Source organism: Pipistrellus kuhlii, unplaced genomic scaffold, assembly GCF_014108245.1.
Source record: "Pipistrellus kuhlii isolate mPipKuh1 unplaced genomic scaffold, mPipKuh1.p scaffold_m20_p_24, whole genome shotgun sequence".
Lineage (NCBI taxonomy): Eukaryota > Metazoa > Chordata > Mammalia > Chiroptera > Vespertilionidae > Pipistrellus > Pipistrellus kuhlii.
The window spans coordinates 1,471,286-1,543,374 of NW_023425523.1; the positions used below are offsets into that span (position 1 = coordinate 1,471,286).

The following is a 72,089-nucleotide window of genomic DNA, read 5'->3' on the forward strand; positions in this document are numbered from 1 at the left end:
TATATGGTGCATTGATAAAAGGAGCGATTCATACTTTAAATGGATTAGGCTAAGAATATTAAAATTCGGCTAAAGCAGTAAAAATAGAAAAAGGTTAAATAATTTGAGACCATTCAACCTAAGGAAGACAAAGCTCAGTTTGCACAAGTTATGCTATTTTAAGACTTTTAAAATAAGAATAGGGAGCAGTTGTTTTCCATTTTGACATCAGGCCAGGAAATGGGTTTAATAAATTCTGAGAGCATTGAATTGGATGTAAGAAAAGCTGCTTCTCTGTCAGAATGATCACATATTAGCATGGACGCCTGGGGGACGTGAAGTCTTCCCATTGGGGATCTGCAGGAAGACCGCCTGGCGGGGTGAGCTGCCATGGGCACCGGAGCCCTCTTCCTTACGTTTCCTCCCGCAGACCTCCCTCCCGGGTTGTCTTGCTTCCCTGCCATTCATAACCGTACCAGAGGCAGGCACAATTGCTGGCTTTAATTTTTAAACAGATCTCCTGGCAGGATGATTCATTGCAGTTTCTCTTGTCTGTTCCATCGTGGAGGACTGCAAACAGTGATGGGTCAGCAGTGTGCAGGGGGAAATGGCAGGTCCCAAGGCAGAGCCCATCTCTGTGTAGCAACCCGGGTGAAGGCTGGCGCCGCGTTCCCATCACCTGGCCTCGTTTGGAAAACAACGGCGGCTCCTTGAGACTTAGGTGAACACACATCCCTTGGCATGGCCCCCGCCTGCCCTGACCCGGAGATCCCTGTGCCTCTGGCCTCGCCCTTCCTCTCCGCTCACAGCTCTGCAGCCCTCCTGCTCTGGCCAGTAGACGCTTCCTCTTCTAACCCTTCCTCCTGGCGTCAGTATCAGCATGATACAGACCAGGCGACCGTTTCTCAATGTGGTTCCAACATGTTTCACACACACACACACACACACACAACAGCAAGGGTGAAGCTCTGAGCTCCCCCATCCATCGGTCCCCACACAGATACCTCACCATCCACCGGCTCCTTGAGTTTGTGTCTTCGCCGCATGCACACGGATGTCATCACTGAATTTACTGGTGCGTGCCTAGTGCATGGGCAGCTGCTCCTGGTAGATGGTGAACGCCGAGATCTCCGCGGCATCTCCTGCACTTGGAATGGCGTCTGGCACATGATGGACAGGTCCTCAAGCCACCTGTCATTTGCCTTTCAGCTCCCAAGTACACATTCTCCCTCCAGCGCCGAAATCTGACAGGAGGAGAATATTGCTTCAAATTGTGACTGGAGCCCAAGTCTGTGTATTTGTGACTGAACAACGGACTTTCCATCCCGATGGCCCGTCAGCAGGGCGAGAGCTGGAGTCCAGAGCAGGAGAGGGAAGCATGATTTGCAGAAAACATCGCTTATTCTTTCTTTAAAAAAAAAAATAATATATATATATATATATACACACACACACATATATATATATACATATATATATGTGTGTGTATATATATTAATTGATTTCAGAAAGAAAGGGAGAGAGAGAGAGAGAGAAACATCAATGATGAGAGAATCACTGATCGGCTGCCTCCTGCACGCACCACACTGGGGGTCGAGCCCAAAACCCGGGCCTGTGCCCTGAGCGGGAATCGAACTGGGCCTGCCTGGCTCATAGGTCGATGCTCAGCCACCGAGCCACACCGGCCGGGCTCATCTATTCTTCTAAAACGAATCAAAGCTGATTGTCGCTGGGTAACAAATGTATTCATCACACTTTTTACACACACCTGAAAGCAGGACTTCTTTCCTCCATGCACAGAACATTTACTATTCAAAACATGTGGTTCTCTGTCTGATGTGAGAAGGATGTACCCGTTCCCTCTCTGAGAATCTCGCTGCCATTTGCATGCTGCCTGGCATGCAGATCGTACTTGGTAATCAATCCGTGTTAATTGCCGCTCACGTGAGCCCTTGTAATCAGACTCGCTGCGAAAACATTAAGGTGCACCAGAAAGCATACGGTGGCATTTCCCTTCCCCTCCTCCTCTGCCTGCGTTGCTCCCATTAATACTGACGGGAGGCACAGCTGGTCGTCAAGGGGAGATTACAGGTTGCTGTTTAAATCATTTTTCATTTTTATCCCTGGCAAGAATTGTGGATTGAAATTAGGTGGCCAGATTTTGCTGTTGCTGAGAAAGCCTTGCCTCTGAAAGAATGAGGCTGGGGGTGGAGGGACATTGAGTCTCCCGTTTTATTTTATTTTTATTTGAAGAATATAAAGACTCAGAGATCCACGCGGCAGCTTGTCCGCAGACGGCAAGTCTGTCTTGTTCTCTAGCACCAGCTGGAGCCCCGTTTCTAATTTGCTGTGAAGAATTAAGCGAGTGGAGGCCGTACCCTGGAGTATTTGACCTCCGTGGCAGCCAGTGAGCTTGCAACTCCCCGGGCTGCAAAGTGTCTGCGGATGGATTGGCGCGCGCATCAGTTAAAACCCTCTGCGCTGGAGTAGCAAACAGCACTGCAGATCCGAGGACGGCTCTCGAGCCATGAGAACACACACTGGAGGGTCGTAAGGAAATGCGTTTCGGATACGGAAGCTTGCTGATCAGAAAGGTCGCGATAGGCTGGCCGGCGTGGCTCAGCAATTGAACATCGACCTGGGAGCCAGGAGGTCACGATTCCACTCCCCGTCAGGTCACATGTTAGGATGGCAAGCTTAATCCCCAGTGTGGGGGCATCAATCAATGATTCCCTCTCATCATTGATGTTTCTATCTCGTTCTCCATTTCCCATCTTCTCTGATTTTTTTTTTTTTTTATTTAAGAAAGGTTGTAGTAGTAGAGCCTTCACCTGAGGCCCCAGCCTGAGTCTGGCATCGTCGGGTGGCTTTCCGGATGACGACGGGCGTTTGTGGCACTGAGTGCTCTTATAATGTCTGCACCCATGGGCTCATTTCTCCGGGGTCAGGTTTATTTGTCATAGAACAGCCATTCCTGTTATTCTCAGACCCCCTGTGTTGGCTGTCTCAGAGCACAGCAGGACAGCGTCAGGGCGGAGTCCTCATGACCCCAGTTGCAAACTCTCTCCTTTTATCTCAGTCCTCATTTCCTCACGTGGTGCCTGCCTCTGGGTGGTCGTCCATTGTTTCCTTATGCCCAATTAACCCCAGCTCACCCTAAGGAGGTCTTCTCCAACCCTCCTGCCCACCAGCGCACACCTGAGGAGACTGCCATGTCCTTCTGTGGGGAGGTGTTTGAACAGGGAAGCTCTCCGTGAGTTAGAATCCCCTCCTGATGTCTGAATGCCAGTCCATCGTGTGGACACAGCACCCGTTGCTTACCCTTTGTCCTGGTGATGGCCATTGGGCTGTTTCTACGTTGGGGCTGCTATAAACACTAGTTTCAGGATGCATGGACATTTTTTGCTCCTGGGTACCCATCGAGGAGTGGAAGTGCTGGGTCATGTGGGAACTCTGTTTGCACTCTTTGACGGCCAGCTGAACTCTTTCTCCACGCAAGTCCCCATGTTGAATGTCCACCAGCAATGTATTTCCACAGCCTCACCCGTACTTGTTATTGTCCATGTTTTCATCGTAGCCATCGAATGGGTGTAAAGTGTATCTTTCTGAGCTTGGATTTCCATTCTCTAATGACCAATGGCACTGGGCATCTTTTCATGTGCAGTGCCCAGAAGTACTCTTGTTGAAATACGCGTTTAGACTATGGTCTCTTTATTTTTATTCAATCAAATGAACAGATTGCAACTGATATTTGCAAAACAGTGCCACCTGCTGTGCTCTGTGACCGGAGCCACTGGTCAGCCGGAGCGAGGCAGGAAGCCGATGCTGCCCATTGCGCTGTGTAGTTCTTCCCGGAGGCTGGGGCGGAGAGACAACGCCCAGCAGGCTAGCTTGGCAAGGTGTTGAGGTACTTTTGGTTGTCGCAGTGGCCAGTGTCTGCCACAGGCATTGAGTGTCTGAGGCCCCGTCTGCATCATTGTGGCGTGGATGAGTCTTACCTGATTAAGAAGTGCCTTATCTTAGATGTCACAGATGAAAATAATAGCCAGACATTTGAGTCAGCAGAAACCCAAAGATACACAAGGGCAGAGTTCAGAATCTGCAAGTGATTTAAAAAAAAGAAGAAAAAAAAAGGAAATATAGTGGTTGGTGAACGGTCAACTTTTTGGGGCTGAGAGGTGATAAGATCTTCCTGGGATTGTCCTGAGTCTTCAGTGTTTCTGGGGGAGTATGTTATAGTTTCTCTATATGACAAGTTCTGGGTCCATGGAGGTTCTTGCTTCCCTTGTTTCTATTTGTATTGTACCTTCATCCTGACTGCCCAGCATCATTTTGTACACCTGAGTGTCAAAATGATGCTAACACCCCCCCCCCCCCTTTCATTCCTCACTTGCCCGGTAAAGATACGGACTGGGTGGGATTTTAAGAGTGGGTTTTACATTCTCAGGCTGCTCTGGAGTGAGTCACTATCAGTTGTTAGGACTGATGTTTGCCTCGTGGTTAAGACATTGTGGTAATTGTGACGCCTTTAAAGGTTTACCTGGCAAGCTCATTATGTGGAATCCTGTGATTGGTTATTGTTTCTCTCTGTGATGCTAATAAACTGGTTTCTGAGGACACTCCAAATTATGAAACGGAAGCCAACTTCCAATGAAATGTTTGGATATGGGGAGGAAAAGGCAGTACTTTGCAAGTTTATTCAGAGTGTGTGTGATATATTCTTTTAGAGGCTTAGTGTTTCAAAAGCATTATTCTTGTTTAATTCTGTGAGTTTTATTTTAAATGAAAGCGTTTACAAACTAGATGTATGATTAAAAAATAAAAATTAAAAAGTGAAAAGAAAAAGCATTGCTCTAAATGGATCTAATTTTGATTTCAAGTATTGTTTGTGATAAAATATTAAAGTTAGTTTTTGATTTGAATTATTTAAATTAGAGATGCCTGTAGATTAATTTCAAAAATTAAAACTCATAATCAGATGTTAATTCTAATTCTTTTTACTGTCATATAAATGTTAACTTGTGTTTTTATCTCTGAGGTAACATAATGAACCATGAATCCAAGATTTGAAAAACTGTATACTAATGAACTTATAATTCCCTTGCGCATATTTTGGGAGGGCTTTTCTTCAAAGAATATTGAAAGTATAAAGGATCTCTTTAGTGTTTGATTAGCAGCAAAATTAGTGAGCTAGAAACATTATTCATAACACAATAGAGACGTTAGGGAAGTTGGAAACACTCCAGTTGGGTATCTGAGAACAGGGACAACTTAATTGTTCTGAGGTTGAGGGAAAAATTATTGATTGCATTTCCCCACTAAAGTATTCTCATTAAAATTAAACAGAAATTGTTTGTGTCTTTTGATAAGAAAGCACTCATCTTCTACTACACAATGCTTAGCACACAGTAGGTGCTCAATAAATACACATGTTTTAATCCTTGCTAGAGGATATGTTTATTGATTTTAGAAGAAGAGAAAAGGAGACAGAGAGAGAGAAACATGGATTGGCTGCCTCCCATAAGTGCTCCGACTGGGGATTAAACCCACAACCCAGGAATGTGCCCAGACCAGGACTTGAACCTGCAACCTTTTTGGTGTTTGGGATGATGCTCTCAACCAACTGAGCCACCCAGCTGGGACAGTGTTTTTTAAATTAATGCTGAATGCAAACATGTCCAGTAATTTTAAACTCTATTGAATGTGCTGCTAATTTGAATTTGATAAAAATTGTGGCTTATTTTTCTATCTTATGGATTTAATACAATAAGGAAATAGGAATTTTGACACCATCTGTGGTGATTTTGTGAAGCGAATTTGTGGTTTGTAACATTTTTATTTACTATTTCTATTTCTTGTGTATGTCTGATTCCTAGGAAGTATTAAGGCAAATTTGGGTATCAAAGGCTTTGATCTCTTTTCAACACTGCCTCTTGAACATGCATTTTAAAAACATAAACCTGAGCAATATAAAAAACAGTAAAAGAGTTTAGATGTGACATATTTAGAGGAGTAATTCTTAGGCCATATTTATTCTAATCGAAGGTAAGGATTTTCTGTGCAGCATGAGACATTAGCTTAAAATGATTTGCCTGTGTGTGTATGAGTAAGCATAGACAGGGGTGTTCAAAAGTAGGTTTATAGTTGTTCATCTGGAAAAATATATACATAACACAAGAATAAATAATAATACAAGAATAAACTGTTTCCCATACTCACAACTGTAAACCTCCTTTTGCCCACCCCTGTATTCGGGCGTGTTCTGTATGTTTTGCAATAAATTGAAAAATAAAGGATACTTTCTGTGGTTGAGTGAGACTGTCAGCGTCTGAAGTTGTGTGTGTATTTGATGCTCCCGTGCATCGTGAAGAATGCCCTATGCAGGCTGGGAGCTGGGCGAGGATCAAAGTCGCCAAGACTGTAAGTGAGGGTAGCCACGAGCGAGCCCAACGTGTGAAGATGCTTTTATTCATTGGACAAGAAGATGACAGAATCAGGGATGCAGAATAGCCACACGTTTTGACACGTGTGATTTAGTTTACATTTAAAAGATGCTGCTAAACAGAAGCAGAGACACAGGCTCCGATCTTTCCACTTGGGGCTTGCATGGGAAAGGGGCAAGTGGTGCCTGTTTTCTTCTAACCCAGTGTTTCCCAAACTTCTCTCATGATGAGAATCACCTGGTGGAGTGGTTAAGTATACAATTTTACCTATATGTTCCCAGAAATTCTAGTGTAGCAATTCTTAGTTGGGATTCAGGAATCTGTATTTTAGCAACTCCACCAGGTGATTCTCATCATGAGAGAAGTTTGGGAAACACTGCAACCTACCGCTAAATCTGCTCCGTCATCAAGTATGAATCAGTAAGCTAACACTTGTGTATGGACAAGGCTGTGTCAAATGATGAGAAGTCAGGGAATCCATTTCTTCAGGTGTTTCTTTGAAAAATATGTTTTGGGTTGCCTCCTGGATTGGCTGCCACCTGCACGCCCTCTACTGAGGATCAACCCAGGCCATGTGCCCTGACCAGGAATCCAACCAGTGAGCTCCTGATTCATAGGCCAATGCTCAACCACTGAGCCACGCTGGCTGTACACGTTTCTTAAGTTTTATAGTCTTATCAGAAAGCCAGGAAATGCCAAAGACAGAAAAGAAGGCCTGCTAACATTTGCTATAACCCTATATGTGTCACAAACAATAACTGCTCTGTGCAGCCTGATACAAGGTAGACTGTGATAAATGTAAAACCAAATAGGACAGGAGCCTAAACAGTGGAGAGGTTAAAATTTGGAAGAAGAAATAAGATATTAATAGGCTGAGATTTCATGGAGAGGGAGCGATATGCACAGACCCGAATGCTAGGAAGAAGGGCAAGATGGTGGAGTTGCCCTGACTGAGCCTTCACTGTGCTCAGGGGTATCAATGCCTGAAAAGCGGGTTGACTCTAGAAATGGAGAATTGTAGGTGCTGGGATAGGAGTACCGGCTTGTAGAGGAGTATAGACTATTGGAATCCTACAGTGATGTGATGAGATGCTGGGTTTCAGAAGAAAACGCTGGTGGAGGACAGTGAAAATCGGGGTGTAAAGGTGTGGAGACAAATTGATTCTGAAATTGGACAGTGACAGAAAGAATGGGAAGCAAGAGGGAGACAATGTTGCAAAGATTGAAATGAAAAATACCGTGCAGCCAGTTAGCTGTTAGGATAGACAAAAGGTAGACAAAGGACATAACATTAGTAACTACTAGTTGTTACATAATTTTACATCTATATTCATAAGGACTATTGTCTGAAATTTTCTCTTAATGTCCTTGTCTAGTATGTGTATCAGAGTAATGCCAACCTAATAAGCTGAGTTATTACGATGATAATTTATGCAAAGCTATTGGCATTATTTTGAAGATGTGGCGTAACAGTCCTGGATATAAAAAGATGTTCTGTCAAATGAGGGAGAAATCATGGCCAAAATCTGAGAGGCATTATTACCCGGGACATATTAGGGATCATTCCCCCCATCAGCTTTGTATCTGAAAAGGTTATTCAGAATCATTGTTGGAAAATGTGCGGGAAGAAGGTTGTCTCACCATCAACAGACTCATGTGAAGTGGAGTCAGATGTTCTTTTGTTTGAGAATGTGGAAACACAAATAAAATAAAGGCCAGACCTGAACCTAAGAAATACAAACACTGGAAAGAAAACATCTGAACGAGCTAGGAAAAGGGCTTTGTTTCTGAAAATGACTTCCGGTAGGAATCAGAAGGAAATAGCTGAAAACAATTCAGCATTCAAAAAAGCACACAAGAAATCGTTGCTTTTTAGGTAGCAGAAGGAGAAAGTCATTCAGAGATACAGTGTTCAGGTGAAATGATAAGGGGATGACATAAAATCAGAAAGGATTGTAAAGAAGTTCAAAATTATACTAAAGAAGGAAAATCCATTGATACTCCAAAAAGCTTCATGGTAATATAGAGGATAAACTTGAAGAGGTCAGCAACAAAGAGGAGAAAATGTTCATTAAAAAGAAGGAGTCCGCCGAAACCGGTTTGACTCAGTGGATAGAGCGTCAGCCTGCGGACTAAAAGGTCCTGGGTTCGATTCCGATTAAGGGCATGTACCTTGGTTGTGGGCACATCCCCAGTAGGGGGTGTGCAAGAGGCAGCTGATCCATGATTCTCTCGCATCGATGTTTCTAATTCTCTATCCCTCTCCCTTCCTTTCTGTAAAAAATCAATAAAAATATATTTAAAAAAAAAAAAGTAGGAGTCCAGTCAGTGTGACTCAGTGGTTGAGCCTCGACCTAGAAACCAGGACGTCACAGTTCGATTCCCGGTTAGGGGTACATGCCGGGTTACTGGCTCAGTCCTCAGTGTGTGGCGTGCAGGAGGTAACCAATCAGTGGTTCTCTCTCATCATTGATGTTTCTATATCTCCCTCTCCCTTCCTCTCTGAAATAAACATATTTTAAAAAGAGGAAGGTAACGAATACTATTTTTAGCCTGTGATGTTTCAGTGAAACATAAAAAGACATGGAGAAATATGAGAATAAGATCACCCTGTGGCTCTTTCCCTGGGAAACGTGTACACATTCATATGAACTCCCAGGAGTTGCAGACCTCCCAAAAATCGCATTCAGTTACCCCATGTTCAGGTGAAGAATTCCCAGCAATGCAGTGGATCTGAATCATCCAGTTCACCAATTCCAAAGCTGATATTCCATAGAATACAGTTTTCCCCAACCGGCTATGACTACAGTACCCCACACTCAAGTAAATTTGGGAAATTCTGGAATGAGCAATATTAAGCAGATTCCATTACTCCGTTCATTCTCAGAGTCTTTTATAGGCGATGTGTATGCAATGCAGAGCTGCTGAAAGAATGCTTGCTCTCTCCAGGCGCTAAGTTCCTGTCCAGGGCAGGCTCTGTGCTCCATGGACTCTAAGGAAATGGAGATTCATTAGGCTGCCCACGTTCACACACCGGGGACTGGGGGAGCTGGGACTCCAACAGTGCAGCCGGAGGCTCTTACTGACCATTCCAATAAAGACAGGGAGCGAACACACAGGGACCATGACTGTTTATTTTGAGATTCACCTACTAATATTCCATAGAAGTCATGTTTGATGGAAAGTGGTAATGTGATTAATTAGGCAGATTGTATGTATGTGTGTATATACACACACATACATATACATATATAAAAATTTGTATAGACACAGTTTTATGGCTTTGAAAACAATACAGGAAATATTTACAAAACTCAATTATTTATTGGACAACTGAAATTCTGTCAACGCAAGTCTGGGCAGCAATTGTACATTCTATATTGTTTGAAAACAATGCAATGAAACTAAAAACGATTGACTGCCATAGTTACAATTACAGCTGCCAGTGCAGGGCCTCGGGATGGCAGTTGCTACGTGAGACGGAAGTTCGTTCTGTTATAAGCCATCAGGGCAGGTAGGGCTGCTCCTCAGTGTCAGGAGCCTAGGCCCCTTCTTGCTTAGTCCACACAGGTCTCCCTCAGAGACCTGCTCAGAGAAGAAGTTTCCTTTGCAGAGTGGGGTCCGCCTCCCGCCCTCCCTCCAGCAGGTCCTCTCCCGTGTCCTGTGGGGTTTAGGTACCTGCTAACACCTGTGGCCAGAGGGAGCAGGAAGCAGCTGGACAGTCTGTCGCCATCAGCGAAGGGAGCACAGAGAGGGGAGGGCAGCGGGGATGGCCTCCTGACTCGGAGAAAGGTGGGTCCAGTGCTGTAATTACAGACGGTTTGACACCAGTGGATGCAGCCAAACTGTCCTCTGAAGAACATGAAATGCTTCAGCGACTTTATATTAAACAAGACAGAGTGAAAATAAGCCAATGAATCACTCGTGCGAAGCAGCTAGAAATAATTATGGAAGAGGGGCATATGAAAAACCTGGAAGCATAAATCAAGATAGCGTTGTAGATGAATGATTTATAAATGAGGAAAAACAGTTGGATGATAAATAAATGTAAATGCTGTGCCTTCGAAGAGGTCATTAAAAGAGACAAATGGCAGAAAACACTAGTCAATAAAAAAAGAGAAGCCCTTAGCATGATGTACAAAAGAGCATTTAACCATAGATATAAGGGGACATTAATAATCATAAGCATATGCCCTCACCCAGTGCAGTGGCTAGCAGAGTGCCTGATAGTATCGGGACCTTAATTTTCATTAGTCAGACAAGTATCACGTGATCTCACTCATATGTGGAATCTAATGAACAACATAAACTGATGAACAAAAATAGATCCAGAGACATGGAAGCATCAGACAGCCTGGAACCACAGAGGGAAGGCAGGAAGGGGAGGTGGGTGGGAAGAATGAACTTGTATGCACATATGCATAACTCATGGACACAGACAATAGGAGTTAAAAAACTATTTTTTTTATTCTGAAAGTACTCTTGAAGGGGTAAATGTTAAAAAGATCAATTCCATAACAAGTGAAAAATGTTGGCCATCTGGTTAGTGAGAAGGGGGTGAAAGTAAGAAAACACTAGAAATAACATAATTTTTCTTACAAGTTTTAAGTATTCCAAGCCTAGCATAAGGCCATTTTTCTCCTCTCTGAATTTCTATTCCTCTCCCTCTCCCTCTCTCTGCACATTTTATTCCTTAAATCCTTTAATTCTAGCCCTGAACCAACTGTAGCAATGAGCATGGTAACGATGGTTTGCTAAAACTACGCTTTCCCATTTCCAACCATTCCCTACCTCCCAACCGGCTCGGACTTGCCCCTCAGCCCTCAGAGAGGAAGTGCGCACACCTGTCCTCACGTGGGGGTGGCTGCAGGCCGATGCGTGTGGTGCCGGCTCGGGTGTGCACTCCCTGTGTTCTGCAGATGCCACCCGCACCTCCAGGCCACAGCTCTGCCCTCTTGGTGACGAGGTGCAGGGAGAGGCCCCAGCAAATTCTCACACCTTCCGTGGCCCTGAAGCCAGCCATGGCCCTGCACTGACACCGCCCATCACGCATGGAGGAGCCGCCATATCTCGCCCCAGGTGGCAAGAAGGCCCTGCCTCTGCCCATCTGCTAAAGGCCCTGGGGAGGCTCTGGCTTCCCCAGCGTTTACCTGGAGGGCCCAGCTAACAGGGCCCGGAAGTGATGGGTGTGAATGCTGCCCAGTGAGAGACAGTGAGAGACAGTGAGAGACAGGAAACCGAGGGAGCCAGCAGTGAGAGACAGCCCCCGGGGGACTGTGCTGAGTGGCAGGAGTCTCATGTGGCCTTTCTGGAGGTTTCCTACAACCACAAACACCCAACTCTGCTGCCACGCTGTGATCCGCTCAGAAATACCCCCTGCTGAGCCTCAGTTTCTCCTCCTTGCCTGCCCCCCAGGGACTGCACCCCAGGAAAGCCGTAGCACAAAGCTTTGCCGGGGCCTGTTTCTGGGGAAGCTTATTAAAATCAGGGGCTAGCCCTCAGCTTTAAAAAGACATTTTCAGCTGAGACCTGTTTGGCTCAGTGGATAGAGTGTCAGTCTGCGGACTGAAAGGTCCCGGGTTCGATTCCGGTCAAGGGCATGTACCCTGGTTGCGGGCACATCCCCAGTGGGGGTGGTGCAAGAGGCAGCTGATGGATGATTCTCTCTCATCGATGTTTCTAACTCTCTATCCCTCTCTCTTCCTCTCTGTAAATCAATAAAATATATTTTTTTTAATTAAAAAAAAAGACATTTTCAAACTCTGTCTTCTAAGGGCCTTCGCTAAAGAGCATGGGGCTGCTGCTGGAGCGGAGAAGGATGGACAGCTGGGAAAAGTAATGTTTTCAACTCACAGCAGTTCTATTCAAGGCTGATCAACTTCAGCAAGTAAAACGACAGAAGTAGGAATGAAGTGGTTATTACATAATCTCAAAAGGACAGATTCATTAAGACGTTTTAACAATTCTTAAGTCATATGCACGTAAAAAAAAAACAACTTCAAAATATATACAGTAAAAGTGATTGAAACAAAACGATAAATCCCCAGAGTTGGAGAATTCCATTCACCTTTTAATTGTTGGAACATTAAGCAGAAATTTAAAAATAGAAATAATTTGAACACACAATGAACATATTTCTAATTGCGATTTTAAAACTTGAGGGAAGAAACAATTATTTGATAAGGTTTGAGTTAAAACATTGTTACAGAGTCACATTGTGGAATATTAGGTAGCCATGAAAATGGACTAATTACAGTTACATGCAACTATATGATGTGCTAAGCAACAGCCTTGAGTGAGAAAAACAAGTTGTAGACCCATCGGCAATGATACCACAAACTTCCAAACCTGGAGGTAGATACGGTTGTGATAGAAGCTGTTTCAGAAGCAAAGGAACAGTAAGCCCAACGTCGCGGGATTGGTGACCTTTTGGAGCTGGAAGGTGGATAGGATTTGGAGGCGAGCGTAGATGTAGTCCCAGGGATATTCCCGCCCCGGCTGCCTGGAGGGTTCATGACTGTCTCATGTTCATGTTTCATGGTTTTTATGCATGGAACATTGTTACTGATACATTTCAAATGTATATGTGCCAATTTCATAGATCAAATATCACCTAATAAAACTAGGTAAAATTTAAAAATTACTTTAAAATATCATGTCTAGTAAGTAGAGCAAAGTATATCATTAGTTACTGACAAACTTATTGAGGAAAATGAGTTTCAACACCACTCATTTTATCTGCTGTGGATCTTGAGTCCAGGGTTATTCAGAAGAGAGATGTTCCTATGCTGAGCCTCCTAGGTTCCCAAAAAATCAATAAATCGGTGCTTTTTTAAATTATAAGCTCTGATTCACCTTACCGGTCTGCTTTTTGATTCACTTTTATTTTTAAAACATAAAAGGGCTGTATAGTCTGTCCCGGGAAATTTGGTGCGTTTTATCTATTTGTGTTCATAACTTTGAAACTACTGGTGAGCACGTAAAATTGTCTTCATGAAAAGTAGGGTTGGGGAATGTCTGGCCTTTGGGCCATATAAGGCCAACGAAATCACTTGGTCTGGCTCCGTCAAGGCACTAGGGGTGAGTTAATCAAATGTCTGATCAAGTAGAGCTAATTGTTAAGTTGATAATGTTCTATGGCCCAAGAATGATGTAATATCCAGACAGCCCGTGGCAGAAAAAGGTTCCCCACCCAGAGGAGAAGAACACGGCATTGCTAGATGTCACTTAAGTATTCTTTTTGGATTACATGTGCTCCCCCCTCAGTGCCATGGAGCCTGCCGTCCAGGCCTGCACACCGCAGGGCAACCGTGCGCCGAGCTCTGGGATAATGTAAGCTTAGCGGACGCCAGGAGGGTGAGGGTTGCTAGGCACCTGCATGGAGAGAAAGCACGATCATTAAGAGCTGATTTCAATGAGACCTTGAGCTTACTCGCTCAGCATCCTCCGGCCACACTTTCTGCATCTTAAAGATCAGGAGAGCCCAACCAGCATGGCATAGAGGTTGAGCATCGACCTATGAACCATGAAGTCTGGTTTTATTCTCCGCCAGGATACACACTCTGGTTGTAACACTGGGATCCATGATTCTCTCTCATTGATGTTTCTCTCTCTCCCTCTCCCTTCCTCTCTGAAATCAGTCAAAATACATTTAAAAATATAAAGACAATGCTTATCGGAAATTGTTTTCCAGAGGCAGGGGGGCAGGTTGGCACAGAATCCCTCTTCTCTGCCTTCTGAGGTGTCTGTTATCTCCCCAGCTCTGCACGGTGAGGGCAGCTGCTCCTGAGGCGTCTCGTTTTCGGAGGCGGATGGGAAGGCATCTCTCAGTGGGACGATGTCGTCTTGCGTCTGGCCCACACCTGCATCACAGCCCCGGGAAGAAGTGGTGGAAGGCTGGTCAGGTAGGCAAGTGACAGTGTGTCACATGGAGGATGGGACGGGGTGTCGGCAGCAGCCTTGACATGGTTCCTCAATCAATCAATCAATCAATCAGTATTTACTGTGCAACACCTAATATAGAGAACCATGCTGTGAATATTTGGTGAAAAGACAAAACAAATTTTAAAAAAATGTCACTAGAAGAAAAACAAATAATAACTTTGCATGTGAAAAGCAAACATGCTAGTGGGGACATAGACTTGACAGAAATAAGGTAAACATACAGAATGATAAAATAGTGGTCCATGATTTATGGACAAACAGGTCCTGGTCTGCGCACATCTCCCTCTTTATCCCTCAAGGGAATTGCACTCAACTTATTTTTAATATTAGCATATGTACGACATGATTAGGGGAGTTGCTTTTTGTGGTTGGAACTTAGACCCTCATGTTTTACAAACAGTAAAAAAGTTGCACAGTGCGCCTTCATAGGGCAGATGAGAAGGCAAAGGAAACACCTGGCCTGTGCAGACATTATTGTCCGCCGGTCCTTAGGCTCCCGGGCGAGTGATGAGCATCAGAGCACGTACTCCGACTGAAAGTGCGCTCAAACGTGGGTTCTCGCGCGTCTCTCACCGCGAACAGTTCGGTTCTTGACCATGTTGTTCACAGAAATGGCTGACCTGACAATATGTTCACACTGACACCTCAGTGTGAGAAAGAGCATTTCTTGCGCAGCAAACAAAGGAGAGAATGCTTTCATGGCTGGTGAAACCCAACAGAGGCAGTGTTAAAACATGAAGAAAGAGACCACTCAGAGTGCTAATGTTGCTGGAGGGGTGGAAGTGCTCAGAGAACATCCATCTCAGGCAAGGGAATGGGCAGAAGACTTGTTAATTGGATAAATGCAAACCCGATAGCAGGTGATAGCGTTTTGGAGATAGTGATAAATGAGGAATCTGTAGGGGTGGTTCCATAAATTTAAGAAAAGGCGTGTTTATTCATTAAAGAATGCATTAGACATGTACTGAAAATAAGAAGGGTTAAAACAGAATCATTTGGGGGTCTGGAATGTATTCATTCCATTTACAGTACGTATTTCTAATGGGGAAAATACTCAGTTTTCAAACCCACGTCCTAGAACAGCCTTCTGAAACCAATTATGTTCGAGAAATGAGGTTCCAGTGTATGTCCCCCTTCTCCTGCCTCAGACCCTTCCCAGAAGCTATAAACGCCTTCGTGCACGCGTCTGAGCTTTGAAAGTATCAGTGCTTTGTATAGACTGTGGATTGAATGGAAGTGGTCAGCAAGAGGGAAGCCAGTAAATATTTAATGGATATATGAGCATTAGGCCTATTATCTTTAACTTGTGTCCATTATGGATAAAAGGAGTATTGATTTCAAAAAGAAAACGTAGGTTCTCAGTGGTGTTTCCTGCTGAAGACACCATGATTTTTAAAGGCTCCAAACTCATCAACATTTGAAAGCTAATATTAGCCTTGTCAGTCGTTTCGTCCCGCCTCCTAATTTGACTAAGGAGATTCACTTTTATTTTTTAAACATAAAAGGGCTGTTAGGCTGGGCTTCAGGTAGAGCCAGGTGAAGTGCCTTTTGCTCTGCCTTCCCATCCTGTTCACCAGCTCTTTCCATCTCTCTTCTAAGCCAGTGGTTGGCAAACTCATTAGCCAACAGAGCCAAATATCAACAGTACAACTATTGAAATTTCTTTTGAGAGCCAAATTTTTAAAATTTAAACTTCTTGTAACGCCACTTCTTCAAAACAGACTCGCCCAGGCCGTGGTATTTGTAGAAGAGCCACACTCAGGTGGCCAAAGAGCCGCATATGGCTCTCGAGCAGCAGTTTGCTGACCACAGCTCTAAGATATGCATGTCCTTTATGTTTTCCCTTCGCCCTTGGAATACACAGAACCCTAAAGTGTAAAGCAGGCAAATAACGTATTTTACTTCCATTTAGAACAGTCTGTCAGAAGGCAGCCTGGAGAGGTGGACTACGTTTTAAGTCTGTTGAGCATTTCACCGGGAATAATTGTCCCGTGGAAGATGGATCTATGTGAAGCGTACAGTGTGGTGGTTTGATATACAGTTGGCCCTTCATGTCTGGGGGATAGATTCCAGGACCCCTCCCCTCCACCCTGTAGTACAGCATCAGGGATGCTCAAGTGCCTTCACTAAAATGGCATTGCATTGGCATCCAGCCTGGGTTTTATAGAGGCTGCGGCAGGTGCCCCGCACCTTCCTTCATTTGCGAGGATTCAGCATGGGGCGAGGCGCATGGAAAATGCGAGTTTTGTCTTTTGGAACTTTCTGGGATTTTTTTTTCAAATATATTTTTTTTTCATCTGTGCTTGATTAAACCTGTGGATGCAAAACTCTGAAATGTGGAAGGCGGATTGTGCTTATACTTTGTGAAATGACCTCCACAATCAGATAATTAGCGTGTCCATCACCTCGCATACGGTAGTTCCTGGTGTGGGTTTTTCTTGGTGGTGATGGTGGGTTGTTTTTTAGTTTGTTTATTTCGGTGTGATTTTTTGTTTTGTTTTGTTTTTTGTTCTTGTTTTTGTTTTTGTAGTGAAAACACTGAAGATCTACTCTCTTGGCAAATTTCATGTACTCAATACAGTATTATCACCCATAGTCACTATTCAGCTAGAACTTACTCAGCTTATAGCGTAAGGTTTGTGCCCTTGGCCAACATCCCCCATTTTCCTCACCACCCAGGGTCTGATGACCACCATCCTACTCTGTTTCAAGGAGTTTGCTGTTCTTAGATTCCTCATTTCAGCTGTGCTTTTATTTGCTCAAATTCGGAGTTGGTGACTTATCTGCCAGCTGGGGAATCTAAACACAGCTTCGCCATCCTCAGTGGTGTCCAGAAGAATAGTTAATAACATGGAAGAATGACCACAGTCATTTAAAGAATAACAGAACAGAAAACCAAAGTGGTTCCAAGTGCCTTCCCCAAAGTCACAGATCATCCTTGCAGGGCACTTGGTCTGAACAAGGGGTGTTTATCTCTAATCCTCCAAACTAAACTGCCCTCCAGGGCCATGACCCACCATTATCTTCTGAATATACCTCCCTCTTTTGGGTCTATATTGCTTGAGTGGCTCTCTGTTTGTCATAAGCACACCCTTTAGGCAATTTCCACTCGTTCTCATTACTGTTCACGTCCAGTCTCTATGTCAGATCAACCAGCCGTTTTTCCACTCAGGGATTCGTTCCTCCTATAAATACTGGGTAAGCACTTGGCATATTCCTGCCATCCTAATAACCTCAAGCAAGAAAGAGACTTTATTTCCTTTCAGAGCACTTAGTTGAGCAGGGGAGACATGCCATTAGAAGACTCGTGTTCATCCAGGAACTGTGGAGGGTCATGAAGGCACATGGCCAGGACCCAGATATAACTTCCAAACAGGTTACTTTTCAACTGGACACCGAACACCCAGTAGGAAGTTTATAGGCAAAAATGGGCCAATTCCATGTTTGCAGTTGTATTTGGTAATTCTTCCTTAGTTTTCAACAAGATGGTTCATAGAAGGATATTTTAAAATCTAGAAGACTTTCTTCTGGAAACCTTGATTTAACACTCTTTCCAGATTTCTATACTTCCTGGGAATGAGTCTTAAACTCTGAATTTAATTTCCTCTGTGGCTGTGGATTCTCAAAGAATCCCTGACTCCCTCTCAGAACCACGAGGTCTGTATTCACATGTGGAGCTGACTGCTGTGCACACTCGTCCTGCTGCAAGACAGCCCCTGGGAGGCGGTGTGGGCGGGATCGGGAGGAACCCACATTTGCACACCTAATGAGTTCCCTTCACACACGCCACAGTTTGAGACTGTGGGCTGCCGTCACTCGGTGTGTATTCAGGTTTCTTCTCATTGCCTCGCAAAGGGACATATGAATCTTTCCAGGGAGAAACTATCCCAGGCTGCCCACTGCCAAAAGCTCACCTTGCCAATTCCCGTTAGATCACCTAGGGCCCTGTGTTGGCAGGTAAGCATTTCTTGGGACTAAGATGACACATGCCTGGGGCAGTCCCCAGGTATTGGGGCACCCTTGCTCAGGAGGAGGAGGCATTAGGAAGGTCACTTTTCAAAATCCCTGCTTAGCCTACCTGAAGTTGCAATTTTTATCGAGGGAAACAAAATCAGTTACTGTAAGTGCCTCGCCTCTGGCCAATTCAGAAGATTGGGGCAAAGTTTTATCAAAGTTCCCTAGAGTTGCTGACCCAAGATCCAGTGTTCTACCCACTGAGTCATTGTAGGGAGCAGCGCAGATCGCGTACAAGGATCTTGTTGGTTCGGAGGAGAATAGCCTGCTGCAGGAGAGCCACCCAATGCACATGCAGTGGCTTAAGGAAGACGAGCGTAGGTCCCTCTCCTGGTAAGAGTCTAAGATGAACGGCCCACAGTGAGGGTGGGCGTGGCTCCACCTGGTTGTAGGCTACGAAGGTTTCTTTGGCTGTGTGCTCTTCCGTTCTCTAGGCCGTTCTGCCTGTCTGCATGCTGACTCAGGTTGGCATGGGTGTCAGGTAGTGCGAAGGGGGATGAGAGCGTGGAGATAGCCCAAGAAATGCAGACACCACCCCCTTCATAGCGCAGCAGTGAAAAGCTCGCCTTGTGGTCCCACAGAACTGAGAATGGGGCTCCTGGGTATAACCTACGGGTGGCTACATGCCCAGCTCCAATTGCATTCTTGGGGGAAAAGGAAGAGCAGATACTAGCGTACGACTAGCAGTCTTCAGAGTTCTCTGAGAAATACAAAATGGCATTGCTTTTGCCATGAAGGAGATTATTGACCCTGAAAGGAAATGTGTGATTTTTTGTTTCATGAGCACAGGGCTTTATGTGTTTAATAAGAAATGAGGCATATTTCTTTGTTGGAAATGAGTCTGTATCATTGTTCTATTGCTACTGAATCAACCACCCTGAAACCTAGTGCCATACCACAGGGAGCAGCAGACTGCTCTGTAAGGGAAGGTAGTAAGCAGTTCAGGTTTTTACAGGCCACGGGGGCTCTGTTGCCACGCCTCAGCTCTGCCCGTGTGGCTGCAGACATGAGGGAGCACATGAGCATGGTGCATTCGGATACAACTTTAGTTTCAAAAGCATGTGGTGCTCTGGGTTTGGCCCATGGGCTGTAGATCAGCTGACCTTTGGCTAAAACAACAAATAGTGTTTTTTCTTATGATTTTGTGGGATGATAGTTGGTTATCCAGTTAGCAAACAGTTCAGCAGAGGCTGAGTCCTCTGGAATGGCCTCCCTCGAGCGCCTGATGTTGGGAAGGCTGGCGGGTCCAGGGGGCTGGCTGGTATGGCTCCTCTCCCCCCCAGGTCGTCTCCAGAGGACCCGCTCAAGCTCCTTCCCACTGGTCTCAGGGCAGCAATGGCAGAGCCAGCTCTGCCTGCGCCATGTTTGCTGGTGTCCCATTGGCCACAGCAAGCCTCCTGGCCAAGCCCAGGTGACGGGGAGAGACCAGCAAGGCCCCGTTGCAGAGGGCTGTGTGTGGGGGATGGAATTATTCTACTCGTCGTCGTCATAAACCAGCCACCACAACGTCTTTGAAGTAATAAAGGACATTACAATTCAAATTCAACAGTTTCTTTTCTTACTGCAAAATCACCTATAGTCTGTCTGAACAGTGCAGTGTCTTTTGCTGTGGCAGCAGTAGTGGCACGTGTGTGTACAGAGCTTACTTTAAAATAGTGTCAAGAATTCTACTCCAAGGGAAGAGAGATGAAACCAGGATCTTAAGAACAAACAGCTCCCATTGAAGATGACCGAGAGGAGAGAGTTGTTGGAAGGCAACCAAGCAGAGGTCTCTAGACTGCGCAGTCTTTTCCTGGCTCCTGCTTCCCGCAGCGCCGGCCTTTGGAGGGTCAGGGGAGATGGATGCTTGTCATCTTGACGGACAGAGTGGCCTCTGACAGCCCATTCTCTGTTCAGGCTTCCCAAGCACTGGGATGTGTCGCTAGTGTCCATCCTTGCATTGACTTATGGAGAAGTTTTGACGATCTGAAGCCCCGGATTTAATCTAATTTAAGAGGTGCTGGGTTAAAACCCCTTGAACATCTATATATGAGTCATTGTAGAAAACGGTGGTTGTAAGTTAATCATGTAAAAGAAACTTACCAGATAAGTATTAGTGATCATTTGTCTTCTTTCCAAAAATAAATAAATCTGATAACATGTAGGAGACACCATTTCATCTGTAATGTCAGTCAAATTGTTTTTGCAAACCTCCTCTCCTGGAAATGTTGATGGACTAGTTGAGATGCTCCCTAGCGTGTTAGGAAAGCACACCGGTTCCATGTTCTGTGGAATAAACGAGAAAATCACTGGAGTGTGGCCATCATTGAGGGCTACTAGGTGCTGGCCATCAGGTGAATCCATCATCCATTGAAAAGGTCTTCAGAATCCTAGGAGGGCCTGTGGTGTGTTTCTCTCTCTCTCTCTCTCTCTCTCTTGCACGCGCGCGTGCGCGCTCTCTCTCTCTCTCTCTCTCTCTCTCTCTCTCTCTCTCTCTCTCTCTCTCTCTCTCTCTTATCCAGATGAAAAGACAACTACTAAAGCTCAGATGAGGGAACTTGCCCGGGGTCTGTGGTGGGCTGGTAAGCTGACTGACAACAGGGAGATTAAACCCAGAGTTAGAGTGTTTACCAATTTGCGTGCGCGTGTGTGTGTGTGTGTGTGTGTGTGTGTGTGTGTATGTGTGTGTATGTAAATAATCACAATTTGGCTGATGTCAAACACCCAGTGTGATGTCAGGGAAGGGGGTGTTGAGAAGAGATGCTCTTTATCAGCTACTGTGAGCCAGTGGGTGGTGGCTGAGGCTCGCCACTGCCAAAATCACACACTAACAGGAAGTCGGAGAGCCAGGAGTTGAGCTTCCGGCTGTCTGCACAGTCCATCTGTTAAGTCATCATACAATAATGCCTTCTGCCATCATAAAATAGTCACCTGATAGATCTCAACATCAGTGACATCTTTAATCCCAGAAACCAAAGAGCTTCTTTTCTAAAATATACTTTTATTTATTTCAGAGAGGAAGGGAGAGGGAGAGAGAGAGAGAAACATCAGTGGTGAGAGAGAATCATTGATGGGACGCCCCCATTGGGAACTGAGCCCTCACCCAGGCATATGGAAACTGGGGCCCTTCTGTCCGCAGGCTGACGCTCTATCCACTGGCCAAAACCGGCTGGGGCCAGAGGGTACTTACTTATTTTGCTTTGGAAACTAATACAGAAGGGACTCTCATGGAATCACACAACCACCTCATGCTAGATGCCAAGAATACCTTTCTTCTTCCCATTACTAGTCTTCCCTCTCCGTGTTTCCTGGATCTTGCACAGTTTTTTTGCTCATGCTGCTTCCTGTTCGTATTCCATTGCCGTTTGTCACCTTAGACCTGCATAGTGGCCCCAACACATTTATTCGCTGTTGCCTATTGTTTGCTGCTTTTCCCCCCTTTCACCCAGCTTTTTTCCTTACCTTATAGCATCCCTTTTCACACTTCTGCTCTTTAGTTCTCCCATAGCTGGCATTCCTTGTTTGAACAAGTGGATAGATGGGTAGAAGTCTAATTTACCAAAATAAGGTGGGTTCTCATTTTAAGAATTATTTGACTATTCCATACCAGAGGATTCTCATCTGCCAACGAGGATAATAATAGTACTCACCTCGTATTGTATGCGTGGCTGATCAATTACACAAGACAAAGAGGGTTATGGGAGAAATAAATGCCGAGGGTCTGAGATGGGAGTGTGGTGATGCCTCGAGGACGCGTGAAATCTAACATTAGTTTTATGCTGATGGAAATATCACTTGATGTTTGATTGGAAAAATAGAACTTTTGTGACAGCATTTCCCCCACAACATGAGATAAAATTGTACGTGGGTACTTTCTGCACCTGACCAATTTCATACTAAGTATTTGCACCATTTGCTCAAATAAATATGATGCTTAGGAATACAGTTACCATATAGAGTGACAAATGAGAAAAACCTGTATTTTTCTAAAGAGTCTTACATGACTTAAGCTTTAAGAAAGTAAAGCCATTTGCACATTGGTATGAATCTGTACCTGATTAGCAAGAGGGACATTTTGGAAGCATACCTGTGAGGAGGGACCAGTGCATGTTAGTACAAGCCAGAGCAAATGAGAGTTTTCAGACTCATCAGAATTGCCATCATTTCATTAAACAGCTGAATTGAAGGGAGTGGATGCCCAGCAACACTTTTCACATATACTTCTATAGAAAATACAAAAACAAAACAAAACCCGTTAAGTTAATTCTTCTCTTTTACAAAATGGGCCCCATTGTCTATTTTCTCCCCATAGAAAGACAGACTGTAGCCTGCAAAAGAGTTAACTTAAAATGACAGTTCTCACCATCGGTAAGTAAAACAAAAATCTTACCTCCTGTTTGATGGGTTATTTCTGTGGCTCCATGGCAACACTCGGCGCCGTCTTGCTTTTCTGTTGAAATGATTATTTTTATTGTGCAGCACATCCTGGAGTTTTGAAGAGTTGCACAGAATGGTGAATAAGGGAACGTGGAGGGCGGGGCCTAATGCATTTTCAAGTGCATCCAAGCAAATGAAAATAGATAGTAAACACAGCTGTGCTAGCCTGTTTCGCTCAGTGGATAGAGCATCAGCCTGTGGACCCAAGGGTCCCAGTTCGATTCCGGTTAAGGATACCTTGGTTGCAGGCTCCTCCCTGGCCTGGGCCCTGGTCAGAGCACATGCAGGAGGCAACCAATCGATGTGTTTCTCTCACATAGATGTTTCTCTCTTCCACTCTCTCTGAAAATCAATGGGAAAATATCCTGGGGTGAGGATTAACAACAACAACAAAAAGAAGAAGAAAAAGAAGAAGAAAAAGAAGAGGAGGAAGAGGAGGAGGAGGAGGAGGAGAAAGGAAAAGAAAATGAAACCAGAGCTAATTGAGAAAACTGAGGTCCAGTGGAACACAACCACCAATGGGAACTGCAACAAACTCTGAGTCGGGAATAAAGCCACAAGTGACGGCGTGTCAAATAGCGGTTACTGACAAGTAACCTCAAAACACGATTTTAAATTAAGGAGCAGACCTGCCCATATGCTACAGGAAGCCACATTCCAATGACTGAGAGGAGATGCTCTCCGCTGCAATAATGCCAGCGACTAGAAGGAAATTCTGGGGAGAAAAATTCATTTGTATCCATCGTCTCCTAACAACCGGAACGTACTGACGATGGCAGGATCCGGCTTCTGCGGAAAGAAAGTAAACCTGGGCAGCGGAACACCCGCTCCTTCCGAGGTCAGAGGGTCCCTCTGCTCTTGCGGGCGGCGCTCCGTGTGCAGTGCGCCCGGAGCCGCGGAGAGGGCAGCCCCCGGGCCGGGCTCTCCGCAGGCCCTGGCAGTGCGGGAACGTGCGTCTTCCTCTCTAGGGACTCACGTGTTGTTCCTCTTCAAATGTCATGATGGTGTTAATTTTACTTTATTGAGAGAAAATATGGGCGAGGGGTTCGAGTTTTTGCATAAAACTTTGGATGGTGATAAATCTCGTGTCGCTCATAATTCTGGGCTAGATTATTAGGGACCAGTAAAATGACTTTTAAACACTTACGATCATTTATTTTCTCTGTGAGAACAAGGATCACGGATGAAGAGTAAACCCGAACATGCCCTGGGTTTGGCAGACTGCAGAGCAGGGGTGGTGAGAACGCCAAGTGCGTAGGGAAGAGACACGGCGGAGCGGCCGGCCCCCGAGTGCAAAGGAAGCTCAGAGTGACGGGCTGCGAGCACAGCTCCAGGGATACGCAGGCCACGTGCTCTGGCATCGCTGCGTTTCCACGTTCTCATCACTTCTGGGCTTCGTGTTATGTTTAGGTTATGAAATCCAAACCCATCCTAACGAATAAACACACAGAACGCTCCCCACATTAGCTAGCAACGGGAACATCGATTTTGCAGGGATTCCTATAATCCTTCTTTTGTCAGATGTTTGTATTTAATAGTTGTTGTTTTTTCGAAAGTAGTAGACTAGTATCACTCCTCAAGCTCTGATTTATGTAAGCAGCCGTTTCATTATTAAACCTGCTTTATATTTTTAAAGGAACTCTCATTTCTAGAGGACATGGAGAAGGTTTACATTGACCGTTTTGGGAGAATACGTGGTTTGTCACAAGCAATATAAACAAATACATTAATTGCATACTTGTATCAGACAGATGGGTCCCCAGGCACAGAGCCTAACCACCACATTATGCCAGGCCTGGCCTGTCTCTCCGGGAGCCTCGCTGTGCTGCTCACCGCGGTCGCCCTAACCTCCAGCTTTTGGAAAGCAGAACTGGGACTCACTGCCCTTCCCCCGGGGACTCAGAGGCACGTTCTCTTAGTCTGTGTCCTGGGGATGGCTTTAATCTAAGACCCCGTGTCCCCGCCTCTGACATGGACACTGCATGGAGCGCCTGGTGTGAGCGTGTACGGAACCATGGGAGGTGGTGGGAAGTCCTTTCTTCCCTGAGCAGACCTAATTCCAGAGGCTGTCACTTTAACGTTTAGAATGTCCTTGGGAAGCACCAAGGAAATGTTTACATTAGAACCGTGGTTGGCAAACTGTGGCTCTCGAGCCACATGCGGCTCTTTGGCCCCTTGGTGTGTCTCTTTCACAAAATCCAACGGCCTGGGCGAGTGTATTTTGAAGAAGTGGTGTTAGAAGAAGTTTAAAAATTTGGCTCTCCAAAGAAATTTCAATCCTTGTACTGTTGATATTTGGCTCTGTTGACTAAAGAGTTTGCCGACCACTGCACTAGAAGATACATTTGTACTACGAAGCAAGGGTGCCATTTTAGTGCAGCTGAGGGTTAAACATGATCTGAACACTTGATTTAGAAAACAGCCCACAAGAGTCAGAGCAGGAAAGGTATTGTGAGAATCATGTGCCCTTCATCTCAAACCCCCACCTTGGATTTCTGGGAGGTTCCGGAAGCCACTAACACAGCGGTTCTCACCCTTCCTAATGCTGCGACCCTTTAATACAGTTCCTCACGTGGTGGTGACCCCCAACCATAACATTATTTCGTTGCTACTTCACAACTGTAATTTTGCTACTGTTATGAATCGATGTAAATATTTGTGTTTTCCGATGGTCTTAGGCTCCACAGCAGCGGTTCTTGTGACCACAGGTTGAGAATCGTTAGCAGGGTCGCCCAAGACCATCAGAAAACATGCTGTGGGTGTGGTTTGGTACCATCTGCAAGCACAGGTGTGGTCCATCAGACTGTGGAGCTCCACAAACGGGAGGCAGACAGGGCAGTGAGGGGTGCAGGTGAGGCAATTTGGGTTCCCTCCTTAAGCAGAACCAGACTATACTTACCTGTGGAAAACGTGGTAAACCATTTTGGGGGTACGCTGGAGGCAAAGAAGTAGAAGAGTAGATAGTAAGTCATAGGAGAGATGTTTGGTAGCAAACAGTCCCACCAGACCCTCCCATCTATCACAGACCGAGAGCCCAACTGGCATTGAGGGTGCTAATGTCTTTCAACTATGGCATCAATTGTTTCTGACACAAGCTTATTTGGTATAATGGGGAAAGCCTTCAGCGCTATCTCAGATAAGCTAAGTTTCTTGAATAATTCAGAGACCCATTTATGCCAGCTAGAGTATATTTACACACTGCAGGAAATAATGGGATCCATATCTTAGGACATTCAAAGAGAAGGCAGTTTTCAGCCCGGGGCTAAGGGATGTGGGACTCGGAAGGTAATTCTAGAGTTATGCGGGTTTTATGCCGCAGCACAAGCAGTGGTTGGACCTTTAATGATCCATCTTCCACTTTCCTCCCTGCCCAGCCCAACATGTGCAGCTCACCTAGAGCTGCAGCTAGCTCATAATTGCATGTACGAACCTCCGGAGGTCTTAGAAAAAACCCTTTCTTCACTTAGTACATCTAATTCCAGGGACCGCGCGCACACACACACGCACACACACACACACCCTGGTGGGCCCGGCTCATCTTTTCAAGTCGAGCTACAGTTGGCGGGCCAGCCTCCCCTTCAGTCCCAGTGCCATCAGTTGTAAATGGTGGCAGGTGGAGATCACCTGAGCGTAGACACGGCCACGTAGGTGGCAGGTGCCTGCATGAGCATGATTATCTCAGAAGGGGTGCGTCATGATTGCCGCAGCCAATCCTCAACGTGGGTCCAGCGACTGGAGCTGGTCCATTTGATGCTTCTCAACCTTCACACCAGCGAACCCACCGAGGGGAACATTTAAGAAACTCGAACTGTTTGTGCAAATCCTTCCATGGCGGCCCTATCTATTAACATTTGGGTTTGTTTCTTGCATATATTTTTCTTCATTTTTCTAGCAATTCTTTTATATTATTTAAAGATAATGGCTGGTGACAGATTGGGAGTGGGTGGGAAACTGGTCTTTCACTACAGATATTTTGAGAGCTACTGGTCTGGAAGACTCTGAGATTCTAATTGTGGCATCCCTCCACCGCCCTCCCCCACCTCAACTAATGAAGGAATAATGACTAAGTGTTTAAGTCAAATTATAATCCTCTGAGAACCAGTTTCCTCCTAAACAAACAAGGACTGTAATGCTGTCTCTCACCTTCCCAAGCTATAGTCAGGCAGGAGATAGTATGGGAGAATGCAGTTTAAAAAAGATGTAACAAACTCATCGGAATTGTTATTATATTTTACTGTTAAAGTATATACATAGATAGATATAGTTACACACACACACACACACACACACACACACACACCATATGGGAAGTAAGGAGTTCACATTCAATATTTCCATCATAAGTATGTCATTGCTTTCTGGTATAGAATGCAAGATATAGCCGTGGAGATTTGTGGAGATTTTTTTTGTTTGTTTGTTTTGTTTTTTGTTTGTTTTTAGGTTTTTTTGCTCGTTTACGTTTTATTTGCTAGCTTTTGCAAAAGACAAGTTGAAAGTGACTGACAAAGATTTACTCAGGATGCACTGTGTTCTCAATAATTCATGGGCAGTAACCACAAGTTAAATAAGAAGTGTTTATGCAGCGTGACATTCTGAGAATGGGAGGAAGAGTGCATCCATGGGAAGTGGATGACACAATATGAAAGACCACAGGTGTTGGAGGGAGGGAGAGAGGACTGCATGCTGATGAGTGGGAGATGCAGAGAACAGTTGCTTCTGGAACAGATGAGATCTGGAAAGGTGGGAAGGAAAACTAGGTTATCTAGGTAGGACAAGCTCAGGCAGCGTGGAGTCAGCATGTGTATATTAGATGAGCGTGTGGGTGTTCAATGGATAGACAAATAGATAAATGTCAGAAAGTCAACTAAATTAGGAACCGATAATAAACTACATGTAAAACCCTGAACACGGTTACAGTAGGCAATCTTAATTTTTCGTAAAACCCTGAACATGAAGTTACAGTAGGCAATCTTAATTTTTTCTAAAACCCTGAACATGAAGTTACAGTAGGCAATCTTAATTTTTTGGTAGTTTTCCCCACCTAAAGCATGATACGTAATTATTCCAACTAGGACTCCTGAAATAGAATTGTTTCTACGTATACATCATTTACTGTCACATATTTTAAAATGCAAATGTTAATAAATGCAAAATGATTTAACAAATAACTTTGTCCAATTAAAATGCCACATTTTATATTAAAGTGATTTTTTTTTAATCTAAACAATTCAAAGGATAAAATGCAATTATGAAAATAATAGCATGCTTTCCTGCGGTCATCTGGCACCTCAGTCTAATGTAAAGAACAAGAAACTGGGAGGCAAGAGGCCTGCTTCCTCTGAGAGGCCCCTGGGTCACTTCAGCAGCTTCATTCCTTTTCAGTAAGGTCGTCCTAACCACGTGACCGACCACACGGAGCTCTGCAAATACGCACTCTGACTTGCCTCGCTTAGACAAGCCCACCCGGTGGCAATGCGTTCTTTTAAGACACAAGCACAGCAATATTCTTAGTCGTCCAATTTAGTCATTTCCTTGCAGGGTTTTGGTATTATATTTCAGCATTCAACTATATGGCAACAATTTGAAATCCCAACTACTAACTTTGTATAGTATTGTCCTATTTTTTTATTCTGACATTCTTTGCATCATACGATTTAAATTGATGATTTAATTGTTCACTTTATACTCCTCCCCACCTCCCCCCCCCAAAAAAAGGCAAACAGAAAAATGGTCTACAACTCTAAAGAGGTCCCTGCTTGCCCAAGCGAGCAGTGCTGCGAGCCACCGGCTCGGGACGCGTGTACACAGACTGGGAAGTGTGTACACAGACTGCAGTAAGCGTGTGCAGAGAGTGTATGGGAAGCAGGGCAGTCACCGGGAGGCATCTCCAGGCACATAGCATGGAATAAAGAGGGCAGAGACACACTGGCAATGTTAGACACACTGCCAATGAGAGAGAAACAACAGCTCTCATCCAATTTCAAAACTACAGTCCTTGGGGGAAAAAATAATTAAAAAGGTCTTAAAATTATCAAACAAGAAATAAAATTATTTAAAAATGAAGACACTTGAGGAAAACGTGTAGAACTAGTTTCCATCTCCTCGGCAGTGTTTCCCTGCCGTGTAAACATGGGAAGAGCGTATTGAGCCGTTAGAAAAATCCCTGTTTACTTGTCTAGCCTTTTATTTTATTTTATTGATTGGAGTGACACTGGTTAATAACATTAATAAGTTGTGAGTGTCCAATTATATTTTTTATTCTGTGTCTTTTAAGATACATTCCCCCTCTTTTCTTCTCTGTCACCTCCAAGTTCCTTGAGAATAGAGCGTAGTGGTAGTTATCTTTGTGTCTCTGGGCTGGTGAGGGATGTTCGGCCTGCAGCCCTGTGAGGCCCGGGGAATCATTGGGTCTGGCCCGCCCAGGCATGAGGAATGAGGTAATGAAATATTTGGCCAAACAGAGCAGACTAATTTCAAGCTGATGGGTTTGTATGGCCCCCTGGAGTGATGTTATAAATATCCGACTGGCCCTGGGCAGGAGGAAAACGGTTCTCCACCCCTGCCCTCGACCACACTCAGCACTGTATTCTAGGGCCTCAATATACCTGTTCTCATTGTGACTCTCAGATGAATGAAGTCACTTCCTCCCCCGCCTGCCCCGTCTCTTCCTCCCGACGTTCTGCCATCCCAGTTCGCAATGGAATCCTCTCCAGATCCAAGCTCATAAGCAGGCCCGAGTGTCCTTCCACCCACAGGCACACGGGATCTCCGAGACTGTGAGGAGCACGAATGTTCTGGCTCTGGGATTCTGAGTTCATTGTCCTGAGTGGGATTCAGTAAACGGTATTTTTAAACGTTTCTTGGGCAATTTGCAGTATGACCAACGTTAAAAACATATTTTGAGCAACAGAGTGAATGTGGGCTGGGGAAATCTGAATTTTAAATTTCGTTTAAGATTCATTTTCATGTAGTATATTTACCCCAGCAATCAAATTTACCCAAATGCATCCTCTCCCTGCCTCTAGCATCCGACGCCGATAGTTCATAGGCCCCCAACTAACGGAAACTATACACAGAGAAAAGAGCTCTTTGTAGCAGAAAATTAGACTTTTACCATCTCGATGGCATTGTGTGAGATTAGACTCCTCAAAAAGAGTAAGCCCAGGAAGAAAGCATCATAATTTATGCCCCAGCCTTTTATTCTATTCACACAGCTGTCTATTCATTTGACAAGCATTCATGTTCAATTATGTGTTGGTAGTTTATAATAGCAATTTTAATTCACACAGAAGTGATTCCATATCAGGCTAAGTAAATTCTGGAGTTTATAGACCTTATGTGATCACTAATAGTATTGATTATCCTTGGAGTCCTGGGACCTGGGAGGACCTTCAAGCTCATTGCAGGATGTGTGTGTGTGTGTGTGTGTGTGTGTGTGTGTATGTGTATAATTTTATATATATATACATATTTTTTTTGATAGATGTCTCCCATTTTCTCCCTTCACTCTCTTCCTCCCATCCCCTACCTGCCCCCACCCCCACCCCCAGGTCTTCACCACCCTATTGCCTGTGCCAATGGGCTATGCTTGTAAGTATGTAAGTTCTTTGGCTTATCTTTCTCATCCCCCACCCCCACATCGAGGTATGTCAGTCTCCCAGCCTCCTGCTTCAGGTCCTCATTGGTCCATTCATTTGTTCATTAGCATCCACAAATCAGTGAGATCAGGTTTTGAGTCCTTCCGTGCTTTGAGAAAAGGGGGATAAATGACATAGCGTCTCTGAGTCTAATAGTCCCACTATTATTTTTATCTCCTTTTAAGTGCAGGTCTAACAGGCATTTGGGAATACTTTTTAGCAGGGACTCTAGTCACGAACTCATGGCGGCGGCTTGTGATTTGGGAAAGGCGCCATTTCTCAAGACACTTTGTGTCCATCTGTAGGCAGTTTGTCACAATAAACTAATGTTATTGGAATGGGGCCCTATACTGCCATCTGCCAAAAAATATTATAACAAATATTAAATCTGTAGAGTCTGCAACGGGAATGGCTCCCTGGGTTCTACAGGGAGCAACCTGCACATCCAAGTACAGCTCAGTTCCTCCTTGTTGTCCTTGACAGAATGTAACAATTGCTTTGGAAGTGCACTAATCAGACACGGAAAGCTATAGAAGTCAGCAATATACCACACAGTTAGTACAGTGAGCCCATCTTAAAAAGACACGACTATGCATATGGTTTCAGGTGGACAAAAGGCTCTGAGATGAAAACATTGGGCTGTAAATAATCACTCCAGTCAAACTCAGAGACTTGGGTGAGTTTGACTGGAGTGATTATTTATAAAACCTGTTATTTAGTAAAAGCAGCTGAGAAGCTGTCAAATACAGAATTAGTGGGTTGACATTGACCTAAATAAGTCCCACATTTTCAAATTCCCCTTTCCAGCAGGGACCACATCCTTAAGTTGCCTACTATCCACAGATATCTGTCTTCTTAAAATAAAGAGTGCACATTATAATAAAAGCTGCCTCATTTAAATCCCTGGTGTTCATAACTTCACCTCTTATCTCTCCTTCTCCTGATGTGAGACAGATATCAAGTGCATAGAATGTGGCAAGCACTCTGTAGGAGGTCCAATTTTTAAATACGCACAGAGTCCTTTTTATTTTTATTTTTTAAAATATTTTTATTGATTTCAGAAAGAAAGGAAGAGAGAGAAATATCAATGAATGAGAATCATTGATTGCTCCCTCCTGCACACCCGCCACTGGAGATCAAGCCTGCAACCTGGCATATGCCCTTGACCAGAATCGAATCTGGGACCCTTCAGGCCACAGGCCAGCACTCTATCCACTGAGCCACACCAGCCAGGGCGGAGTCCTTTTTATTAATGCATTTAAAATACTTTCAGGCAAGTTACACTGTTAACTTCCTGTAGGATAAGATGGATGAAGCATCAAGTGATTAATGACAGCATCTTTCACAATATGGATATGGCAGAGGATAACCTTAGGTTCCATTAGAAGGCAGGCTGCCCAAGCACAAGATTTGACAAGGGGGCAGTAACACTGTAACCACTATTTCTAATAGGAAGACAATGGCTTTTAAAGATCTAATCATTAGTTGTTAAATATCCGAAATGCCCAGGTTTCATGAATGGAGACAGCCAATCAGTCAGTCAGTAAAACTGAGCCCTGCCTTTTCATCCCCACGGGTCCTTCTGCTGTTCCAGTTTCTTAACGATTTCTCCATGTCCTCTTCCTTCCAACAGCTCTCACTAATTCCTTTCTTGTTCAGCTTCTTACTTTCACACACAACTGCATTAACACATTAAGGTTTCCCACAATTCCTTTTCTTTCTCTCTTTATATTCTTTCCTTTATCATAGATTACCTTAGATATATTAGAATAGTTAATGTGTTCGATTTACTAAGAAGGATTCCATGTGGTGCCAATATCTATATTGTCCTGTTTCCTCCTGTCTTAGGTGGCCCTATTAAAAGAAGATATATTTTTGTTGGTTTGGTTTCTGTTTTTGAACATTTTAGCTGTCAAATGTTTGTTCTTTTTCATAGTAGTTTCTCTTTCAGTGTATTTCTAGCCTTGTGACTGTTCAGTAAAAATGCCCCTCAGATGCGGAGACATGAGAGGTAAAGAATACACCTCTGTCTTCGAGTTTCGAAAGGAAGTCACAGGCACAACCAGAGTTGCTGTCTGGGCACAAGAGTTCGGGGACTCTGAGAGAAGAATGCACCATCAATTGTGGAGAAAGGAATAAGGGAATTATTTGCCTAACTGCATAGAAAGTAGTGAGGGAAAATGTAGAAAATAAAACTGAAAGTTGTGTTTCTGTAACAGCAGAAAAAAGAAAACTTCTGTTAGCCAACAGTATATTTTCACACAAAGTGATGCAAAGAGCATTATTCACACCAAAATGACTCAATTGTTTTTTCAGGGAATTGAGTAACTGTTTTTTCCCAGTTGAGTGAACAGACCAAATGTTTGATAACTTCAAGAGGGCGTTGATAATATATTGCTGTCAGTAAAGCCAAGAGTTTTTTTTCTCATTTTTTATTAAATACTGAACTGGAATTATCCTTTGAATTTCTCATTAAATGTGACAGTTCATATTTATTTCCTTGAAGATCCTCTTACGAAGAGGGCCAAATATCTCCTAGAAAAAATACCTCTTTAACTTCACCAAGAACTTTTATTCAAAATTTGGTGTGGTTTTTTTTTTTTGTTGTTTTTTTTTTTAACTCGGGGAAATTCTGCACTGCCAACATTGAAAATGTTGAAATAATGTATGATTTTTTGAAAGGATAGCTGCAATATAAATGCGAGTTGTTGATCTTCCAGCATACCAATCCAACTCCATAAGAAATCTCCTAAATTATGTAATACTCAAGGCACTCTTTTTCGGTCACAGATGGCCAGGTTCTCTCAGAGAGCACTTCCACAACAGGAGCTGATGGCTATTACTTGGAAACCCAGATGCCCTCTGATGAGCGGACCAGTTTTTAAGACAAGGGCCTTCATTCTTGGTGAGGAGCTAATCACTCAACAATTACAGGTTTGGCATGGTTTACATGTTCAAACTGTCTTAACAAAATTGTTGCATAAAACGAAACAATCCTTCTTTGGGGAAATTAGTACAAATGAAATCTGTTTTCAGATCAATAGAGTTGAGAGTGCTATCAGATGGGTGCCGTGAAGGTAAACACCGGGTTTTGAGGACACATTTAATGTGCATTCAAGTGCCTCTTGCTGCCTCCTCAGAGTAATTTAAGCTATAAAATTGCCTGTTGACAATCTGCTTTTATAAACCTCTTGTCAAGAAAGATGTGCGTTACCCATAACTTGGTTCTAGTTTTTATTTAAACGATAAAAAAAAAAAATAGCATTGGGAATACTGTTTCTACCCAAAACTGCATTCAATGGAACAACACACTTTATTGACTTAGCAACACCCTGTTCTTCCGGAAGAAAATGAAAAGCTTATGGCTAAGGTGTGTCCTTCAGTGTTTCTCGGGTGAAGTGGGAGGTGCGGGGTCCCTGTGGGTCTGTGAGTCCTTCATGACACCGTCTCTGAGCCGTGTGAGGCTGGCATTGCTTCCTCAGCGGGGAAGCCATTGCTCCGCTCGCTGTGCCTGTTCCGGGCCGGGGGCGGCTGTGGTCTCCCCGTTGCTTTGTAAAGAGCCACTGTTTCTCCTTCATCGGGATTCGATTCGCAGACTCTCCCCACCCCCTCGGTGTTCGCAACGCAGCCTCCCTGCAAACTGTCCACAGGCCAAGGCATCGTACAGCCCTCGTTGCAGACATTTTGTCTTCCCGTTGAACACTAGGGTTTCTCCCTGGGATTCTTGTTAGGCAGATGTCAGAGCGGCTTGGTTTTCTCTCCTCCTGCCTCCGAAATTCTCTTTACTCTTCTTCCTTTCTCTCTCCTTCTGTGCTGCATTTTGCAGGCTTCCATCTCCCTACTCACCTATTTTCTCTTCATCTGTGTCTAGACTCTTTATAGACTTTCTAGCATTGTTTCATTTCAGTGGCTACATTATTTTATTTTATTGAAACCCCTTTTTCGGTTTGTACTTGAGGGAGCAGGGAACCCAGGATTCTATGTGGAATCTTGATGAAATAATGCCTTCATATGGAAGAGTGATTCAGAGAGGGGAATCCTGGTATTAGTCTGAGACGCGGGTGAGCAAGGAAGCCTCGTTATCTTGGTAAACAGCCTGGCCCATCGTCTGTTCTCAGTACACCGTTCAGTAACGAGCTACCTAGAAATCAGCAAGGGCTAAAGGCAGCCGCAGGAACCTGGGCCTTAGCAGGCTGTCTGCTGCTGGTCAGTATTCAGACCAGAGGTATTGGGGATCCCTCGGCAGAGCACGAACATGCAGACCCACCGGCCTTCCCACGGAGCCGAAGGCCCGGCAGGGCGGGGCGGGGACCTGGGAGTCAGTACGCTCACTGCAGGTGTGAACATTTCCTGAGTGCAGCCGACTTAGACATGGAGCGATAGGCGCATGAACCAGATTGGGCTCGTGAGTTAGCAGCGGGGGCCGTGAGCATGGTGGGAAAGACAGGCTTTGACAGGAATGAGCAGAAGCTGAATAGCAGGAGAAACGTTGCAGAAAGTCTGCTTCTGGCCTCAGGAAGGACCCTATCCAAACGAGATGGTTGCACAGCATGTCAACAACACTCGTTGGCCACTGGCCCGAGTGAGAAGCAGCGTTTACAGGACACCGTTTGTTTTCTTCCCAGTTTATTATTTGAAATGGGGGGAAAGGTTAACATTGGGCCTGTTTTCTTATGGGTTTATTTTAAAAAAACAAAACCTTTGCATTGAATTTTGTAGCATGATTGAATGATAATGTAATATAATTTACTTAATATCTATTTCTTGTTAGATGACAGTTTTATTAAGCAGAACCAATAATCATCGTCACTTAGAGTCATAACGACCCATTATAAATGGTCTCATTTCCCCTAATTTTAATTTTACCTCTTGGAGTGTGCCTTCCTAGAATTGTTGAAGTGGTTACACTTGGTTTCTTTTATAAATATAATTTTTACAGTCACTCTGGCAACATAAATCATCTGGTGGTTAGTATTGCTATTCTATATATTTGATAGAAAATGATTTCAGTGTCTTGGGTTCCTCTTAATTAAACTTTCAGATTAGCAAATCTCAGGAAATTAAATTGCCATCCTTTATGGGCTGGCGGCTATGACAGAGATGAATGGTCTCCGTTCTCGGGGTGGCCACCTTGCTGGCCATGCTTCTCAGGGTCAGGATGAGGGGTCAGACCGGGCACAAAGAGGACTTGTCCCCAGCAGCCTCCAGAACGACTGGATCCCAACCCCCGCTTTGATAATGCCAGCGCACTGAGGTTGGTGGTGTTTACCAGGCATTTACTGAAAGCGGACAGACTCAGGCTGCCGTCCTGTGGTCTCTGGGCCCCGATAGTGTGACGGGAGGTGGGGGTTCGGATGAGGGAGGGAGGTACTTTATTTAGGCCACAGGGACTTCTGGGGACAGAGGATGTTGGCAGTCCCCAGTTTCAAGGCTCTTTTATTTACTTTTGAGGTTATTTATTTACTCATTTATTTATTGTTCACAGTAGGATACATTTTGTTTTTTAAATCTGCAAACTAGTTAGTGGACAGTATTTTAATAATCTGGGATATTACATTTTGAAGTTTCACACTGAGCACAAATTTTTAAAATTTTCATTATTGAAAATATTAGAGGTCCCGTTTTATCCCCACATTGTCCTCCTCCCCACTCGGTTCCCCTCCCCAGGCCTTCGCCCCACTCGTGTCTGTGTCCACGGGCCGTGCATATAGGCATGTAAGTTCTTTGGTTGATCTCCCAGCCCCCACCTCCTTCCCTCCGAGAATCCTCAGTCTGCGCATGCTTCCGTGTCTCTGGATCTATTTGGTGTGTCAGATTATTTTGTTCCATTCGATTCCACATACACGTGAGATCCTGTGATACTTGTCTTTCTCTGAGTGGCTTATTTCACTCTGCGTGATGCTCCTTTAAATAACATCAAATACCTGTTTAACAATTCATAGTTTACAGAGCGTTCTCGTGTGTCCTTTCTCTAGGCCCACAGCATTTCTCTCAGAGCAACATCATCATTTTTCTGAATTTATAGGGCGGGGACTAAGGGTTATAGAAATGAGCGCACACCCGCCTCCGACAATGAAGGCAAAGCTCACGCTCTTCCCACATCCGTCCTCTCAGTCGGAGCCCAGCCCAAAGGCTCCGGGTGCCTGAGAACAGAGGCAAAAGGTCCAGGAGGTTCAAACACCGGAGGGCGAAGGTCATCTCAGATACAGACTCCACCAGCTTTGTCGCATTGTCCTGGGACCAGCAGGCTACAACCGCTCAGAATTCAAGGACAGGCAGCTGCTTTCAGCCTCCGCCTCGGGCTCCGTGGGTGGCTCCTGGTGCTTTGAGTCATCCCAGTTCATCTACACACGATTAAATGTAACTTTCTTCTGCGACACGTGTGCCTGGGTGAACTAGAGATGTATTTCCAAGCGTTTACGGGGACGTGGGGAGAAGTCAGATCCATTCCTGAGTGCAAACATGGATTGTAACCTGTGGTGCCATTATGCACGCCGGCATTTTACTTTCTGCTAATTATTTGTCTGTTCAATACGGAGTCAGTGAGTGCCAGACAGGGTTAGGCACTGAGGTCGCAAAGGAAAGGATACAGTCTCTGACCTTAGGAAGCTCATGCTCTGCTTGGGAAGAAAAGCGTTGACAATACAACATGGAAGTTAATACAATAGAATTCATAGGAGGTCACAGGCATGCAGAGGGCATTTTTTGTATATATAGTTTTATTGATTTCAGAGAGGAAGGGAGGGGGGAGAGAGAGAGAGGAATGTCAATGATAAGAGAATCGTTGATCGGCTGCCTCCTGCACACCCCCTACTGGGAATTGAGCCTACAACCTGGGCATGTGCCCTTGACAAGAATCAAGCCATGACCTCCTGGTTCACAAATGGACACTCAACTACTGAGCCAGGCCGACTGAGTGAGAGAGAGCCTTTCAATCGAACATCTGGTCCTTTTCTGAAATTATTTCACTGTGATCCATTTACATAATGATCACCAGTGTGTTTGTATGTCTGTGTGTGTAGTATGTAGCTTGACTCTGAGTCGCCCCCTAGTTTGTAAGCAGAGTACTGTCCCCAGGTGTGTTCCATGGGAAGCCCCTGGAGAACGGTGTGTTAGGGCTCGGCACGGGGTGGGCGCAGCGGCTTCACGCATTGGTGTTGGGCTGCCTCTATTTATAGGTCTCGATCAGCCCTGCTGAGAGTGGCATTTCTTAAAGCCCTGGACAAATTGATGAAAGAAATGCGTTTATTTTTAGCCACGCAGATGTGTTTATAACCATCTCTTAGAGCATTACAGCCACTACGGTGCTGTCGCCGCCCAGGAGTCTGCCAGCCCAGCAGAGTCTGTAAGGTAAGGCCGAAATGCCGGGAAAAGTGGGGTATAAATCTCTTGGTCACAAATTACATTCATCTCAAAATTAATGTTGTTCCACTTGAGATTTTAGGCCAAGTAGTTCCATCCATTTGGTTAGTATATAAATAATACAAAATATAGGAATTCTATCAAGGTCTTCAGTAATATTTATATCATCTTTATTTTAAATTAGTGGCCCAGTGCATGGATTAGTGCATATTGAAAGGAAATTAATTAGAAGGTGGCCAGCAGGGTGGGACTGGGTAAAATGGGCCAGACACGCCCTGGAGCCAACCTGCCACCACCCCTCCCAGCCAGCCACACCCAGGGTGGCACTGCAGCTCACAGAGTGTCTGCAGTCACCTTAGCTTGGCAATAAACCAGATTCAGGGATGATCCAGGCCCAGCAACAGCATAACCCACCGCCAAAGGTGGAATTGTGTGCCCTCCTTAACCCCCACCCCCACGCCATGAGGAATTCTCTGGTTCAGGTGCATCACCCAAGAACCACCGCTGCCAAGTCACTGCAGCTTGGCAGCTCCTGCATTGAGCGCCTACCCCTAGTGGTCAAGGCACATCATACCTACCAGCCAGTCAGATGGTTGCTTAGCCTTTTATATAGAGAGATAAAACAAAGATCGTGGGTTTTGGAGTAAGTCCTTGTAGCCCAATTCTGATTTTATCACTATCTCACCCTGGAGAAGTTTTTGTTTGTTTGTCTGTTTTTCCCCCCAAGACTCCGTTTCTCATTTGAGAAAACGATGGTAATACCTACCACATAGTTCCATTGTTAGGCTCGAGCACCACATGTTTATAAGGACCTGGGATAGCACCTGACCAAGGCGGTTTCGAGCCCACACCGTTCCTCATCACTCGCAGCTGTAAAAGCTACACTAGGTTCCGCTGTGATCACTTTTATCACCACATTCTACCAGAGGCACTCAGACCAAAAAATGCAAGGATTTCGCCTCAATTTATGTATTTTGTGGGGGATATCAGTGGCTGGCGCATAGGAGCCCACCACTCAGAGTATTACCTGGATTGTGTTTTTCCACTACCAAAAGGTTGCCACACACCCAGAATCCCTCCTCTCTTACTTTCTCAGGGTTAGAGTGTTTAATGCTCAACCAAAGGCTGTCTGTGAGGAGTTATTGAGGGTGCTTCCTGAAATAACACCTCATTCTAGGGTAAGGGTGTCGAACTCAATCAGAGAAGGGGCCAAAATCTAAAATCCAGCCTAAATCGCGGGCCGAATGGTTTACTGAACAGTCATAAACTGTCATTGTGATGGAAACGCAGCGGAGTGCAGTGATGACAGCGCGGTGCGGGCCACATTGCAAGGCCTGGCGGGACGGATTTGGCCCGCGGGCCTTGTGTTTGACACATGTGTTCTAGGGGCTGGAGTCAATGAAGATCCATGATTTGACACCTTCTGGACAGGTGAGCTTCATTGGTCAGAATTGGAGGAAACGCATCAGGTGTCAGTCCTCAGTCTCCTCCCCACACCAACTGTGATCTGATTGACTTTCACTCCTTCTCTGCCCAATAACTGCCGCTGGGACTTCCCATGGATCGTAAGAAGTCAGGTGGAGGAGTTTGTGCCATCCCTTTCCTACTCCAAAAACAAAACAGTTTTGTAGATTTGCTATATGCAGATGACACCATTTCACTGGCACTATTCCCTGTAAATAAGAGAGACCATGGGGTGAGGAGGCAGGACAAATTACCCTGGGCCATGGTCTTATGTATAGATTCAAGTACAATTGTGTTTCCCACGTTTAGTGCTGACATCCTAGTTAATTGTGTTATTGGTTTCTTTTGTGCTCATTCTCCCCTTAGATCTGCTGTGACTAATCTTCTCTTTCCTGTTCTTTCCCTTGTTGGATGCTGTGTTTTCTCTAAGTGGCAGGATACCTTTTTATTGTTACTGTGCAAATGCTAAGTATTTACCTAGTTACCCTTCAGAGAACAGTGCAAGACAATGTGCTGAAGAAATGGATGACTCCTGGAAAGAGGTTACTGAATAAATATATTATTTCTGGAAGTCTTAGTGACTGTTTTCTGCTTATCTTCTCAGATTTTTCCTCTAGGTTATTTTTTTCCCCCCCATGACATTTTTTTCAAGCTTATAGCTAGTTAATTTCTTTCTTCTCATTTGAAAAAAATTATTCTACTAGTGTGCCAGTGTTCAGATAAATATCTATTGAAAACTCAAGAATTTAAGGACCTAATTAAGAATTTAATTTACACACACACATACATATGTAAGAATAACATGCTAATTGACTATACCTTCGCAACACCCATCACCAGCCAATCAGGAGTGAGTATGCAAATTAACCCAACAAAGCTGGCAGGTTACTTTGCATGCACAGGCATTGAGCAGTTGGGGGTGGAGTGGGATGCTTGTCGTTGCCAAGAAGACACAGGTGTTCCGCACCACCCTAGTCACTCCAGGCCCTGGGCAGGTGGGAAGGCGGAAAGGTGGCTCTCGCCAGAGCGAAGGCGCTGCCAGCAGCCAGGGGAAGGAAGGCCCATTCTTGCTCGAATCTTCATGCCTTGGGCCTCCAAATATCTATATATCTATATATCTATATCTATATCTATATCTATATCTATATCTATATCTATATCTATATCTATATATATATATATAAATATATAGTTAGAATGAAGAAATACCTAGTACAGTACTTTTATATGCTTCCAGTTGATCTGTATTTAAAGAATTTCAAGTCAAATCTTATGCTAATTCAAAAACTGAATAACTGTTTAGCCTGCGTGGTTCAATGGTTTAGCATTGACCTATGAACTAGGATGTCAGTTTCCAGTAGGGGGCATGCAGGAGATCAACGATTCTCTCTCATAATTGTTGTCTCTGTCTCTCCCTCTCCTTCTCTGCAATCAATAAAAATAATATTAAAAAAAAACTAAAAACAAACAAAACCAGAATAATTAATGTAAAAAAATAGCATAGCCCCAACACAAGCAGTAAGACAGAGAAGAATCTCATGTTTCTTTCAGGCAGCCCATCGTCATCCATCCTGCAGTTACTGAACTTTGCCATAGGGGTTTCTATGGATACAAAGGGGAAGAACACAGTATGTCACCTTCAAAAACACACACTAGCAATGAAGGAAGATGGTGAAGATGTGGAAACCAATGAACACAATCTACTCAGATCCATCGTAGTTATATGCAGAGCTGTTGAGAGACCAGTTAGCCCAAAGGGTAATCCAGTCAGGCAGGCCATGTACACTATTTCCCTTTCAATTTGGAATGCATTCTGATCTAATTTATTTTACTAACTTTTGTGTTGAATGGGCTCATCTGTGAATTAGTTTAAGTCCTATACATCTATTTAAAAATGTATTTTTATGGATTTCAGAGAGGAAGGCAGAAGAAGAGAGGGAGATAAACATCAATGATGAGAAGCACAGATCAGCTGCCTCCTGCATGCCCCCTACTGGGAATCGAACCATGACACTCAATAGGTCAACGCTCAGTCACTGAGCCATGCTGGCCGGGAGCTATGCATCTTGTCTAGAAGTAGGATGAATGATCAGAATATGATGAATGCTAGACTAAGTAGAACTAAATGATTGTAAAAAAAAGGATGATTTGAAAAGTGGGATTCCACCCTAAAATGGAGCAGTGCCTGGAGACTCAGGAGCGTCAGCCCGGCATTGACAGGCTGGTGCTCTCTGCTCACACGTTCCTTTAGGGGAAATTTGACAATGTTGTTCACAAATGTGTTGCCACTTTCAAAGCTTCTTGCAAGCATTTCCGTCAAGTGGAGAGCCCGCAGTGGCATTCTGGGTAAATGCTCCCCACATCTTCCCGGCCAGACATCTCATTAAGTAGAAAGCCTCGATGGAGTCGTGTGGCAAAGCCATTTTCAATAGGAGTTTGATTCACAACCCGGTGATTTTTGTAAATAATATTCTGGGAAGTCATCTGTGTTTTTTATGGATTTAATTTTACGGCTGGAGTTGTGTGCCTCTCCCTGTCATCGGTGTCCGGGAATGTCCCCCTGACACCACCCATCTCTCCTTTTCTCAGAGAAAATGGACTGTAAATCCACGCGTGAAGCCATTCCATAGCTCACAGAAGACTGTGCAAGAAATGACTACTTCTGAGAGGAGTAGTGCTCGTTATGTCCCCACATAAATATTCTGATGCATTAAATGCACCTTCTCCCGAACGTGGCCGTGCCCCTAACAGTAACACCACAGCCCTTCTTTTAAGTCTCACGTCACCACAACGGTCTCTGCACGCACAGCTGGGGTCCTTTGCTGACAGTGGATCCCTGAGAGCAGGGTTTGCGTGTCTTCATTGTATGCACTCCGCATCCAGCCCACCGCAAACATGGAAGTCCTTGATTGATGTTTTGGAAGGTGACTTACCAATATTTGAGACTTGCTGCCCTAGCTTGTTTGGCTCAGTGGATAGAGCATGAGCCCATGGACTAAATAAAGGGTTCCAGGTTCAGTTCCAGTCAGGGGCATATACTCCGGATGTAGGCTCAATCCCCGGTAGGGGGCATGCAGGAGGATTTTCTCTCATCATTGATATTTCAAGCTCCCTCTCCCTACCTCTCTGAAGTAAATTAAAAAAATTTTTTTTTAAAGAAACAGACTATTATGTAGACACAGACCCTCAGGAAGTACTGGAACTTGGGTTCTAAAATTCCAACTTATGGCTGCAAAAATAAAACCTGGAGAGAATGGTCTTTCTCAGCAGCAGCCCAGGTGTCCACGGAGTGATGCCACGGACCTGCCTGTGCAGGGAAAGCCGGATGTCAAACGGAGAGCCTTCCTGTGCTTTCCCCAGGGGCGGACCTCCCCTCACCACCGTGCTGTGCCCTGAGAGGGGGCAGCGCCTAATGGTCCCTTACTGCTCACAGGTGCCTGCCTCTTTGGGAAAGGGCTTCAGCCAACACGAGCGGATTTTTAAAACCTGGTCGGTAAAAAGAGGAGTCACCTCTCTTCCTCCCAGGGGTTTCCGAGCACCCATTGACGTGTTTCTCATTGTCGCCAGGATAATCCCACCCTACCACCCGCGCCGCGTGGCCCAGGGGTGCTGGCGGCCTGGGAGCCGGAGGGCAGACCTGACTGTTCTGGCTGAGCCTTGGCCTGTGCACACACCAGGAGCCTCTGCGGACCTCGGGGCAGCGTGTGTGTGTGTGTGTGTGTGTGTGTGTGTGTGTGTGTTCGTGCGTGTGTGTTAGCCTGACTCTGAGCAGGAGGGACCTCTGGGTGCCCAGCTCAGCATTCACTTAGATTGTTCCAGGGTCTCCATGCTGGATCCTGGTGCAAAGGAGAAGCATCTGAGCTTCATGTCTCAAGTGCCTGCACTGCGCAGACGGGAATCTGTGCAGAGGGACTTGGGTTTTTCCTTTTTCCTGACATTTTCAAAGCATGCCAGGAAATTTTTTTTTTTTTAATTGAGGTTCAAAATAGCAAATTGAATTTCTGAGTGATTTTTTTCTGAGGCATTTCTCGGCCTTCTCAATGGGAGCTCTTGCACTTGGAACGACTTGAGAAAGCTGCTGGGCCTAAAATCTTTTCTGGGGGAAACAGTGGGGCACTGAGTTTCCCGCACTCTTCAAGGCCGGGGAGATCTGGGGAAGGCGGGATTAACAGCCGTGTTTCTGGGCTGTGCTCTTTGCTTTGTGCCTCAAATGGATTGACAATTGGATTTTTCTCATAGATAAGGGACCTTTCCTCACCATTCTGAAATACAGAGGACATGAAACTATTTATCAACTATTTCCAACACATACAGTGATGGATGACCCTCAGTCATATATGAAATTTACTCAGTCTGTTCACTATTTATAGTTTCATTGCAAACATTGAATCTATGTAAACAGTGACAAAGTCTAGGGATTGTTAAACAGGAGAGAGGGCAGACAGCTCTGGCCCGGGTGTTGGGGGATGGAGGGAATAAGCAAAAATAAAATAAAATAAAAAGAGAGAAAGCTCGTGGTCATAGACAACAGTGCGGTGATTGTAGGGGTGGAGGGGGAAGAGGGCATAGAAGAGAGAAATGGGATGGAAAAAATAAAATAAACAGGAAATATACACTACCATTATTCCACGTCACTTAGAGAAACATATTATTTAGAAACCGTTCTTTTTTTTCTTCAGATTTTTCCAAATTAATAATTCAATAAACCTTGAGCACTAGTAGATTTGGAGGCACGGTCTTTCATCTCACAATTACGATGATATAAATTAAGTCGTTTCTGAGTTATTCTTCCCCTTGTAACAGTCTTATCACATTAATTAAGCCTGTTTTCTAACTCGAATAGACTTTGCCCTTTTTTTTAAGATTCTTGATTTGAACTATCAGTTAATTTTACTACCTTTTCTATGAACTGGGAAGGTCCTAGGTTTTCTTTATAATTTAAAACCAATTTGAATGAATTTTTTTTGGCATCATATAAAATTAGTCTAAACAATCTTACATTATGGTGAGTTCAGTTTAAATAACAAAATTTAATTTCAGAAACATATCTCCATTCACCCATTTAATTAATGGACACCAATAGCCCAAAGTACTGGCTGATAAGTGAGCTATTATTCATTTGAAAGTAGAAAAGTCACCAGGACCTCCTGATCTGATTATTAGCAATAATATTATATATTCTTACCAGTTTTTAAACAGAAAGCTATAGAAGACAAAGATGGGACCTTTTTTTTTAATGTATATATGTGTGTTTTTAATTGATTTCAGAGAGGAAGGGAGACAGAAATATAACTGATGAAAAAGGAGCATTAATTGGCTGCCTCCTACATGCCCCTTACTAGGGATCTATAATAGCCCAAAACCCTGACCGGAAGCCAAACCATGACCCCTGGTTGTGTCATGGGTTGAAGTTCAAACACTGAGCTACACTGGCCAGGCAGAATGGGTCTTTCTTTTTTTAAATAATCACATGCTTTTCACTCACCAGCTACTCAGAAAACTGCTGTGTTAATTGAATATCATTTTTTCAATGATAATAATTATTATTACATCTAAAATTATGGCATGAACAGAGAGATGATATCTCTAGCTGCCTACAAAGAATGCTTGTCTATAAATTTGTGAGCATATTTTAATAGGAAGTCCATATTTTAAGGATAAAGGAGGTGCTAACTATATGTTTTGTTATATGTTGCCACCAAGCTGGTAACTCCAGAAATGGAGGGGACTGGGCTTAGGACAAGAATGACTTGGAAATTGGATCACTGGTCAATTCTACCCCAAGAAGAGGCCCGTGGGGGAACCATGGTGCTCTGCAGTGATTTCTGTTCACGGCTCACGCCTGGCTCAGCACTTTCTCATTGAATAAATATAGGTGTGGAAAATGGTTATGAATGAACTGCACTGAGTTAATGTGTATGCAGTGTTCTCCGCGCCAGGCCCAGCGCAGCTCAATGTTCCGTACATAATAGGAACAAGTGGAAAAGAATGTTGAATGAATGAATAAATAATGGGCATTTCATGAACCCGAATCCTCCAGCCCCCACTCAGCCCTGTTTCTTCCTTCCCTGCTAGCTCAGTCAGAGTCAGGTCTGCTGCGTGGCCTGGAAAATGCCCCGTTAAAAAACAATACACAACAAAAAAACAGAAGTGTACTTATCGGCGTACGAACCCTAGGAGACTACGTTTACTTAGATGAAGAAGATGCTTACATTTCCAGAGTAAGTACATGCACAGAGCAGGCACCGCGCTGTGGTGTGGTCACATTCTGGTCTCAGGAAAGTGGACATTTGTGTGTGTGCTTCAGGAGCAGCCTGCAGTAGGTGTTCATGTCACATCACCATTACGGTGCGGCCCCCACACTGGTGCCGCTGAGGGCTGCAGTCATGAGGAATGTGCCTGACGAATGCAAATTCCATCTTTCCTAGTGACGTGGCTTTCATCATATGTGGCTGTTCCATTTTTAATGGATGCTCAGCAACGGGATCTATCTTTTGTAAGGTAATGTCTCCGTTAGGAAAAGAACCATATGCATCTAGGGTTTTTATATCGACTGATCATGTTATTGTCATGGCTCATCAAGATATTAACACATTCCCTGAGCCTGTCTTCTGACCACATTATTTGCAAAACCATCAAGAAATATGGGGTAATTGATGGGATTAGCATTTAACAGATACTTTGTGATTCGGATGGCATGTGTATTTCATATCCATGGCTTATGGGTAGCAGGACCTGGATAATGCATTTATGTTCGAGTAAGATTTTGACCAGGAAGCTAAGGAAGAAACTAGCACATTGACAACTTCACTTGGGCCCATTTCAAGAGGACATTGTATTTGTTTGAACATAATTGTAAAAGCATCGAACCTCCCCGTACTTCTAAGTATGAGTCTTATTGAAAACGACAAACACAAAACCATTGAAATACCGAATCATTAAAATAAAAAAGGATAGGGAGGAGGAAGGAAACGAGAAATGGTTTGATTTCTCAGTCAATATACTGTTAGCGGTGAGAGAAAACCATGAGGTTTCATTGTAAGCAACACAGGAGATGACGGCCACATGTCCTCCTGGTAGCCAGCTCGAGGCATCACCACAGGGAGGAGTGGCATTGAGAACGCCGGGTGGAAACGGTTTTCAATGCTGTATAAATACTGCGGGCATTTCAAATCCCAAGACCCGCAGCGCCCAGTCAGCGGCCGTTTGAAAGGTGCGGGGCAGCAGTAGGAGGCAGTCAGGCGCAGTCTCCTGAATCCAGGGTGCAACCCCACTGGGCTGGGCCCTTCGTGGCTCAGCGGAGAGGTTTGTATAAGACCTGAGGAAGTGGCTTTAACATCATTTCATCTTAGCAGTGGCTGTGCGAGATCCATGGGAAATGTTTGAAGTGATCTCCATTATATTTTTATTAGCTTGAGAGCTTCTGTATACATATTTTATGTCCTTTTCAGAAGCGTAAATAGTATTACTTCCTAATTATTATTTGTTTTTCTCCTAATGACCAGTCACACCAGCACTCGGCGGCTCCACGCAAAGGAGTCGCTTCACGTTGAGGGCAGTCACTCAGCATGCGCCTGGCCCGGCTCTCCCGGGAGGACTTACATAATGGATGGCGTTTCCTTGGTAAATGAAGCGCTCTTTTTTATGTTCCGTTGTGATTTTTGTCACCTTAGAGAAAATGTCCTTAGTTAAAGGGTCACAAATCATACAAGGATTTCATCAGGACCACATAATGGATCTATCTATCTCTTAACCAGCGGCTGACAGTCACTCAGGCGCTCGGGGCATTTAATTCAGACGTGGGATTTAAGAGCCAGCGGCTCCTGAGCAGTCGGGAAAGGTAGAGAGAGGTGTGTGTGTGTGTGTGTGTGTGTGTGAGTGAGTGTGTGTGAGTGTGTGTGTGTGAGTGTGTGAGTGTGTGTGTGTGAGTGTGTGTGTGACAAGAGCTGGGTGAACATCCCCCCCCCCCCCCCCCGCGCTCCCCATTTCTTTCTCATTAAAGATTGATCTAAAGATTTTTTTTGAGGGAGACATCTTTGAGACATTTTTGGTTCCCAGCATGGTAATAAAAAAATAATCGCTCAATAAGATACAGCTTTCCTTCTCTCTCCTGTCCAGTCCTCCCATCCCACTTCGAATGCAGCTGTTAGTTTAAAGGTTCTGTCCAAAGTGAAGACCGTGGTAAAAAAAAAATAATAATAATAATAATAAATAAAAATAAGGAAGAGGACGGTTTCTGAAGAACCAAGACATGCTTTGAAGTGTTGGATTGAAGTCTTGCTTGCCCGCGTGGCCTCTAACACGGGAGCTCTTGAAATCATACAAATTCAAAGTGAATCTCAGCAAATTGCGTTTGCACAAAAGCAGGGCTTCCTCCAGGCCTCCTTCGTGACGCTGTCCTCTCTGCTGCCATGTCTCCCGCGTGGGCTGGCTCCTGACTGCCTGCGCGTTTGCTTCGACTCCATCCAGGCCCCTTGTCCGCCACGTGCGGGGTGCGGGGTGCGGGGTGCGGGTGCGGGGCCTGTATCTGGGGCCGTGGCTGGAGGCATAATGAGCCGCGCAGAGGGCAGCAGCAGCCGCCTCGTCTGCCGGAGAAAATTACTCCTTTCACCGGCGCCCCGTAATCTTCTCTTAACTCCCAGCACCGGCGTGTTAATTCCACCTGTTTTCCGGAGAGCGTGGCCTGATTGCTGACACGCTGCTGGCTCTGTGGTCCCCGGATGCATGAATTATTAGTGTGCCTTGACATTTAAAGGCCCCGAGTCCGCAGCCCATCGCTACACTTCCCGTTAGCAGTGCGGCTCTCGGAGGCATGCCAGTCCTCGCTCAGAGATTGCTCAGCAACTCAGAGGTGTCACGTTCTCTGCTGGGTTTTGAACAACAAGGTTCTTGGTTGTTATTTCTGGACTTTATAAGACAATATCTTTTAAAAATATTGTAAAGCATTGCCGTGTATCCCATGCCTCAGGCACACCTATCCTGATTTTTGTGAAGAAACTGCGTGCTTTTCTGTCACTTTTCATATTGAAACAAGACCGCTCCGGTGTGGTTATTATTAGGCCTGAGTGCCTTTCTCTCCAAGCATCCCCCTGAAATCTTATAATAGCACTACATCATACATAATTGAGCATGTCTGAATATTTATTATGCAAAAAGTCCACCTGATTAAAAAGAATAATGAAAATATTTGAGTTCCAGAAAGGTAGAGCATATATAATACATGAGCCTTCCATTTCTCAGGACCAACAAAATGATTCTTATCAGACTGAGTTTCTAAATGGCTATCTGCTTCTCACGGAAGGAGATAAGCATTGGAAGGAATAAAAGATAAAAACATTAATATCAAAGACATCTACTTTGCGTGTGTTTTTCCCAAAGACTTGGTTCTTTTATTTCTATTTGTATTCTCTGTATTATTTTAATGTGAGAAGATGTTCACCGACCCCCAATTTGGAAACTTGGGGCACATCAGTGCATCCTCAGATAGTGTCTGGGTGGGAGGTTTACATTGTTAAAGAAGCCACTGCAGATCGACTGCGTTTCCTTTTCCTCCTTTGATAAGCACTTAGCCTGCCTTCGCAGCAGGATGTATGTGAATGAGGACACCTGTAATGAAACCGGCACAATTAATTGCTTGTTAGTCGCTTACACTGGACCTGGACTGCCAGGGTGCGAGACTGTGGATTAGGCACCTGCCTCTTGCGGATGGACTCCCAGCTGATCAAAGCTGCGTTCCAAGTCCCGGAGTTTGGGCCAGAGACCTTGCAGGAGACACCTTTTCCGGAGTTCCGCTGTCCCCCCAACGGCCCATTTATTAAAGTCCTGGTCTCAGCTTCTCGCCGGCAAACATGTCACTCTGGGACAGTTCTCTGCATCTGGAAGGGCTTTCCTCACCCCGCTGCCTAACCAGTCTCCATGTTCTTCCAGGCCCCTTCCCTCTTCCCATTGCGGAGACTTCAGTTTCCGGTGTTCTGTGCATTTGTTACCCAGAGAACACTCACGCGGTATTTATGCGTGCTGGAGCGTGACAATGTCTGAGCGATTCCAAAGTGCCTACGACAAAGGCACTGTCTGAAGACCGTGGCCTTCAGCGGTGAAGAAGCCTGTGAGCCTCTCATTCTGACTGCATCGCACCGCCCTTCTCTACTCCTGTCCGCTCTGCCCGAGTGAGACCCGGTCCTCAGGCGGCAGCCACAGGGTGTCCTGACCGCCCAGCACTTCTGACCACAGCCGTTCCCAGCTTCTCATCGCTGCACCTCTCTCTCTCCGGGTGTTCTCTACTTACTTCAACTCTAGGTGTCAAACATGGCGTTTTCTCAGCACAGGTTTGCTTTTAACCCCTCCCCAAATCATTTTCTCTCCTGGATTCTCAGGGTTAAATGCTGCCATTTCTGTGGCACCTTCCCAATCTAATAACCTGCAAGTCATTCTGCTCGGGTGCTCTCTAGCTCCTCTTTTATACTGAATCTGTTAAAAAAAAAAAAAAAAAAAATCTGCTCATGCTCCGCAGAAATGGCTTCTGAAATCAGTCCTTGTTGCCACTTTTTTCCATCGGCCCCGCCTCATCTTTCATCTGAATGAACCGCAATGGTTTCCCATCCTGTTTCCCTACCACGCGGAGCCGCGGACGGGTACGGGGCATTGGGAACATCTTTCAAAACCATGCGCAGCACAGCTCACCGCTGACCAGCTGTGTGAACTGGGAGAGCTAACGACGCTAAGCTTCAGTATTCTCATGTGGAACATGAATGATTGCAACATTTCAAATGCCCTGAGAAAATTCATGCATAATACAGTTCCTGGCATAACCACATACAAATGTTGGTTTACTGCCTCACTTCAGCTTATCCTGGACAAGCCTGAAAGAATGAGCTTCCTCTGACAATGTGCTCCTGCTCTCCTACTGAAAATCTCCAGTGACTTCACATCTTCCACATCAGACACCGTGGCATGTCACCTCTCATTACCTCGTTTCCCGCCTCCGCACTCCCGGCCCCTCGGCGCTCTCCGTCCCTGTGGACGCTGCGTCTTCCCCACACGGGCCGCCTCCTCTTGGGAGAGCCTCCCCCTCTCTCCTCTGCTGGTGACTCACCTCCTCATCTTCCCGCCCCGGGCCACACGGAATACCCAGCGAGTCTGTCCTGGCTCACCCGGAAGGCAGCGACCCATTCTCCCAGCTTCTGCATCGCTTTGCCACGCTGCTGGCAACATCTCCTAGTGGGGCTTCCATTTCCTGAACAGCAAGCAGGACAGCAGCGATAAAGAGCTTCGTGGAGTCCCCACAGCGGGAGGCACCGGCCTCACCACGACACAGTGAGCACACTCCTCACTGCCGTCCTGCACATGGGCTCACGGAGGCTGGAAACGTGTGCGGCCGGTCCCAGATGAACCACTGTGTTCCCTGAAGCACATGGACCCTACTCCAGAGTCCTTGGTTTTAAACATTCTATTTTAAGGAGAGCGACTCATCCTAAATGTCCTGGGTTTACAAACTCCTCTGAGAAGATGATGGAAGTAATATTGTAGAAAATGCCTTCCGTATGCCAGGTGACTCCCTTCTGCCATCTTTGTGGACACCGAGGCATCCATCCATCTGAAGATAAGGCCCCTTTTCCTACAGCCCCGCCTTTTAGTCCATGCTGTGATGAGCAGATATTCTCAACCTTTTTGTTTTTCAAACAAAATCCACATGACAGCCTTCGGTTTGCTCCATGATGTGACTTCCAAGGACCTGAGGCCCTTTAGATTCCAAGGAACAACGTTTGAAAACCACTGGGTAGGGCTGTCACATGTTCCGTCCCTCAGGAAGTATTTGCTGGCATCTCTCTTCGTGTCAGAGCGCAAGCTAGTTACCACCTGTGCCTAACTTAGCATTGCGGCCATTCCCAGTCTGTTTTGGTTTTGTTTTTTATTAAATTTCTTGGGGTGACACTGCTCAACATGAACATACAGGTGACACTGCTCAACATGAACATACAGCCCAATCTTTCCCTGTCACCGTATATTAGGACCCCCCCCTTCTCCCACCCTCTTCTCTCTGGCAACCACCACTGCTGTTTGTGTTCACGAGTTTTGGTTTTACAGTCCACGTCTGAGCGACATCACAGGGTTCCCAGCTTCTCCTCCTGACTTCTCTCGGCTTGCTGTTCTCCAGGCCTGTCCAGGCTGCTGCAAATGGCAGCACGTCATCCTTCCTCGTGGCCGAGTAGTACTCCATGGCATATGCACACCACATCCTCTTTACCCCTCCTCCGCTGCAGGACACTGGTTGTTTCCATGTGTTGGTCCCCGCGAGTCATGCTGCAGTACACATGGGGCAGTGTGTGTCGTTGGGAAGACACAATTTTAAGGTCTGCTGGGTCGTATGGTAACTGCAGTCATCAGGTTTTTAAAGTGGTATTTACACAGGTTTTACCTGAATGTTTTCATGTGGCTGGGATATGTTTCATCACAAAATCTGTGTGTATTTTCTTTATGGGCAGAATAGGTTGGGATCGAAAAGAAAAATAAACCGTGTCTACCACAGAGGAGTAGGCAGGACAGTCCTTTTATGCTGACAACTGAGGCGCCCTGCAGACAGCTCGCAGGCACCATGCGTGCGGCCAGATTACGGGCCACCCCGGACGCACTTGGATCGGGCGCCAGCGTGCTCATTATAAATTCATCAGGAGTGAGACGGGCAGGGCTGGGGTTCTCTATGGGGAGCAGAGACTGCAAATTGGCTGCCGGTGGCCTGAAATTGGTCACTAAATGTGTTGTTTGTCCTGTGCTGTTCCCTTTTTATTTATTTGAGCCAGTATTTAAACACCAAAGTATTGCTTGCTTGCTTGCTTGGGGTTTTGGTGTTTTGTTTTGTTTTTAATAAATTTCTGGCTTCCAGCTCCTCCTGAAATGTTGGAAGCTCCGACAACAGCGGCCACATTCTCACATGTGCGTGAGGACTGGCCAGCACTCAGCGGCAGCTGCTTCCTCGAAGCGGGACTTGTACTTCCCCTTCCCCACGGCTCCCAGCAGACCCATCTCGCACGTTTATGTCCCTGCCTGTCCCCCGTCGGCACTCAGAACCCTAGAAGACTGTTCTGGAAATTGGAATAGTTTATAGGAAACGCGTTTTTAATAATGCATCATGTGCTGCAACCCAGGCAAGATGAAACGGCCTCTTCGAAAGGGTAGGTTAGAGATATATCACTTCCGCCCAGGAAGCGGTGTAAATCTCACATGTAATTATTTGGCTTCGCACCAGTTTGACCGTGAGACACAGAGGACTTGGAATCCAGCACAGGGGTCAAAGGCACATCGGTTCAGGTGGGGGCAGCCTCCAGGAGCATGGAGTCAGGCGCTCTGAGGTGAGGATGGAATCAGACCGGAAGCCGAGCATTACTTCAGCTGGTAAGGCATCACAGTCAGGTGTGATTGTTAATATCCATCGTCTAGATCACATGAGTCAAACACAAGGCCCGCGGGCCAAATCCGTCCCACCAGGCCTTGCAATGTGGCCTGCACCGCGCTGTCATCACTGCACTCCGCTGCGTTTCCATCACAATGACAGTTTATGACTGTTCAGTAAACCATTCGGCCCGCGATTTAGGCTGGATTTTAGATTTTGGCCCCTTCTCTGATTGAGTTCGACACCCCTAGTCTAGATAGAAGGAGGGGGCATGTGTGGCCCAGGCCTGCGGAATCATCTGGTCCGGCCCCGCCCAGGCACTAGGGTGAGTTCATTCTGTGTTGAACAGTAGAGCAGGCCGAACCATTTGGTGTGGCCCACGGATGGTGTGATAAAAACCAATGCCCGAGGCAGCAAGAAGGTTCCCAGCCCTGTGATAAGGAAGACGGAAGGAGGACTGGGCTAGGGTGGCAATCTGTTTTATTTTTATTCTCTAGCTCAGTGTTTCCCAAACTTTTGACATACGTGTACCCCTTCTATAATTTTCGTAATGCTGAGTACTCCTCGTACTCATGAGAACGTAGAATTAGGCCCAGCTAAGCACGGTGCAGTGCATATCCCCACCAAACTCCGGTGCAACGGGTACCCCCACCAAACTCTTCCCATACCCCTGGGGGGACGCCTACCACACTGTGGGAAACACTGCAGTCTAGCTAATGGCACTACTTAAATTTGTGTATCATCTTGTGATTAGAAACAATAACATAAACAAGCAGAACGTAAGTGGGCAATATTAGCTTACTGCATTGTGCAGTGTTTTGTGTTCTTGGCTTTTCTATCTGATGATGTTGTCATGTTTGTGAGTGGTCTGATAGGTTATAGTAAATATATTATCGTTATCCTAAATCCCTCCAGTTCAGTAGAGCCCCGAAGGGAGATTTCTTTTAAGAAAAAAAAAAAAAATTAACTATATATATCATGGTTTGGTTATGCCGGCTAATAAATATCACAGCACAATTCCACTCCCAGTGCTGCGCTGAATCTCAGGCCAGTCTGTGTGTTAGAGACTGGTGTGATTTAGGGGGCTTGTCACGGAGAAGCCAGCCCGTGTCTGACAGGTCCCTCACCTTTCAGAAGCTCTGCTGGCACAAGCACTTCCACGCATGCGCCTTGCGGCTCTGCAGGTGGGTCCGTCAGGGGCGCTTAGCTCCTGGGAGTACAGGAAGGGCCGCTCCGGGAGGAGGCCACTCCCCGGGACTTCCCTTCCTGGCTGCTGTCCTGCAGGCTGTGCGGGGCCATGTGGAGAGACTCCTGACCTGTGAGAGCCGTGGTTTGTGTCAGATCCTGACCATGTGAGGACCATCTGAAACTGGACTGTTCAGACCTTCCCCCAAAGTGTATGCCATCAAAACAAGCAGCCCTTACTGAGCTCACAATGGAGTCCTTGGCGAAGCTGGTGACGTGAGAGCATCACACAGCCAATCTGATGTCATTGATGCCATCTGTGATCCCCTAACTGTCCCCGCGTACAAAACTCTGTTTTAGAATAAAAATAAAAAATAAAAAAGCAACTCTGTGGAAAGAAAATGGTCTTCAAAGGAGAGAGGCACCGAGAGGTTAACTTCTGGGCGGAGGATTTCTCCGCTGAAATGGGCTAAGATTCTGTACTCTTCTCGGCACCTTGATATGCACTGGGGCACCTAATAAAAGCCACGTTCCCAGGAAAGGGGTGATTTTTAAGATTGGGACTCTTCTATGAGGACAAGAGCTCCACCAAGCAGGCCTGGGTACGTGCTTTGGCCTCAGCACATGATTTAAATGAAGTTTCCCAGTTACAATCTGAGGAAGAGGAAGTAAAGAACTTTTCAGGGCCTAATATTATTCTCTCTCTTTGTTGAGTGCTGGGACACACAAAAGACCATACTAGGCCCCAGGAACAGCACAAATTATTATTAGAGAAAAATCCCTGCTTTTAAGGCACTCATAGTCAAGTAAAGAAGCAGACGCGAGAATAGGAAAAAAGAAATATTTGAAAAATAATTAGCTGGAGGCTTTTCCGAGCAGAGGGGCGGCACTGGGCCAGTGTGAGGGTGCCACGCCCGTGGAGAGGATGAGTCTGAGGAAGGATAACAAGGTGCGCATGTGGGGAAGGGAGCTCCAGGCAGGGCAGCCAGCAAGCAACAGGCGGGGCTGAAAGCGAAAGTTCCTGATGAATGAGGTCCTTGAACACACCAAGCATGTCCCCACCTCAGGGCCTTTGTACGTGCACCCCTCCTCCGGAATGCTGCTCCCCCAAAAGTCCAATGTCTTACCCTCCCTTTCCGTCAGTTCTCTGATCAAATGTCAGGTTGCTCTCCTAATCTGTGGTTTTTCTAGCCCCTTACTCTGCTTTCTCTGTTTTTCAAAGAAAATATTATTAGATGCTTATTATTTATTGTCCATAGGCACGCAAGAGAGCATGAACTTTGCATGTAACTGGCACAGGGAGTAATCTCCACAGTTTCTTGCTGGATCAATGAAAGAAGGCACCGGAACATGTGAATAGCAAGCGAGCATACCCGGGATTCCCCTTTGCCTCTGAGACCATTTCAACACATAAATGACGTTGGGCAGGAAACACTGAAGCCATGCTGAACGTGAGGACAGAGCCCGGGGCGTGGAGATGAAGGAAGTTCTCCATCCCCCGTTCCCGAGCCTCAGGCGGCCCCGTCACGGCCTCACGCCTTTCTGAGGAGCCTCCGCTCTTTGTGGGGGTAAGAGGTCATCTTACAGCTCGAAAGCGAACGTTCGACACAAATCCGAGTGCCATTGCAGGGTCCAGACCAAAATATCTTTGTATTCCCTGCAATACAGTCATGACTACAATCTCCTTAGCAAGGTTTTCTGAACTACAAGCTCCACCCCCATAAGACTTCACATTTCTGCCAAGGCATCTGGGTTCTGTAATAAACCTAACACAAACCTCATTGTCACAAACCAACATGTGCCTGTTTGTGTCTATTTGGTGCCATTCCACTGGAATGTCTCAAGAAATGTGACTGATGTGTGAAGTCTGTGGTCGAGATCTTCAATAGGAGTTATTCACAAAGACCTGGGCATTATCAACATTTTCCTACAAAGAAAGACTACGTGAGAGGGGAAAAATACCTGAGGAGTACACTGATCCATTTACAAGTAAAAATTATACTCTGAATTGTAATGTTAATTTTCACTGAATTGGAAAAATGGTTTATATAGACCAAGAATTCTGGGCATATCTATTTTTACCAAGTCCTTAGGGGGAAAATACCACATGTATTAAATTTCCTCTCCTAGTAGAAGCAAAATCTTATATGTTAGTTATCCAATAGAGATATAATTTCTTTTAAATATTATGCATTTTCTTCATTTTTAAAAAAATAATGAGCATAAGAATGTTTTGATAGATTAACATTTGTTAGAATGGTGATAAATTTCAAATTTATCAGGTTGATTTTTATTTTTTTAAGTCCTGTTCAGACACTGCAGGTTTCTCTTGGGCAAATTGTTCAACCTTTGTGTCCATCTTTTTTATTCCTAAAACAAACAAATATAATGGCCTATATCCCGGGATGGTTGTGAGAATTTACTCAAAGAATTCAAGTAAACAACACGATGTCCGGCACATAGAGAGTGTTCCCTTCACTTTCCATAGAAGAACTTCGTCAAAATGGATACAGTCTCGTTTCCAAGATAAAGTACTAACTTGTATGGCTGTGGGGCTGGGAACTTTTACTTACATTCATTTGGGGGGTTGGTTTAGAACACGTGAGCGTGTTTGTAGAGCGTGTCCCTGACTCTCTTCCTGGCAGACGCGCTAGGAAGCATGGGACAGCAGTGGTCTGCAGACAGTGTCACGGCCCTTTGTGCGTGTTTCTTAGATGCTCTCTCTGATCGCCTCGGGAAGCTTCCTGCTGGTTCCTGCAGCTCATGCTCTCCACCCCTGTGGGTGCAATCAGGACAGCACCGGGCGCTGCAATGCTCTGCAGAAGCCCGCGTGGGCCCAGGCTCCACTGACTCGTTATCTTTAGGAAGGACCCATCAAAAGAGATCAGCCCCGTCAGTATCCGGAGCAGCTCTGTAAAAAAATCCTTAGCGGGAAGAAGGTAACTCACGTAGACAAGGACAAATCAGAGCTTGCCCCTGGACGTTCTCTGTGCGCACATGTGTTCTGCGCATCGCTGTTCTGCTGCTCGGGCTGAGTGTCCCAGTGCTGGTGCAGGGAGCAGAGCTGGTACTGCCTTTCGTTCTTTGTTCCCCGGGTGGAAATCATGCAAGACTTGAGCCCCTTGCTTGGTCTGAGGTTGCCCAAGAGTTGTTTCAATAAGTAGCAAATAAATCATCGGCCACATTTTACTCAGACCAAAACATAGAGTCACGGTAGGCTCCTAGTTGGTGAGAAGTTTTCTGAATCAGAGGACTTAAGTGCGTATAACCTAATATCATAATCCAAGTAAATTATAAATCCAAGCTCTTTAAATGCTTTTTTTTTGTTTAAAATTGCATTCTTCTATTGACATTTTAAAAAATGATTCGAGTCGCAGAGAGTTGTGGGACTCGCACCCTAAAAAAATAATTTTTTAAAAATACCTAAAGTTTAGGAATGTTTGCATTTTTATTAACACTGACCTGAAAAAAGAATTCAGTGGAAATGAACTCCGTGCATTTCAAGACGGGCCGTATGCCACTCTGTACCATAGAAGTTCTACGACATTTGTCATGATGGCACTACCTCGGAGAAGCTACTTCAAGGAACAGAGAATCTAAGTGGCACCTTCCTGGCAGCATCGTAGCTTTCAGCACCCCATCTATCCCCTCTCATTCTCTCCCAAGAAATGGTGCCCTCCAGTGCCTGTGCCTCCCTGTGCCCAGATGGCCGTGCACACGTGGTGACAGCACTCCCTGCGCTGTGTGCCCACACCACACCGTTCAGCTGGAGCACCATCTGGCGCATCGGCACTCCTTCCTCTCCCCGGCTTACTGCTCAGGTTGCCTCCTCAGCCCGCGCAGTGGAAGCCGGACCGTCCAGTGGTCCCCCAGGCCACGGGGGCCGTCTGTGGCGTCCTCACCACAACAGGCCCTGATGGGCCAGTGCACGTTCACCCGGGCACTCGCCAGCTCGCTCTTCGGCATAAACCGTGAGCTGTGTTATCGGAGAACACCACCGCCTTTGAGTTTTGCGGTGACATCTTCCCGATGAGCTGGAGGAAAGAGGGAAGGGATCACCTCCCTCCGTTGTGAGGAGCAGACGGCTACTCTGAGGGTGGGAGCTGCCTGACACCGTTTCCGTTTCCACCCTCCTGTCCTGGCTCAGCGGGCGCTGGAGTGGGAGCGCTGTGCGCTGACGGAGGGCCCGTCTCTGTTCCTTGAAGGACACGGTCAGGAGGAGAAAGGCGTGGCACTGAGTGTCTGCAGCACCGTCGGAGGATGGATCTGAGGGGACCGGATGAGGGCAGGGGGCGGTGATGCAGAGGCAGCAGGAGAGTGCGGTCCGTGCTCCTGGGACGCTCCATGTGCCTGGGGGCCATCCGGCTTCGCCACCCTCCTGGCCGCCTCCCCACCAAAGCACGCCCAATCCGTCACGCGTGTTGGAGCACCCAGAATGCAGTGTTTCTGGTCGTGCAGCAGCCTCCATTTCTCCTCCGTTTGGAAGTTGGAGGAAGTAAGAAAAGGCTATGTTTCTCCCCCCCGCCCCCAACCAGCTTCTATTGTGTCTTGGTTACATCCACCAGTCTCTCCTCCCATTCATCCCTTCAGCCTTTCCTTTCCCACTGACTGAGCTGCCAGAGATTTGGGGGCGAGAACGGGAAATTTGGGGAGGAGGGAACCACTGTGTATCTGGGGAGCCCTCCGGGAGGGGGAGAAGGTGTGTAGACTAACAATTACAATAAAATGAGGTGGGTAGCGTGAGGTATTCGTGAGGAAATACAAAGCCACAGCTAGCCCCCCGACTCGGCCAGGTGGCTTCCAGACGACCACCTCCTCATGTTTTCCGGGTCCCTGTCAGCTCAGCAGGTGCAGAGCCTCTCGATCTCATCCCTCACACGGGCGCCCGGGACGGCCAGGACCGCAGTTGTGTGAGGGGGACGCCTCAGCCAGCCCCTCCGCTGACGCTGGAGGAGGACCGCGCCGCCGCCTCCTCTGGGGAACGCACTGCCGTGTCCGCCTCCACCGTCCCTCTCCTGGGTGAACCTCGCCTGCTGGCTGTTCGTGTTCTGCATAAAGCTTTCCTTCGGAACCTTGGGAACGGGGCACGAATTTAGCTTTGCCTTGCAAGCTTTGGCTTCCAGGTTAGATCATTGCTGTCTTTATGCGCTTTCTGAGACACTTGGAGTCTTCGGGTTTTGCAAAATGCTCGCTCTAGAATTTCCTGGCTTCAGAGTGAATTTGGATTCTGTTCCTACTGAGCTCAGAAGAGGTGTGTGTTCGAATGTAGAAATTAATGTAGATGCCCAAGAAGCTCTACATTAATTTCAAAATTGATTGAAAGTGGCATTCACCTGATACCTGTGTTTCAGGCTTGTACTGGAATGAGAAGTACGACTGTTGGGAAGCGTCTGAGGGCTGCATGGGGCCTACCCCACGTCCGAGGCTACGGGCCCACAGACACCCGCTTGTTGCACTGAGGGCCCGCCCGGCCGTGTGGTCAGCGGGAGAGACCAGGCACAGGTCCCGCTCTGACTCCGTTCTTGTCGTTCCGTACCGTCCGCTAAGAACATCTGGACCCGAACAGTTTTCAGAATATTCATGAAAAGGCAAGTCCTCCCATTTTAAAAAAGGCAAGTCCAAACCGATTTAATTGATTTTCCTCCTTTCCACTAATTTGTGGTGGCATTATGTAGATAGGTTGTGCCATTATTACTATACATTTTTATAGAAAATTGATCATCTGTTTTCATGAAACTTCTCTGATAGTTTTAGAAAATATCATTTACTTTTGGTGGTGTCATATAAATATTTCAAAACAAAACACCCTCTAACAAGCACTCATGTAGAATGTAACAACAGGATGCTTCAGTAAATCAATCTTTGAGGTCATCCATTTAGTTTTTTTCTGAAACGATAGCTCACACGGAAATATTTTCAGATGTTTTTGATAATTTTTGTGTTTTCTGTCTTCCCAAATATTGTGTCTGTTTGGGAAATCAGTTGCATTCATGGTGAATAAGAAGAAATAAGTAAGCATTTACTACTCCAATGACAGAGGAAATTATCAGCTTTATATTCTATAAAACATATTCGTCTTTCTCATAGACTCACTAAACAGAAACTCCGAGTAGAGGTCAATGCTCTGAGATGTCAGTTTCTTAAAAAACATAATATCCAGTAAAAAATATTTCAAGTATTAAGCACTTCATCGATCCTCACTCTGAAAGCTGTGCCTTAGGAGTCATTTATTTTTCCAAATTACTACAATTTTTCACAAATGCCTGTCCCTTCCACACACCTGTGTGCAGAGTCCGGTCCCCCCGAGAACCATGCTCATCAGTGAAACTGAAGGCCACACCGAGGAGAGATCCCTGATGTAGACTCTATGGCCCTGCCCTGTCCTGCCTGGGCTCCACACTCTCCATTCGAGGTTGGGTCCTTCTCATCTTCCTGGACCTTGTTTGTCCCTCCTCATCCAAACCCGGCTTTCCCAGTGACCTTCTACCTCTGCACAGTGTCCATTGCCTCTGGAAGTTTCCACAACTTGTGATTCCTCCTCCCTCGTGTTTAATTGTGTACTGATCTCTCTCTCATCATGCTGGAAATTTCAGGGAGGAATCCACTCTGCATTTTTTTTTTTTTTTTTTGTTTTTTTTTTTTTTTTAGCAACAGAGGTCCAGTGCTGTGCACAGCGCCTGGCACATAGCAGGCGCTCAGTAATACACGCTGAATACAGAAATGAGTGAAGTCGAACGTTACCAGACTTTTATTGTTTTTAACCCAAATTCCTACTAGTTCAAAATTGCCATAGTGACCTGTGTGTGTGTGTGTGTGTGTGTGTGTGTGTGTGTGAGATCATACATTCAGAGAAGATGTTCTAGGTGCTGAGTTATGTGGAACAATGACATGAGGTTCACTGCTCCTACAGAAGCCGTGCCGCGTGGCTGTACGGATGCAGTGGCACTTTGGGACAGCCGTGAATGCTGGGAGAAATGGTGGCTCCCTGCCTTTGCCGTCATTTACCTTTCTGTCCATTCTGAAAGGGAGAGGGTGGTGAGAAAAAGCTGTAAAGAATTTACACACAACTGGGGGAGATAACAGATCAACCGAAGGACTTGTATACATGCATTATAAGTACAACCAATGGGCACAAAACTCTGGGGAGGGAGGGAATATATGGGGAAGGGGGCAATGGTAAGATATGTACGCAGATAATAATTTAATTTAAAAAAAAGAATTTACACACAAAAGACTGTTTCAACCAAGGAAAATGCGTCAGCTTACTATACCCTATTTTACAAAATTGACATAGGACATAACGGTGTTTGGCGTTCTAAGAAAACTACATGTTTAGGGAACTGTGCGTGGTATGGATGCGTCGCTGTGAAGCTACGTAAGGGGCAGCTCACACTGCGGAAGCACAGGTTCGATATACAGTATGTATCTGTGTCTGACACGGCTGGTGTGCTGTAATTAATTTTTATTCCATGTTCCAGGGCCATTCGCTTATCTTTCACTGGCCGTTTTCACACACAGCTTATCTCGAATCCCTGGAGCCGCTAGGATGAAGCAGTAATGTTTACATAAATAGAATGTAAATGCATTTATGTGTGGAGTTCTCAACGTAGCCCCAGGTGTTCCGGATGAACACAGCCCACGTGTTGCTTTGGGAGGGAGATAGATGTGTTTATGCTTCGTCACACACACTGTCAGTGCTTTCCGGGCGCACCTATGCCGCCTCGCTTCCCGTCACCCATTTAATTTGTTACACGCGCAGCATCATAAACATGATGTGAAATGTAAACGCTGCAGGAGCCTGACCCACAGTAAGTCAGTTTCATCTCTCTCTGATTGTCACGGAGCTGGACAGGATATGACTTTCTTGTTATATCAGCAAGGATCTTGTCCTGTGACTGAAGCCACAAAATCAAATGGGAGCTCAAGAAATACCAGAAAAATATTGCTCGGTGATGAATGATTCCCCCCCTCCCCCCAATTTTCTTTCTCAAAAACAAACGGGCCTCTTGGAGGTGACTGAGAAGGCTGAAGCCAGGCCTCGCACCGCACTCTGCGCCTGAAGGAGGGGCGCTCCCTCTTCCGCTGGTGGCCGAGGCGGGAGAGAGCCCGCACCTGCTAGTTCCACACCGCGTTCCCGGGCAGCTTGGAGAAGACGTGGGTGAGGACGCAGGCAGGGGGCCCCCGTGCGCTGCTGGGGAACACAGGCCGTGCTGCTACTGCGGACACTGGAGTGTCCTCCGAAAATTACCAGTGGAACTGCCTTTGGACCCGCGGACACACTCCTGGGAATATATCCTGAGAATCCCAGCCACCACGCGGAAAGAATGTGTGTTTCCACCCTGTGCTCATGGCAGCACTGTTCACAGAACGGCCAGCATCTGGAGACAGCTGTGCCCATCAGAGGATGAGCGGGTAACGAGGCTGTGGGGCACTAACACCGGGGGCTACTGCGCAGCTGCAAAAAGCAAGAATCTCCTACCCTTTGAGGCAGCGTGGAGGGGCCTGGAGAGCATTAGGCTAGGCCCGTGGTCGGCAAACTGCGACTCGTGAGCCACACGCGGCTCTTGGGCTCTTGCCTGTGGCTCTTCCACAAAACACCACGGCCTGGGCGAGTCTATGTTGGAGAAGTGGCATCAGAAGAAGTTTAAGTTTAAACAATTTGGCTCTCAAAAGAAATTTCAATCATCGTACTGTTAATCTTTGGCTCTGTGGACTAATGAGTTTGCAGACCACTGGGCTAAGAAAAATAAGCCAGTCAGAGAAAGACAAGTATCTCATTATCTCACTCATCTGTGGAATCTAATGAACAAAATGCATGATAAACAGAGTGGCTCCAGAAGCCTGGGAGCATGGGACAGGCTGACAGCTGTCAGAAGCAAGGTGGGAGGGGGAACCGGATGAAAGACAGTGAGGGATCAGCCAAAGGTCATGTGTGTAACCCGTGGACAGACCAGTGTGGCGATGGTCAGAGGGAGCGGGAGGGGCGGGGCCTGGCAGAGGTGGGCACGGGGTCACCACCGCACAGGAGACATGGGAAGGGCCGTGTCAGGGACGAGACGGCAGGGTTTCCTGTCGGGGAGCTTAGGCCTGAGACTTCAGGCTGTGCGGCTGGCACTGTGTGACCCTCCCTGTGAGACTCAGTTTTCTCAGTCACACAATGTCAGTAACTGCCTGACCCGGAGCCTTTCCAGAACAAGAGAGAGGTAACAGGGACTGCACATGGCCCTCGGACAGCAGACACCGGGGCGCGGCGTCAGCAGGAGCCCCCAGTTCAGGGCCAGCAGCAGAACGGGGGCTCGGCGCTCCCGTCCCCTGGAGGCTGCACCGTCTGCGAAATCACAATCAGCTCCACGTGAAGCTCACACATCGGGCCCCGAAGGCCCCCACTCGCGCCCTCGCCGCCGGGCCGGGCCTGGGCAGCGGAGTCTGCAGTGCTCTGCGAGCCCCGGGTCTCATTTCGCCGAGTTTTAAAGAGAAAGTCCTCGGGTTCATTCCCTCAGTGCGAGCTGTTCCGGACATCTAAACGCCTGAGTGCCAGTGACGGGATAACGGAACCCTGAGTCGTCTCGGCAGCGAACTTTCTCTTTCCATTTTGCAGAGCGGAGCTCAGAATGCCTCGCTTATGCCGACGGTGGGCATTTCAGGGTTTTCATCCTCCCCCAGGCGAACTAGATGGCAGCATGGCCACTCGCAAAAAGAAATGAGGGGGGAGCGAGCAGGAAATTCACTGGAACTGAGTCCACACCGAACACCAAATAGGAGTCCTCCACCTTCCTCTATCTGTAGATGAAATCTGAGATGTGCTGTAGTGTAAATTCCCCGGGGGGAGCCGGCTCCTCAGGTGGAAATTCAGCGCCATGGGGAGACTTGCCATAAAGACAGACTGGAGCACAGCAGCCTCACAGACCCTGCAGATGCACTGCACAGATCTGTGTGTGTGGCGTTTCGTGACACACAAGTCATTGCAAACACACACACTAAAGGGACTGAAATATTATTAAAGATTAAAGTATTTTTCCAAAATAATTAATTTTGTAGCCCTATGGGACCAGCCAGAGAAAGTAAATTACGTCTGTAACGGAATCAAATAAAGCAAATGGCCCTCCCCGGTTTATTAGCATCTTATGGAAACTCTGCGCTGGAATGTCAGCCAGGCTCAGGAGCCATTGCCTCACACCAGGGAGTGCCGCTGGTGATGTGCGGCGACCCACTGGGCCCGAGGAGCCGGCCTTGCCCACTGCCCGGTTTTGGGTTCCATCTGACAAGAAGTGGGTAAGTGCTAAGATTATGGTCTTGCCGAAGTTACTGGTGAGCGGGCCCTGGCAGTAGAGATGGTCAATGTAAACCGAAAGGACGGGAAGGAAGGCAGTAGGAGACTTGGATTCACGAACAGGTGACCCCTCGCGCCCACGGCCTTAGTCCCCTCACTTCAGTGGCCACGGTGGCTTTCACTGTTTCAGTGTCTTTGGTTCTTTAGCGTCTTCCGCCCAATGACCTTGTCTGGTGTGGCCAAACACGTCAAGTTTTCCTTGTGAAAGAAAAACGTTTGCTTTACAAATATTATTTGAGAGTTTTGGGGGAGAAAAACAACTCATAATTGAAGAGATTATGTGCTCCGATGAGAGAGACCAGTATCTAAGAATTAAAGGCATTTCTGTTAATTACTTTATGGATGTACAGTTACTGTACAATTATAATTGGAATCATTTCCTCTTATAAATAAAAATCTTAGTTCCTACCGTAATCTGTCATTCATTTTTGAATGGTAATTTATATGGAATAAAACTTTAGTGTGGTTTTTTTCATGTTAAATATAGTTTAGTACAAACTTTAAACCTACATTGTTTTAAAAACATGATCACATCCTTCAAATCCGTAAATCATGCATTGTTAGGTGCATCTGCTTTGTCAGGCTAAGGAGCATGAAGCAGCAGTCCGCAAATGAAGCGTCAGGAGTTGTGACTAAGTCCACTTTGCAGAGCATTCCAAGCGCCCTAGAAGGATGCTCTTAAGCCATTACTGTTTTATTGCTGGTGATTAATAAGCTCACATCTGATAACTTTCCCAGCTATTAACATACTAATTTACATTAACTCGCAACCCATGACGATGAGATTGTCAGCAATGGAGGCTTGCAATAAACCAAATGAGGTGTGGCTAAAAATTACATCTATATACAGTCATCCCCTTTACCCAGGGGACAATTCCCAAGACCCCAACGGACACGGAACCCCAGAGAGTGCCGAGCCCTCTGCATTCTGCGTTTTCCGTGCACCTTCTCTGAGAGTGTGATTTATAAACGGCCCGGTGAGAGTGAACAGCAAGAACTCATAATGAAATAGAGCACTCATTACAATGGGCTGTAATAAAACCTATGGCAATGGACTCTCTCTAACTGCCTTATTGCACTGCACTCACCTATTTATTTTTTTAATCTTTATTGTTGAAAGTATCACCTTGTATCACTTCTCCCTTAATGGAAGCACTTTACAGCTTCTCTCTGGCCTGCCAAATTCCCCACATCACCATCCTGGGCTCAGGGGCCATTCTTTTATTTACTTGTTCATTTTTTTAATGTTTTTATTGATTTTTAGAGAGAGGAAGGGAGAGGGATAGAGAGATGGAAACATTGGTGAGAGAGAGGAACTTCATCAGTTGGCTGCCTCCTGCTATACCGCCTCCTCCTCTCCCCCCAACTGGGGATCAAGCCTGCACTGGGAATTGAACCCACAGCCTCTTGGTTCCTGGGTCAGCGCTCAACCGCTGAGGCACACCGGCCGGCTTGGGGCCATGATTAAGTAAAAGAAGGGGGCTTGAACACAAGCCCTGTGATAAGATGCGGAGACAACAGCTCTGATCAGCAATGCATTTAGTGACGGAGGGAAGGGGGGGGGGAGCATCTGCAGCGTTCAGATGGGACAAAGGGACCATTCGTGTCCCTGGTGGGACAACAGGAGCGCAGGAGAGTTCATCCCACTACTCAGATGGAGTGCAATTTAAAACAGAGAAATTGGCCCTGACCGGTTTGGCTCAGTGGTTAGAGTATTGGCCTGAGGACTGAAGGGTCCCAGGTTCAATTCCAGTCAAGGGCATGTACCTTGGTTGTGGGCACATCTCCAGTAGGAGGTGTGCAGGAGGCAACAGATCAATGCTTCTAACTCTCCCTCTCCTTTCCTCTCTGTAAAAAATCAATAAAATAAATTTAAAATGAAAAAGAACATATAAATTGTTTATTTCTGGAATTCTCCATTTAATATTTTCAGGACACAGTTGACTGGGGAGGAGGCAGCACTGAAACCATGGCTAAGGGGGGACTACTGTCCTTGTTTAAGAAAGATTCCTGCAGGTTATGTAATATTAAGGACTTCTTTCATCTGCCGTTTCCTTTATGAAACATGGACAGTAACACTGGTCACTCTAAAAGCGTATGGAATGTCAGTACTCTAATAATGGAATGCCGGTGAACCCGCCATACAACTATAAACGAGGACCAATAATCGGAAATATTCCGTAAAAATGCGAGAGAAGCAGCTGTTTTCGACACTTTGAGTGCTGTGTCTTCTCTGCCTGAATGTCCGCTAGCGGGCCTGGTTTTACACCCTTCTCACCCCAAACTCCTCCGCTTGAGGCCTGCAGTCCCAGCCTTTACATTAGTGTCTGCTCACCTGAACCGCCGACTGATGAACAAAACAGATCCAGAGGCACAGAGCCAGGGAGCAGACTGAGGGGTTCGGAGGGAAGGTGGGTGGCAGGGTCAGGGAGTATGAACTGATTAACGGGGATCTGTGTGCCTGTGTGCACAGCCCATGGCACAGGTGAGGGTGCGGCCAGGCCTGGAGGAGCCGGGGCAGGGAAGGGTTGATGGGAAAACCACCACCACAAACAACGACGGATGTCGGTAATGCTTTCCACAGTAAAAATAAAGAATAATAAACCCATCAAACTAGAGGCCTACTAAAGAGATGTCACTTTCCTTTCGGGTTAATTGGGAGAGCTTAATTTTAAAATGTGAACTGTCAAAATAATGGACTTCCTTTTTTCCTTCATAAGAATAACTTGGATTTCTTACAAATCTCTTGTCAATCATTCTAAAGAAATTGCATGTGCATAAATTGTCCTGCCATCACACTCATATATATTATTGATTTCAGAGAGGAAGGGAGGGAGAGGGAGAGGGAGAGAAGTAGAAACATCAGTGATGAGAGAGAATCATGGATCAGCTGCCTCCTGCACGCCCCACACTGGGGATGGAGCCCAAAACCTGGGCCTGTCCCTGACTGAGAATCGAAGCCTGACCTCCTGGTTCACAGGTGGACACTGAGCCACGCTGGCCGGGCCTGACAGCCTCTGGGTGTGAGTCTGGACAGTGTTGCTCTGCTCTAACGTGGAAAAGAAAATGACCACACCCTTCTGATAGGCAGGCCTGTGTGCACCCTCAGAACATTCTGTTCCTCTGTCCAGCAAAGGAGCAACAATAAAAAGACAATGTTTGAGAAAACAGAACATTGCAGAACACCCTCATGCATTAAAGCTATCGAGTAAAATGCTATGTAATGTATGATTTAATGTGACACACATTGTCTGTTGAGCAATTTTTTGATAGGCCATCACCTTCTCTCTCTACACGTTAGTGAAAGTTGTACTTTACTGAAAAGTCGAAGCTTTAGTTCTTCATTATATTCATGCAGCCCTATCAGGAGTGTGATTATGTTCACACGCAGGCCAGTGCGAGCAGCGCGTGTTGCGAACAGAAGACGTCAGACTGAGAGGACGGCCCAGTCTGCCCGGCGGTGACTTCCCTGCACCGCGGCGGCCCACACCTTTCTGTGGGAACACAAAGCCAGCTCTGGCTCACAGGCCTGCTCTGGGCCTCACATCCCACATGATTTGGTGTAATGTCGTCCTTTCACATTTTAATTTAAAGCATAAACAGCAGGAGCTCACTGCTCTCGGAGCTCCATGGTAAACATTTCAAACTTTGAATCACTAGGGTGTCCGTGAAAGTGTGAATAAAGGCTGCGGTCTGCCCTAGCCATGTGGCTCAGTGGGAAGAGTATCAGGCTGCGGACTGAAGGGTCCCAGGTTCGACTCCAGGCAAAGGCCCAGGCCCAGGTTGCAGGCTCGATCCCCAGTAGGGGGTGTGCAGGAGGCGGCCAATCAATGATTCTCGCTTATCATTGATGTTTCTATCTCTCTCTCCCCTCCCTACCTTTCTGAAATCAATAGATTTTTTTAAATTAAATAAAATAAAAGTCTTGTGGTGTGACAAACTCTGAAACAGTCTCCAATGGACGTGATGAAAATGGATAGAATCAAATTATGTAGACACAAGCATTCATTTTTTAACCATTATAATCATCAGTGTTCTAAGTAAGTTTTTATCAAAAATAGTTCTAATAAACAAATTTAGGAAATTTATTGTTCACTACTATAATACTGGACTAGTTTGTAAATGCTCAAAGAAATTGGTCAAGGGAATTACTTTACATGAGCAACTGAAATTTTTTGTGTAACTGATGAGTGAGAACATTTTAAGAATGAGCCATATGACAGCCACACACATACATACATACATGACCTATAGTTCTTTTGTGTGTGTGTACGTGTGTGTATGTGTGTGCGCGTATGTGCGTGAGTGTGTGTGTGAGTGTGTGTGAGTGTGTGTGTGTGTGAGTGTATGTGTGTGTGTGAGTGTGTGTGTGAGTGTGTGTGTGTGAGTGTGTGTGAGTGTGTGAGTGTGTGTGTGAGTGTATGTGTGTGTGAGTGTGTGTGTGAGTGTGTGTGTGTGTGTGAGTGTGTGTGTGTGATTGTGTGTGTGTGTGAGTGTGTGTGAGTGTGTGAGTGTGTGTGTGAGTGTATGTGTGTGTGAGTGTGTGTGTGAGTGTGTGTGTATGAGTGTGAGAGTGTGTGTGTGATTGTGTGTGTGTGTGTGTCTGTGAGTGTATGTGTGTGTGTGTGAGTGTGAGAGTGTGTGTGTGATTGTGTGTGTGTGTGAGTGTGTGTGAGTGTGTGTGTGTGTGAGTGTGAGAGTGTGTGTGTGAGTGTGTGAGTGTGTGTGTGTGTGTGTGTGAGTGTGTGAGTGTGTGTGTGTGTGAGTGTGTGTGTGTGTGTGAGTGTGTGTGTGTGTGTGAGTGTGTGTGTGTGTGTGTGTGTGTGTGTGTGTGTGTGTAAGTGTGTGCACCACAGGAAGGAGTGGGACGGTGTGTCACCTCATTCTTCAGCAGAGGCTTCTGGGCAGCGGTTTCAGAGCTGCTGCCAACCAGAGCTCCCCCGTCATCGCCCTCTCCAGACCCACGTTGTGAGAAGGCAGGCAGGGCTTGCGACCCGATCCCCCGTCAGGGCCAGGTTCGTGGAGACGCTTGCCATGTTGGTTGCTATGGTGAGCCTCGTATTTTGTGGAAACCGCGGCTCGATGTCTTAAAATAGGCCTTTGCCAAGGTAAACACCGTCCGGCGGCATATGCTGGCGGCGCGGTTCAAGGTTGCTCGGGTTCCCTCCCTGCTTCCCCCTCTGCCCCCGCTCCCCGGGCCCCCCTGCTCCACGGCAGCCAGGCCTGGCAGGCGGAAGCCAGAAACAGGCTGCTAATTACCAGGTCGGCAGCCCCCAGCCTGGGTGCTGGGCCAGCCACCACCCCGCCAAGCCCTCGGCTGGACCGAGCCGCCTCGCCAGCACGAGCTTCCCCAGGTCCCAGCCACATTCGTGACTGTCCACTTAGCGCCGCATGTCCCAAGGAGGCGTCACTAATTAGCCGGTTTGAGGATTAAGATCTATCCCCGACACGTGTCTACAGCCGAGTTACATGAACCCGTCCAGCATCTCCCCTCAGACAAAATGCTGATGATTTCAGTCATTTCTGCCACCGGGTTACCTTCCCGTAAGCACCAGAATCAGTCAGACCGGCCTCCCTCCTCCCTCCACCCTCTCTCTCAATCGCTCTCTCTCTCCCATCTGTCACCTCTCTCATCTGTCCTTCCTAGATTTTATATTTACTTTGTTTTTAAAATTTGAGGGAAATAATGGCATAATTGTTACAGTGAATGAAAAGGGAGCACTTATGGCGGGGACAGACGGTCCAAAGCTGTCACCGTCTTGAGGGATGTGTAAGTCCTGATCGTCACTCCCTTTTTGAAGGGAAACTCCCCCTGGGACGGAGGCCCCTGGGTCAGGCACTGCCCAGCGCGGAGGGCAGCGCGTGTCTGTGACGGATCAGCCGGTGCCCCCGGCGAGACAGCACCCCCCTCCATGGTGGGCGCTGCAGGCGATCGGCACCCCTGGTGACTGGCCACCAGTTCTCATGAACACGGCCGTCCCGGAAAGGGCTCACTAACATGGAGAACCTTATTTTGACTCTGCCGTAATCCCAGAGTGAGTCTGTCTTTGTTTATTCAAGAAGATAGCTTTGGATGTTTAATAACTGACATTTTTAAAAAGGGAAGGAAAAGCAGCCTTAACTGGCACACGGTGAGGCGGAATTTTGGTGGCTGTCCGCATGGCAAACAGGTAATGCGCGGTCAGTAGTCACACAAGAACAAGCTTCGTGTTTCGCGTCCTCCCCCTGTAACCCCTGCGCCACCCGGATACTGAAGCGTGATCGTGTCTGTTCCCCGCTGTGCGGACACCGCTGGTCGGTCTTATTTCTAATTTCCCATCGGACCTTCCCTCTGACACACAGCTGCCATTTCAGTCCTTCGGCGGGTGTTTTCATCTGGAAGCTTATGCCACAGAGCTGACTCCATCGGGATTAAAACGTTCCTGTTTGACTGGTGAATGTGCACCTGGAGGTGGGGGAGGGCTAGCTAACCCCTGAACTGTGTTTTAGAATCATTTCTGCATTACTGTGAAGTTGGCTTCACACTTTTCCCAGACTTTGAGAAAACGTAAGTATGAGCACACTGTAGACCCTGGCATCTGCTGACACATTCACTCTGTGTGCTGCATGTAATCTTGGAAAAGGGGCAATGGGCTGAATTACCGACCAGTGGCAGGAATCTATAAACTCGTATCTGACGCCAGCAAGAGGAGAGTAATAACCAAAGTCCAACACTGGCGTTTTAGAGTGATGTGCTGGACAGAAGACACCCCAGGGAGACCTGGGAAATGGGTCCCCCCGTTACCTGGGTGACCGTGGGCAAGTCCGGGAGTCCTCTGAGCATGAGCATTTATGTGTCACACATGGGAACAGGGCATCCACCAAATAGCTGGATCCGAGATGGAGAGTAATCATAACAACCGCATGTCCTACTGACCCACTGTGGGCTTCTGTGACGCTCTTGGGAGTGTATTCCACGTGGATAGTGAACTGGAAACAATCCCAGCAAAGAAAGCAAAGGCCAAGAGGAATGCTGCGACTTTGGCTGCAAAGGCCAGCCAGAGAGCAGGCCGGCCCGCCTTCTTACCTGGGCCATTGGCCAGGGGCACAGCCTCCTCCCTGAGCCTGAATCAGCTGCCTGAATGGGAAAACCAAACTCACCCACATAGGGGAACAGGGCTGATCCGGTCTTAGCAAAGTCCTCTGGTGACTCTACGGCTAAAGCAAAGATGCAAATATATCTAATCTTTTCCAACAGAAAAAAAATGATTTAAAAAAAAGACACTCTCCGGGGCTTAATTTTACACGGGTCCGTCTTTCCAGCGGGATGATCTTCCTTTGATTTGCAGAACATCCAGATTTCATGCCTCCCCCTTGTCTTCCTGTGAGCCAGGCCGTGTTGCTCAGACATTATCTCTATCTAAAGTAAGTCACAGCTTGATACAGAACACGCCTTTCCGCCTCCATGAGAGAACTGAGTCCTGCAGGAGAATTCCTGCTCCACAGACACTACAGACACACGATGCCGTCAGCGCCCCATCACACTGGCACAGGGACACGACAGAAAGAACAAGCTCTCTCCTCAAGTCCCTCCCCTCCCCGGCCCCCCGCCCCGATGTGTATTGGTATCAGCTATTAGGTCTCCCAATAAAATAGCTGCCGGGAATTTTATTATTGTCTTTAGCACATCAGCAAAGACAGCACCATCCCCCTGCAGTCCGCATCCTTAACATCGTTACCTGCCATCACTGTCCCTTGTCTCCTGTCACATTCAATCGTTGTCTGCACCGATCCTCGGCGGCCGCGTGAAACTGCCTCAGAAATTTAACGTCAAGCCTGCTTTTCAACGGAGCAGCTCAGCGAACAAAACCCTGTTTGTCTGGGCACAGAACCCTCATGGGTGCTCTGTCCTCGTGGAAGTATTCCACAATCTCAGCTGGCAACAGACA

General features: G+C 46.1%; 1 long non-coding RNA gene across 1 annotated transcript; it reads left to right on the plus strand.

Annotated features, from left to right (window-relative positions):
* Window positions 1-40,093: 40,093 nt before the first annotated feature.
* On the plus strand, window positions 40,094-49,153 carry LOC118727424. The gene is made up of 3 exons (XR_004990583.2): window positions 40,094-40,178; window positions 46,493-46,495; window positions 49,142-49,153. It is a non-coding gene; the product is annotated as an uncharacterized LOC118727424 (long non-coding RNA).
* The last annotated feature ends 22,936 nt before the right edge of the window (window positions 49,154-72,089 follow it).